The 67,263-nt window shown below is 43.3% G+C and overlaps 2 protein-coding genes across 3 annotated transcripts in view; both read left to right on the top strand.

Moving 5' to 3' along the window:
* The window catches only part of LOC132394472 (uncharacterized), a 27,013-nt gene extending 2,610 nt beyond the window's left edge, over positions 1–24,403 (top strand). Inside the window, exons 2-3 of the mRNA XM_059970671.1 lie at positions 12,273–12,390; positions 16,406–24,403. Coding sequence (XP_059826654.1) covers positions 12,300–12,390; positions 16,406–19,527 — 3,213 coding nt within the window. The 5' untranslated portion in view covers positions 12,273–12,299 and the 3' untranslated portion in view covers positions 19,528–24,403. The remainder of the gene's footprint in view (positions 1–12,272; positions 12,391–16,405) is intronic.
* A 16,903-nt stretch (positions 24,404–41,306) lies between these two features.
* On the top strand, positions 41,307–61,749 carry LOC132394469 (uncharacterized). 2 transcript variants are annotated; one of them, XR_009512332.1, is made up of 4 exons: positions 41,307–41,659; positions 47,747–47,874; positions 55,771–60,801; positions 61,376–61,749. XR_009512332.1 is itself a non-coding variant. In XM_059970667.1 (3 exons), exons 2-3 carry the CDS (start codon positions 47,784–47,786, stop codon positions 59,535–59,537), a joined length of 3,858 nt encoding a protein of 1,285 aa, XP_059826650.1. In that variant the 5' UTR covers positions 41,307–41,659; positions 47,747–47,783; the 3' UTR covers positions 59,538–61,749. The 2 variants fall into 2 exon arrangements, 1 of the variants encoding a protein (XP_059826650.1); XM_059970667.1 differs by having other exon boundaries at positions 55,771–61,749.
* Positions 61,750–67,263: the final 5,514 nt, after the last annotated feature.

Here is a 67,263-nt window from a genome sequence, read left to right as displayed (position 1 = left end):
ACTGTGTCCATCAAATAAGGCACTCCTTCAGTCCACTGAGGAATGTTATTGAGCAAACTATTGTCCTTGCCGCCGAAACAGTAAATAATTCAAAAGGAGTCACAATACAGTTAATCAGCAATTTCCCCCTCTCTCTTATCTGTTGCAGATGCACTTGCCTGTTTTTCGTCTCTCTTTCTCATGGTCAGCTTAGCAACAGTAATAGTTCGTGGTTCTCAGGAGGGGGGTGGTTAAATCTTTATCCCATTGTCCATCAGGTCTGTTCATCACTCATAACACCCCCATCCTTCTGGGAATTTTCACCAGGGGGAAAATTAACTAATAAAGCACATGACTGAATTACAGAGTTTAACAAAATACAGAAGTTGTCTTAACTACAAGAATAATACAGATACACGTTCAAATTAACATCTAGATAAACAATCAGCAATAACATTATCACTCCCCTTTACATGTTGTATTTTAATATCAAATTCCTTTTACAACAGACTCCAACTTAATAACCACCTATTTTTATTTTTCATGTTACTAAAGGTGTTGTGTTCTTAACTTAGATGTATATTACAAAGTGTGAACCAATACATGTGTGATCATAATGTAGTACATTACAACAATTTGTGCAAGTACTAATCTCTATTTTACTTTTAAACTTAACAATTAAACAGTCAATCTTTCATGGTGTTTTTTTTTATCTTTCACATGCTTTGTCAAATTCCCTCAAAACCAGATCCTGTCATTCAAACTGGCATTTGGTCAACCTTTGTCCTTTTTCCACGTAACTCTCACGTGGTTGGCTTGCTCACCAGTGTGGAATAGCCTTCACAGACTCCTTTCACAGGAGCTATCCTATCACCAATGTTTTCCAAACTAAGCCCATTTGCTGAACTTCCACACAATTCGTTAATTTTAAGCAAGTCATTAATTTTATCTTCAGGATCTTTCATTCTATTTGTTTTCAGTTTAACAGCTGCAGATGATCCCTCTTGGTCAAAACAACATTTCAAGTCTGCATCTCCAAATCACATACTTGAATAACATCAGCAAGTTGTCTATCTTTAAATTTCCAAACAAACTGTAATTGATTCACAGGCCCCTTGTTAACAAGCCATGTTCAGTTTTGTCAATCCTTCTAAAACCAATTCAGACTTTAAATTTTTTATATTCAATTTAGGAACAACACCTTTCCCTTCTTAAATATTCACATCACCAGCTTTCATCTCAGCATTAACTTTTAACACACCTTCTAACACAAACAACTGAGAATTCTCACTTTCCACTGGTACCAAGGTTAACCCTTTCTTCACTGAACGGTCCATCTGACCCAAAAGGTCAACCCTTTTCAACTAAATCAGATACTTCAGACTTTTCCTGCGTTTCAATACCCTGAGTTCAGTACCCTGTGCGTCCACACCATTCACACCCTGAACCCACGCAAACGGGACATCTACCTCTTCCAGGCTTTCAATACCAGTCCCCTTTTCAAATTCTAAGTTCCCCTGATCCATCCGGAGTAAACTCAACCCTGCGGGTTAAAACAACCTCGTCTGCTAACCCAGCAGACTCCCTCAAGGTAGCGGCATCCTTTTCATCTCGGACAGCCCTTACAACATTACCGGGAACACATTTAAATTCTTCAACTGCAGATTGTTCTGTCAAGCCAGCAAGATCATCCGTGTCCAACCCTGGACCTTCTAACTGCCATATCTGTTTCTCATCTTTACTCTGTGCCTTTATAAATTCCCTCCTGGCTAAGGGTGGATCTACCTCCTCTCCTTTACTCTCTTTCACCCCACTATCCTTTTCCTTCTCATCCGGTAACCCCTTTTCATAGAAGGTCGGCAAAAATGTCTCCGCTAAATCAACACTGGGCTCATTTAAACTGGCTCCCATCTCACCCGCCTTTCCAGACACGCTGCGAGTGATTGCGCATGCGGGATAAATCTTGGAATCTATGGGCGGGTCCTCAGCACTCACAGGCTTGCTTGTTAATTTCACTGCTGAACACGTCACCAACGCCCAGATCATTACCAAGTAGCACGTCCACGCCGTCCATCGGTAGTTTCGACCGCACCCCTATTACGCCTGGTCCAGATACCAGGTCACATTTCAAAAATATCCTGTGCAAAGGTACGGCTTTGGCCCCTTTTCCGATACCTCTTAACACAACCTCCCCAGTCTCAGTCTCAGAACCAAAATTTAATACCTTCCTTAAAATCAATGACTGACCAGCCCCAGTATCTCTCCAGATCCGCACTGGAACCGGGGTTTCTCCTTCCGTCACAGACACGGTCCCTTCCGAGATAAACTTCTCACGCCCCTCTTGTGCTCTATCTACCTTTGTCTTCCTCATCTATCTGCTCAATGCAGCCTGTAGGGATCGCCGTTTTCCCTTTTCCTGTCTCCTTCTTCGGAGCAAAGCACTTAGATGCTATATGACCAGCTTTCCCATAATTATAACAGGTAAAGCTAGGAACCTTCCTGCCAGCCTGCTTTTCCTCCTCCTCACCTTTTCCACTAGCTCCCGGCTTATTCTCTGCCTTAGCCGGCGGGCTTTCTCCACCGTCCCTGCTGCCTCTCTGGTAACTCTTGTTTGAGGAAAACTTTGACTTGTGGGTTAAAGCATACTCGTCTGCTCACTTGGCAGTTGCAGACAGAGTCTCTGTCTCCAAGTACGTCTTCATACTCTCGGGGATACAACTTTTAAATTGCTGCATCAGTATTAACTGTAACAGGTTTATATGGCTGGAGACTACTTGGGATTTTCCTCAACCTTTCCAGCCTGATACATTTCATACCTTCTCTTTGCCTTCCTATATCCCTCTAGAACATTCTTATATAGTCTTTACTATTTTAATCATTTTTATAATCATTTTACTTTGATTAAGAGGAACTTCTTCTCTGAGGTTGTGGACATTTTCAATCTCTCACTGCTACGGGCAGAAGTTCCCACTTGCTTTAAAAAGGCAACAATTATACCAGTGCCAAAGAAGAATAATGTGGGCTGCCTTAATGACTATCACCCGGTAGCACTCACATCTACAGTGCTGAAGTGCTTTGAGAGGTTGGTCATGACTAAACTGAACTCCTGCCTCAGCAAGGACCTGGACCCATTGCAATTTGCCTATCATCACAATAGGTCAATGGCAGATGAAATCTCCTTGGCTCTTCACATGGCTTTAGACCACCTGGACAACACAAGCACCTACGTCAGGGTGCTCTTCATCAACCTCAGCTCCGAATTTAATACCATCATTCCCACAATCCTAACTGAGAAATTGCAGAACCTGGGCCTCAGTAACTCCCTCTGTAATGGGATCCTTGACTTCCTAACCAGAAGACCACAGTCTGTGCAGATTGGCAATAACATATCCTCTTCGCTGATGATCAACGTTGGCACACCTCAGGGGTGTGTGCTTAGCCCACTGCTCTACTCTATATATACAGATGACTTTATTATGAGTTTGAAACAATTTGGCATGTCAACAAATACGCTCAAAAACCTGTATAGTTTCACCATGGAGAGCATTCTGACAGGCTGCATCGCTGTCTGGTACAGAGAGGCTTCTGCACAGGACCGAGCGAAGCTGCAGGAGGTTGTAAACCTAGTCAGCTCCATCTTGGGTACCAGCCTACAAAGTATCCAGGACATCTTTAGGAAGCGGTGTCTCAGAAAGGCAGCGTTCATTATTAAAGACCTCCAGCACCCAGGGCATGCCCTTTTCTTGCTGTTACCATCAGGGAGGAGATACAGAAGCCTGAAGGCACACACTCAGCGATTCAGGAACAGCTTCTTCCCCTCCGCCATCAGGGAGGAGGTATAGGAGCCTGAAGACACACACTCAGCGATTCAGGAACAGCTTCTTCCCCTCTGCCATCAGGGAGGAGGTACAGGAGCCTGAAGGCACACACTCAGCGATTCAGGAACAGCTTCTTCCCCTCCGCCATCAGGGAGGAGGTATAGGAGCCTGAAGACACACACTCAGCGATTCAGGAACAGCTTCTTCCCCTCCGCCATCAGGGAGGAGGTACAGGAGCCTGAAGGCACACACTCAGCGATTCAGGAACAGCTTCTTCCCCTCCGCCATCAGGGAGGGGGTACAGGAGCCTGAGGACACACACTCAGCGATTCAGGAACAGCTTCTTCCCCTCCGCCATCAGGGAGGAGGTACAGGAGCCTGAGGACACACACTCAGCGATTCAGGAACAGCTTCTTCCCCTCCGCCATCAGGGAGGAGGTACAGGAGCCTAAAGACACACACTCAGCGACTCAGGAACAGATTCTTCCCCTCTGCCATCTGATTCCTAAATGGACTTCACATTTTTTTTTCAAATTTTTTAAAATAAGCTATTCATTGCACATAATTGATTTACTTGTTTATTTATTATGTTTTAAATTAATTTATTATTATTATTATTATCTATGCTGGATTATGTATTGCATTGAACTGCTGCTGCTATGTTAACAAATTTCACATGACATGCTGGTGATAATAAACTTGATTCTGATTCTGGTGAACATGTTCATTTCTACTGCATGAAAGAACTTAAAGTCAAATCATTCAATATATTCAAGAAGCAGCTGAATATTGTTTATATCCAATGGAATCAAGAGGTTACCAGGAGGAATATAGTCTCCCTGTCTTCGCTGTTTTCCACTGCTTGCCTGAGAATTCAGTCGCCCTCTACAGGATAGACAAGAGACTGCAGATGCTGGAATCTGAAGCAACACACAAAATGAATCAAACAGCTTTACTATCACTGACATAGGTCATGAAATCCATTGTTTTTCAGCATCAGTGCAAAACGTAAAAATAATGATAAATTATAATAACTAATTAATGCAAAAGAGGAATAGTGAGATTGTCCATGGATTGATGGATTGTTCAGAAATCTGAAGGAAGAGTGGTAGAAGCTATTCTTGAAACATTGAATGTGGTTCCTCAGGCTCTGTACTTCCTCTCCACTAGTAGCAGTGAGAAGAGGGTATTAACAGTTGTTGGGGGTCCTTAATGTTGGACGTCACTGCCTTGAGACACCAACTTTTAAATCAAGAAATACACACAGAATACTGGAGGAACTGTGCAGGTCAGAGTATCTACAGAGAGGAAAGATGAACCAACGTTTTAGGCTGACAGCATGTTCTCGATGGTGTGGAATGGTCTGTCAGTAATGGCCTCTCACGATCCTGAGCACTGGGGCCTCCACACCAAATGGTGATGGAACCAGGCAGAATGCCCTCCATCTGTAGAAATTTGCAAGTCTTTGGTGATGGACCAAATCTCCTTCAACTCCTAGTGAAGTGGAGCCCCTGGTATTTCATCAATGTATTAGGCACAGGATAAATCCTCTCCCATGTGAGTGGAGAGTCAGTGAGATTGTATCGGCTGTAGACCTGTATTAGAATCAGAATCAGGTTTATTTCACTGGCATGTTGTGAAATTTGTTGTTTTGCACAGCAGTACAGTTCAATCGGAGCAGCAATACTGGCAGTAGCAAACTGCAGCAGGTCCAGGTCCTTGCTCAGGCAGGAGATAAATCTAGCCATGACCAACCTCTCAAAGCACTTCATTACAGCAGTAGTCTTTGAGGCAGCTCACCCGACTCTTATTGGGCACAAGTATGATCGATGCCATTTGAGCCAAGTGAGAACATCCGACTGCAACAGGGACAGGTTGAAGATGTTCTTGATCACTCCAGCCAGTTGGTCGGCACGGCTTTCCAGTATCCTGTCTGGTACACTGTTGTGTTCACCCTTCTGAGGATTCATCCTCTTGAAGGATGTCCCCATGTTGTCCTCTGATCAGAGATCATAGTTTTGCCAAATGCTTGGGGATTTGCACGGTTAAAGATATATTCTCCTTTTCAAAGCAATCATAAAAGGCCTTGATCAGATCAGGGTTTGAAGCTGACACTTGTGGTGACAGGCTTTGTCTTATAAGAAGTAATGGCATGCAGACCCTGCTGCAGCTGTTGTGTATCTGATTGTGTATCTAATCACATGAAATTGCCTTTCACTGTCATAGCGGCCTTCCACACATCATGTGTGGACTTCTTCATGATGTCTGGACCATCGGTCTTGGACACCTCAGATCTGCCGCAGGGTAAACTGTGAATTTCCTGGTTCCTCAATAGCTTCTAGTTTGGCAAGACTCATTATGTTCTCAAAAATACACACTCATCCACACAAGTCTCAATGAAGGCTGTGGCAGTCATTCAGATCTAAAGATAAATCTCTGAATATGGTCTAGTTGATTAATTCAATGCATTCCTGTAAGTGTCCTTCCCTTGACTGTACCTTTGTTGTCCTTCAGTGTTTCTTTATGTTGAGTCTTAGTGGCTGATGGGTGACGTGATAGCAGTGTGTTGTGTTATGGGTGGTACAGATAGTCAGTCTTTTTCCGGGAATGTCAACTACTGGAGGGTATCAGTTTAGGGAACAGAGGGATGTGGATCATGTGCAGGCTGATGGGATTATTTTAACATTGTTCTATATTCAGCACAGATATGCTGTTGCAGGAAATCAGCATCCATCATTAGGGACCCCCACCACACGGGACATACTCTCTTCATGCCGCTACCGAGTCTCAGGGTTCACACTACCAAGTTCAGGAATAGTAACTTCCTCAACCATTAACCTCTTGAACCAAAGGGGATAACTTCATGCAACTTCACTTGCCCCATCATCGAAATGTTCCCACCAGCAATGGACTCCCTTTCAAGGACTCTTCATCTCATGTTCTCAATATTGGTTGCTTATTTATTTATTATTATTTTAATTTCTTTTTGGACTTGCACTGATTGTTTTATTCATTCTGGCTGAACGTCCAGGTTGGGTAGTCTTGTATTAATTAGATTATGGTTATTATTCTATAGCTTTATTAATCTTTAGGAAAATTATGGAAAATTAACCACTGGGTTGCATATGGTGGCATATATGTATCTAATTATAAAGTTACTTTGAGGAAGTTGCTTTAGGGGTGAAACACCATAATGGTTAATTACAGATGGGACTAGATCTGAGGAGATACAATGCCAACTATCATGGGGGATCCAGAAAAGAGGTCTAGAGATCAGACTGTGGTGCAGCCAGAAGTAAAGAATTTCCTCTGGCACAGTTTCCAAAATAATACCACCGTCTGCATAAAAATGTTACCCCTCAAATTCCTCTTAAAGTTTTCCTGTCTAACGTTAAACTTATGCCCTCAGTTCTTGATACCACAACTCTGTGAATATGACTCAGCACATTTGCCTCATCTATGCCCCTCATAATTTTATTCACCTCTTGTCTCTTACAGGCTAAGGAATAAAGTCTTATTTAGTCCAATCTCCCCCTATAATTCAGTCCCCCAAATCCTTGCAGAATCCTTTTCTCTGCACTCTTTCCAGTTTAATAACATTTTTCCAATAGCAGGCCGACTAAAACTGAACACAATACACCAGATGTGTGCTCACCAGCGCCTTGTGCAAATGTATCATGCCCTCCCTACTTTTATACACGGTGCCCTGACTTATTAGGCCCAGCATGCTAGAAGCCGCCTTTTCCATCCTGTCAGCTGGTGCCTCTACTTTCAATGAACCATGTTTTTGTAGTCCAAGGCTTCTCTGCTCTACAAACCTCTCCAGGGCCCTGATATTTACTATGAAATTCCTACTTGGATTAGACTTCGCAAAACACACATTTCACACATACCTGAATTAAAACTCTTATTTACCACCTTCATTGTCCAGTCTACCACCTATTTTGTTGTCATACAACATAGAAATCTGCAGCACATTACAGGCCTTTTGGCCCACAATATTGTGGCAATATTGCACCCAACCATGTAACCCACTGTAGAAACTGCCTAGAATTTCCCTACCGCATAGCTGTCTATTTTTCTAAGCTCCATGTACTTATCTAAGAGTCTCTTAAAAGACACTCAGCCTCTATCACCATTGCTGGCACCCACCACTTTCTGTGTGAAACCTCTGTGCCATGATCAAACTTACCAACCACGTCTTATACATGTCTAAACTGTTGATATAGATGACAAACAGCAATTCCCACCAGCGTATACCACACTTACAGGCATTTGGTCTGCAAAACAATCTTTCACAATCCCTCTCTGCTTCCTACTGTAGTAGGCCTCTGTTAGTCTTGGTAGACCGTGGAAAGTTTCCAGGGTGCAAGCCCAGGCAAAGCTTTTTTTAAGCCCAAGCTGCGAGACTCCCCTCTCCAGACCACCGATGTTGCCCAAGGTAAGGGCATTAGGACCCTTACAGCTTGGCACCGGTGTCATCACAGAGCAATGTGTGGTTAAGTGCCTTGCTCAAGGACACACACGTAGCCTCAGCCAAGGCTCGAACTATTGACCTTCAGATCACTAGACGAAGGCTTTAACCATCAACACAACTTACTACTATCAAATAAACAGTGTATCCAGTAAGCCAGCTCTTCCTGTATTCCATGTGATCTATCCTTTCTGAGCAGCCAACAACCTGGAATCTTCTCAAAGTTCACAGGACACAAGAACTGAATCAAGTCATTCAGCTCTGGTCCACAGTTTGATCACGGGTGATTTATTTTCCCTTTCAACTCCGATTCCTCTGCTTGCTTCCTATAACCTTGACACCCTTACTAATCAAGAAATAATCAACTTCCGTTTTAAATATACCCAATGCTTTGGCCTCCCAAGCTATCTGCGTCCATGGGTTCCACCGATTCACCACCCACTGGCTGAAGAAATTCCTCCTCATCTAAGAGGATGTCCTTGCATTCCGACATTGTGCCCTCTGCTGCTAGACTCTCACACTAATTGAAACATCCTCTTCACATGCACTCTATCTGCTCCCTTAAATTTTCAGTAAGTTTCAATGAGATCTACCAATTCATCTCAACCCCAGTGAGTACAGGCCCTGACCCATCAACTGCACATCATACATTAACTATTTCATTCCCAAAATCATTCTCATAAACCTCCTGTGGACCTGCTCCAATGTCACATATCCTTCCTTATGGGGCCCAGAACCACTCACAATGTACACTTGTGATCTTATCAATGCCCTATTAAGCTCAGCATTATATACTTGCTTTTGTATTCTATTCCTCTTTGAAATGAATGCTAACATTACGTTTGCCTTCATTACTATCAACTGAACCTGCAAGTTAACCTTTAGGGAATTCTGTACTAGAACCCCACATTATGACTCCCAGGTCTTTTTCCATCGCTGATTGATTTCTGAATTCACTCCTCATTTAGAAAATAGTCTGTGCCTTTAAACATGCCCAAACACTGTCCAAGGGATGTACCCTATTGCTAGAAAGCCCCTGAATCAAACTGGTCAGAATAAAAGTGTTACTCAGGGATTGTCAGTCACAATTTCCCTAAATCTGTGATGAAATAAATCAGCAATTTCCTATCAATTTTCAGCAATTAATACACTTGTGAAACAGACAATCCAGCACAAGGCATGCTAGGGGTGCCAACTGTTGGATGCTACTCCTATTAATAGCTCACCACTTCCATTTCACTCTTTTCCATGGAATATGAAGCATAACAATGCTTTAAGCTGAGTGAATTCATGTATTATGCAAATAAAGGTATTTAAACTCAATGAATTTTAGGGAATTTGGGAAGCAGAACCTGGTGAGTTTCATCCGGTATGTTTCAGGTCCACTCTCCAGACCCTGGCTCTGTACACACGCACAGCCCACATTCGACATCCTGGCTCCAGCTCCAGATCCCAGCTCTGTCCACACACAGGACCACCGGTCCACACTCCGGGCTGGGCTCCTAATGTACACTCCAGACCTGTCCTCTGCCCACATACCCCGGTGTGCAACCACAGTAAAATTAGGACAGCCTCACAAGTGGACACTTTGCAGATAGCAAAGATTTGGTGAAGTAATGAGTGAGTCAGAGGTCTCCCAAATGGTATTTTGAACACAGGATTATCAGAGTTTTAGAGTATGAGTTTCGAAGTTTGGCCTCATGTTTACTTCTTACTTTTAAAATATATTTTTTCCTGTTTTTTTTTGCAGTTTTAAATCTGTTCAATATGCACATACTGTAATTGATTTACTTATTTTATTTATTATTATTCATTTATTTTTCTCCTTCTATATTACGTAAATAACAGTGTTGAACAGGCCCTTCTGGTCCTTTGAGGCTGCACTGCCCTGTAATCCCCTGAATTATTCCTGGCATAATCATGGGACAATTTACAATGACCAATGACCCTACCAACATGTACGTCTTTGGAATGCGGGAGGAAACCGGAGTACCCAGAAGAAACACCCACTGTCACGGGAGTATGTACAAACTCCTTACAGACAGCGGTGGGAAATGAACCCAGGTTGCTGGTACTGTAAAGCCTTCTGCTAACCACCATGCCTCCATGTAGCCCATAGGTTTTATCTCTAAACAGGAGCATCTGTAATACATTGCCATGTGTTACACCTTCCATTTCTCACACGTATACATGGTGGACATACTCTCCAAAATGGGATTTGGGGAGGGAATCCGGAATTGGATCAAACTGCTCTACAAGGACATCTGTAGTGCAGTCCAGTTCAACGGGTGGGAAACAGACAGCTTCCCCATCAGGTCTGGAGCCAGGCAGGGCTGCCCTCTCCCCTGTCTTGTTCGTGTGCTGCATAGAACCCTTTGCTGAAGCCATCAGGAAGGATGGGGGCATAAGAGGGGTGGAAGGACCCAAGTGAAAATCTCCCTGTACATGGACAATGTCACCGTCTTCTGCTCTGATCCGAGGTCAGTTCGCAGGCTGATCAGCATCTGCGAACAGTTCGAGCTGGCGCCGGGGGCCAGGGTCAACCGCACGAAGAGCGAAGCCATGCTCTTCGGCAACTGGCCCGACCGATCCAGCGTCCCCTTCACCATCAGGGCTGATCACCTGGAGGTGTTGGGGATCCGGTTCGGAGGGGCCGAGGCGTGCAACAAGAACTGGCAGGAGCGTACTGCCAAGGTGAAACAGAAACTGGGACTGTGGGGAGGACGCTCCCTATCGATAGCAGGCAAGAACCCGGTCATCAGGTGTGAGGTGCTCTCAGGGCTGCTGTACTTGGCGCAAGTGTGGGCAGTCCCCTGCTCCTGCAGCTCAGAAATCACCTGAGCTATCTTCAGATACATATGGGGATCCAAGATGGAGTGGGTCAGACAGACCACCATGCACAAGTCCCTGGACAACGGGGGAAAAAACATCCCCAATGTCGCCCTCACCCTGATGGCCAGCTTCATGTATGGCTGCATCAGGTTGTGTGTGGAACCCAAATATGTGGGTACCAAGTATCACTGTATGCCCAGGTTCTACTTGTTGCCTTGGCTGTAAAGGATGGGTCTGACCCCTTTCCCGCGCAACACCCCTGTCAGCTGGTCGTTGCTGCCATACCTGTCCTTCGTAGAGAAGTTCTTTCAGGTCAACGCCTTTGACCACAGGGCCATCAGGCAGTGGTCAGCACGTAAGGTCCTGCAGGCACTGCAGGAGAAGGACGAGATGGACACAGTGGGGAGGTTCCCTGAGCAGACTGTCCAGTTCATCTGGCAAAATGCCTCATCGCCAGACCTCACCAACAGGCACCAAGACCTCGCCTGGCTGGCGGTGAGAGGGGCCCTCCCAGTCCAATCCCTCCTGTACGCCCGGAACGTCATCTCCACACCCCTCTGCCCACGGGAGGACTGCAGTGAGGAGGAGTCGGTGACCCACCTCTTTGCACACTGTGGGTTCGCGGAGAAGGTGTGGAGGAGGATGGAAGGGACAGTGTCGAGGTTCATCCCCAGCAGCTGCGTAACAGAGGACTCTCTGACCTACGGGATGTTCCCGGGGACGCACACCGAGACCAACATCCGGTGCTGCTGGCAGATCATCAACTCGGTCAAAGACGCTCTTTGGTCGGCCTGAAACTTGGTCTACCAGCACACGGAGATGTCCGTGGGGGAATGCTGCCGACTGGCACATTCTCGGCTGCAGGAGTACGTGCTGAGGGACGCACTCAAACTTGGTGCAGCCACCTCAAGGGCCCGGTGGGGAAGGACCACAGTTTAGGGTCCTTCTCTCGCGGGAGTGTGAGGGGTCATGTGGAGGTGAGTACACCCCTCAACAATGGTGGGTAATGGTGATCCAATAGTGCCTCTGGAGTGGCAAAAGTGTGAAAATGTATAGAATATAATGGTAATGTCTGTAAAGGATTGAGAGTCATTGAATGGTTTATCGTAAATAATTTTATTTTTGAATGAAGTATATTTTGTTAAAAAAAGTTACACCTTCCATTTCAGGTCACTGAGTTTCCAGCTCTCAGTGCAATGATGTGCGAAGCCATGGAACTGTCTACTCTAGGCCGTCCTTTCCGGCTAGGAATGCTGTACGACTGCCGGTCAGACACCCTCATCCCAGGTATTGGAAGATCATGATCAATACAATGTGGTAGATTCAGTTTACAACCCAGAAGGTTGTGACAAGAACTCTGTAAATTTCAAAGTAGTTATGCAAATAGATAAGGTTGCTTTGGGACTAAGGCTCCTGAAATGTGGTAGGTCGATCTCAATGTCATAAGATAACGCCTGGCAAAGACAATTGGGAGCAGCTACCTGCAGCAAAGTCTCCATCAGACAAGTTCTAAAGGGAAACCAAAGGTATATTTAATGTCAGAGAAATGTATACAATATACATCAAAAAATTCTTTTTCTTTGCAACCATCCACGAAAACAGAGGAGTGCCCCAAAAAATGAATGACAGTTAAATGCTTGAACTCCAAAGTCCCCCCCCCCCACCAGTCTCTCCCGCACATAAGTAGCAGCAAGCAACGATCAGAATTCAAGGTACAAAAGGACAAAAGGCAAGTTCAGTAAATCCAAGAAAACCTGGATGTCAAGGACCGCCCATGGAGCCAGAACACGTAAAGTTATTCCTCATCTGAATTCACCAAGGAGAAGCACATTGTTCAAAAATATTATATGTTGCGATGGTGAAGTTCAAGTACGGCTAATCCAATAAGGTACAGACATAGAAAACGTGGCACAATTCAGGCCCTTTGGCCCACAATGCTATACTGAACATGTACTTACTTCAGAAATTACCTAGGGTCAACAATAGCCCTCATATTTCTAAGAGGTATCCCATAGAAGACAAAGAGATTGCTGGTCAGGCAACACTTTGGGATTTTGAAACAGGGAATGTGTCAGACCAGAAATCATTTGTCCGAAATTAAAGAGAGACAATAATTCAATAGCAGAGAAGGTGGGGAAAAGATGAAAGCAGAAGGGGAAGATTTCCAATGGGGTGAGAAATAATGAACAAATGTGGCTGTTAGATGCATATGACACTGGAAGGGTCTGTCTCCTGTGCTCCATGCAGTTCAAGTTCAAACACTGATACAACCTCCAGGGCAGATTCCCATGACCTATCAACTGCTGCTTCAGTAAGTGTGAATGTTCACCAATATTTTCACAATTCGGATTTTCCTTGCAACAAGATAATCAGTGACATTCATACCACAGAAGTTTGTAACAGGGATCTTGTTTGGGACCAGGCTGGTGAGCAGTTGTGGTCTCAGTTGGCTGAGGGGTAATTAGGAATGTTCTGGCAGGTAAAGTAACTGATCTAAACCAGTAAATTAATCGGTTCAGTAAGTCCAGAATGTTATACATTCATTCTAAATAGACACAATTCTCTGTCAAAGTGATTAAGCATCTCAAAGGCTGTGTTGTCTGCCTGGTGCCCTGGTTAAGGACATATCATCTGACTTGAGAGGAGTTTGGAGTGGATGAGGAAAGATCCAGTTGTCGTGGTTTTTGTGGGAACAAGGGGAGATGTTCTTTTGTGGGAATTTAAGTAGTTAGTGACTAAATTAAAAGGCAGAACCCAAAAGATAAATATCTCTGGATTCTTTCCTGAGCCAAGTGCAATTTGTCTCAAGGTAAATAGATCAGACAGCCAATGCATAGCTCAAAGATTGATAAGGGAGAAATGGGTTTGAATTTGTGGAATATTGGCCCATTATTGGGGAAACAGGGAGGTGTTCTGATGGACTGGACTCCTCCTAGGTTACTCTGGGTCTGAGCAAATCACAAAAAGTTTATTAACATACAAAATTAACATGGAAAGTATGAACAGGGTGGTGAATACAGGGCTGCACATTTTATATTTGAATGAACCCAGCTCAGTATATGTAATAAGATGGATGATCTTGTAGTGGAGTTAGAAATTGGCTGTTATTATGTTGTGGATATCACTGATTTGAGGCTGGAAAAATATAATACTGTAGCTGGGCACTTAACATCAACATCCAAGAATACATATAATTTTGAAAGGACAGGTAGGAAGGCAGAAGTGATGGAGTGTCTCTAAAGGTTTAAAAAAAGACAAATAAAATAAAATCCTTAGAAAGTAGTGACCTGGGATCACAAGATGTAGAAACTCTGTGAGTAGAGTTAAGAAACTGTGAGTATAAAAAGAGCCTGATAGGAGTTGTATACCAGCCTCTGAACTGTAGCCAGGGTGTGGAGTGGAAATGGAGAAACAGAAAAGGTATGTAAAAAAGGACCATGTTATGATGGTAATGAGATTTTCAATATACAGAGGCTGAGAAATTCAGGTTGGTGCTGGACCAAGAGATAAAACTTTTAGAATGCATATGAGACATCTTTTAGAGCAGCTTGTGGTAAAGCCCACAAGGGAAAAGGTAATTCTGGATTAGATACTGTGTAATGAAACCGATTTGATGAGGGAACTTAATGGAATACTTAGGAGGTAGTGATCATAATACAATGGAATACACCCACAGTGTGAGAGGGAGAAAGTAATGTTATATATCAATATTAGAGAGGAGTAAAGGGAATTAGAGTGGTATAGGAGAGGAGCTAGTCAAAGTTGCTTGGAAGGCCACTCGAGGAAGAACGACACCTGAGCAGCAATGGCGGGAGTTTCTAAAGTAATTCAGAAGGTGCAGGATTGACTCATCCTCAAGAAGGAGCAAGGCTGAGAAGGGAAGTCAAAGACAGCATAGAAGAGATGATATAATATATAGTGGGAAGCTTTTAAAAACCAATAGAAAGTCATCTGAAAGAGCAATAAGGAGAGATGAAATATGCTAGCCAATAATGCAAAAGAGGAGACCAGAAGCTTTTTTCACAGATTTATCAAAAAAAAAGAGGCAAGAGTAGGTATGTGACCACTGGAAAATTATGCTGGTGAGGGAGTAATGGGGGACAAACTAACAGTGGACAACCTCAATGAGTATTTTGGTCAGTTCTTCATGGTGGAAGACACCAGCAGTCTGCCAGAAATTTGAGAGTGTCAAGTGGCAGAAGTGACTGCGGACACTACTGTAAGGGATGGGAGTTTGGGAAGGTGAAAGATCTGAAGGTAGAAAAGTCACTCGGATTCATTAGATTCTGGAATGCATTGGGAGGTCTGAAAAATTGCTAATGACACTCCACTCTAAGAAGGGAGGGAAGCAAAGGACAGAAAAGACAGTTAGACTGACTACTGACTACTGTGGTGGCAAGATGTTGGAGTCCATCTATAGGGATGAGGTTTCGATGTACTTGAAGGCACATGATAAAATAGTCAACAACAGCATGGTTTCCTTAAGGGAATATCACTCCTGCAAAATCTGTTGTAATTCTTTGAGAAAATAGCAGGAAAGATAGACAAGTGAGAGTCAGTGGATGTTGCTTACTTGCAATTTCAGAAGGCCATTGATCAGGTACTGCAGATGAGGCTGCTAAACAGGAGACCATGGTATACTGTGTCAATGGTTGATGAGCAGCTCACAGGCAAGGGGAAAAGAATGGGAATAAAGGAGTTTCCTGTGACTAGTGGGGCTCTCTGGGGTGAGTATTGGGAGCATTTGTTTCATGTTTTACTGTATGTCAAAGGTCTGGATGGTGGAATTGATAACTTTATGGTCATGTTTACAGGTGATACAAAGATTGGTGGAGTTCAGGAAGCAGAAAGTCTGCAGAAGGAGGTGGACAGATGTACTTAATGCTGAGATGGAGTGAATGTGCTGAGGATATTTCTAATACTGTAAGGGGAGAGGAGAGGAGTAGGGGCAGGTCTCAGAATACAAGGACGTATTTTAGAACAATGAGCTTTTATTGCCAGAGGTTGGTGAATCTGTGAAATCCATTGCCACAGATAGTCCATGTTAGGTATATATAAATTGGAGATTGATAGGATCTTGATTAATAAAGGCATCGAAGATTAGGAAAGAAGGCAGGAGAGGGGTTGATAGGGACAATAAATTAGCCACGATCAAATAGAGGAGCAGAGTTGATGAATGGCCTAATTCTTTTCCTTTGTCTTATGGCCAAAATGCAGCCTTTTCAGGATATCAGTTCACAGTATAATCATCATGTACACATTTGAACTTAATTTGACTGTTTCCTGTTGTTTTACTCCACAGGCATCACCTTGTGGGATTCACAGATGCTCCAGAACAACCTGAGTAGTCGGGATCAGCCCAGCACTGAGTTTCACATCATCACGTCGGACTCCATGGAGAAGAAAGCTGCCGCACTCAATGTGTCGGAATCACTGAAAGCAGGTCTGCTGAGTGGGGCAGTGGAGGTGAAAGGATCAGCAAGATATCTCACTGACACAAAGGGATCAAAACGACAGGCACGAGTTACCCTTCAGTACAAAACAACGACCAGATTTGAAAAACTGACAATGAGTCACTTGGGGAAGCTGAACATCAGTGACCCGAGTGTGTTTGACGAGGGGTCGGCAACCCATGTGGTTACAGCAGTGCTGTATGGGGCCCAGGCTTTCTTTGTGTTTGATCAAATGGTCTCTCCAGCAGAGAAACTGCAGGATGTCCAGCGTAATATGGGAGCAATGATTACAAATCTCCCTGAGTTTGCAGTTCAGGGGGAAGACTCACTGAAAATGACGGAAGAACAGAAGTCTAATGCTGAGAAATTTAGCTGCACCTTTTATGGGGATTTCTCACTGAAGAACAATCCCACCACATTCCAAGATGCCATCAGTACCTATGCGACCCTCCCAAGCTTACTGGGATCAGGTGGGGAGAACTCAGTGCCTGTGAGAGTCACACTTTATCCTCTCAGTAAACTAAACTCAAAAGCTGCTCAGGTGGTGAGGGAGATAAGTGTGGGTTTGATCAGTCACTGCCAGCGTGTCCTGGAACAGCTCAGTGAGGCAGTGATGAGATGCAATGATATGCTGAAAGACAGAGTCTCCATTCAGTTTCCCGAGATTGGAGATGGGACAAAACAATTCCGAGAGATGTGCTTGGAATACAAATGGGTTTTCAATGGGACCTTAGCAAGAGTTTTCCCATCTATCCGGAGAGGTAAAGAAAAGGAAGGTTTACTGGTGGATATACTGAAGAACAGGGAACTGTCACCACTCAGTCAGCAGTCACTGGCCACATGGTTGGATGACAAGGAACAGGAGATGAAGGCCGTGGGACATTACCTCAGGATGTTTGAAGATATACCCTTGGTGAAATCAAAGAGGGAGTTGGATGATGAACTGATGGATCCAACAATAGACTATGTGGTCTGCTTCACATTTACATCACTGCATCAGGATGATCTCTATCTGTCACAGGCAAAGAACTACGTCCAATCTCTCACAGCTCAGAAAATGCAGTCACCAACTCCTACTATTGGAGCCTGTGCGACACGACACAGTGACAATTTTTTTTGCCATCCGTCCGTGTCCCGTAAAATAAAGAAAAAATCTCAATTATTCCTGGATTTTGCCACAGTCAACAAATTAGATGGGAAAGTAAAATTTCTTGTTGCATCTGTGAAGGATGACAGCCAAACAGGAGCATCTATTTACCTGTATCAGGGAGGGTCTTTGGAGAACCCATGCTTTGAACCCCCATCGCAGCCAAAGAGACCAATAGTTAGTCAAACATCACATGACAGTGTGACACTGCAGTTACATCCACCCAGATATGGTGCTGGTGAGATTGTGGGTTACAAGGTAGAGTACCAAGGCCCCCAGCAGGAGGGATGGACATCTGTAGTTACACCTGATAAATCCCAGTCCTTCACAATATCTGGGTTGCAGCCACACAAGGAGTATCATTTCCAATACAGAGCTGTGTCTAAGGTAGGTGTCAGCAAGGCCAGTGACAGCTGTCGGTACATCACTCGTCCTACAAGTTCACCTGGTCAACTGGCCTTCCAATATTGTTCACCAATTGCCACTCTGAATTGGGACATTCCAAAACAGCTTGGAGATGGTGTTAAAATAGTTCAGAACAAAATTGAATGTAAAGAAGAGACAGCAGTTGGGTCCAAAATGGAGTGTGGATTATGGAAGAAAGTGAAGACAAATAATAGACGATGTCGCTATCAGCTAAAGGAATTGAAACCAAAGAAAAAATACAGAGGCCGAGTGTCTGCTGACTGTGGGGAAGCAGGTTGCAGTGCAGCAAGTGATGAGGTTTTAATAGAAACAGTAAATGCACCAAACAGAATAGCTCAGAAACTTCTGAGAGAATCTCCATTGATATCCAAAGGAAACCCTTCCATTTACAAGCTGAACGCAAAGGAGGAGGTATTTGATCATATGAAACACCTTGTGAAATGCTCCTTTGGAAAACCCAATACAAAACACAAAATGAAGACCATTATGGTTCTGGGAGCAACAGGGTCAGGAAAGACGACCCTCATCAATGGGATGATCAACTACATCTTGGGCGTGAAATGGGAAGACGACTTCAGATACGAGTTAATAGATGAAGAAACAGGAAAATCCCAGGCTGAAAGTCAGACATCCTCCATCACTGCCTATGAACTCCACCATCAGGAAGGATTTAAAATTGATTACTCTCTGACTGTCATCGATATACCAGGATTTGGGGACACCAGGGGAATAAGCCGAGATCACTTGATCACTGAGCATATCCGAGAGCTTTTCACCGCCCAACGGGGTATTGATCAAATTGATGCTGTGTGTTTTGTTGTTCAAGCCTCTTTGGCTCACCTGGCTCACACAGAGAAATATATTTTTGATTCAATTCTTTCTGTTTTTGGTAAAGATATTGCAGAGAACATTCAGATATTGGTGACATTTGCAGATGGACAGCGTCCCCCTGTTCTGGAGGCTTTGAAGGTAGCTGAGGTACCATGTCTCAAAGATAAAAATGGTATGCCAGTTCACTTCAAGTTTAACAATTCAGTTGTATTTTCCCAGCGTCTGGAACCTGTGAATGCTGCCGATAAGGGTACTTCTGATGACAGTGGGGAAGATGATGTTGATAATTTTGATGCAATGTTCTGGAAGATGGGAGAAAACAGTATGAAGAAATTCTTTAGAGCTCTCAGCAAGATGGAAGCAAAATGTTTATCTTTGACCAGAGAGGTGTTGAGGGAACGTGAGCAGCTGGAGACTACAGTGGAGGGGTTGCAGGTTCAGATCCAAGCTGGCCTGAGCAAACAGGAGGAACTCAGAAAAACACAACAATTTCTGAACCAACACCAGACCGAGCTGGATGCAAATAAAAACTTTGAGTATGAGATTTTAATTACTGTTCCAGTATAGGAAGATATCAGTGAGACTGGCAATTACATAACCAACTGTCAGAAATGTCGCTTCACCTGTCACTATCCCTGTAAATTAGCAAATGATGCAGAAAAATCACAATGTGCAGCAATGGACAGAAATGGGAAATGCACTGTCTGTCCTCAAAATTGTGTCTGAAAGGTTCACTTCAACCAGAAATGCAAGTTTGACTACATAACCAAAAAGGAGAAGAGAATGTATGATGAGCTGAAAAAAAAATTATGAGATGGCCTCTGGTGAGAAGATGACTCAGCAGAAAATCATGGCGAGTCTTCAGCAAGAGTTTGATGTGGTTCAGGATACAGTGCTGGTGTTTATTGAACAATTATCCCAGAGTATTAGAAGACTTGAAGAGATAGCTCTGAGACCAAATCCATTATCCACTCCAGCTTATATTGAGCTCCTGATTCAGTCTGAGAAAGAAAAGGCCAAGCCTGGGTTTCTGGACAGAATTCAGGCACGGAGGGAGGTCAAGGAGCGGGCAGAGTTAATAGAGAAAGTTACCAATGTGAATATTTCATCAGAGGAACAGAAGCAAAATCCAACAGAGTCAAAAGCAGGCATGGTGAAGAAGATGAAAAAGGGCATGGCTTACATTTTCATTTGTTCTTGGCCAATAAGTAACTGGAAGATATTGCAACCATTTCCACAATGGGCAGTAGATGTTTCACCCAGCTGAGAAACAATCTGCTGATTCTAATTCAGCCTCCATCTTCTCCACCACCTGCCCACAGTGTTTAAGACCACATCATTCTTCCTCAATGCTGCTCTCCCTCAGATATGATGGGAGCTGTGGACAAAGAATCCATCCACATTCCTTCCTGTTTCCCACCTGTGACCCAGCCCTTGGTAACAACATCAGAATCAGTGTCCACTACCCCTGTACAGAGTCTACTCACAGCTCCACCTCCTCAACTCCTCCCTCAGTCACTTTTCTTTCCATGTTGTTAGACAGCAAATTCCCAGATCTTGAGTCAAATGATGGTAAACTTTCTCTCAGTTCTATGCTTCTCCCCGACTACTTTCAGAGTCGATCCCATGGGATCGATGAAGCATTGATGTGTTCCATAAAATTTAGCTCAGAAAAATACGAAGTGGGAGAAATAAGATGAGACTTAAATTGACAAATGATATAGGAAGTCATTAAACCCACAGAACCAATGCTAGATTACAAAGCAGAACCAATTGTCCAATTCTCCCACTTTCCCCATAATTTACTCACTATCAGTTGCCAACCACTTGCCCGTAAATTAAAAAAAAATAATATATGATAGAAATGTGTAATAAAAAGAACAAGAAATGCTGGAACTGCTCAGCAGGTCAAGCAGTGTCTGCTGAGGATGAAACAGTTAATGTTTCATATCCACAACCTACAACAGACTTTCAGATACTCTTGTGTGGAATGTCTGAACATTAGAGCAAATGCAGCTTGTGCAATCAAAATATTAAATGTTTCTCTCTCCAGCTTATTTGGGTGGATTTTTTTTTAGTTATTATGCTTGGACAGAAAGAACAAGATTATTCTGTTCCTTAAAATTGCCTGGGGTCTTACATTCATTGTGTATACCATCTCCTTGCTCATCCTCCCAACATACATCATCACTCTTTCTACCTGCCATCCACCTTGCCATTTCACCAACTTTATATTACTAAAAGCTAGCCTGCTCACTACCTACTGGTCACAGGCTTCCACTCACAAACACAATCCTCCAACATCACTAGCTGCCTTTCATTGCCAAGGCAATTTTAGACCATAAGACACAGAAGCAGAATTACGCCATTCAGGCCATCGGCTCTGTTCTTCCATTCCATCATGGCTTATCTATTGCCATCTCAATCCCTTCTCCTGCCCTCTCCCTATAACCCACAATGCCCTGGCTAATCAAGAACCTATTAACCTCTTCTTTAAATATACTCAATGACTAGACCTCCACAGCCATCCATGACAATGAATTGCACAGATTAACCACCTAATAGCTGAAGAAATTTCTTCTCATCTTCGTTCCAAGGTTGTGCCCTCTAGTCCTAGACTTCCCCACTATAGGAAACATCCTCTTCACAAACATTCTATCTGGACCTTTCAATATTTGATAGGTTTCAATGAGGTGTACAGCGCCAGAGCCATCAAATGTTCTTTGTACATTAACCCTTTTATTCCCAGAATCATTCTTGTGACTCTCCTCTGGACCCTCTTTACTACCAACTCACTTCCCTTCACTGCATTTCCACATGACACTTATTTGCCCAGTCTCTCAATCTGCCCAAATCCTTCCGCAGACTCCCTCAGAGTCTGACTAAACACTGCATTGACATGTATACCAAATGCCCCATCATCAGCCCTATGACACAATTCTCATTCCCTTGCCAGTTTAGTTCCTACCCTCCCCAACAGCTCTAGAAAACTTGCCCATGAGGATACTGGTCCTCCTTGGGTTTTTGTATAACCCATCATTTTTGTACAGGTTTTTTCATTCCTTCCCCAGAAGAGATCCTAGGAATCTGAAACCCTGCCCACTGCACCTCTTTCTCAGCCACTCATTTGTTTGTGCCATCATCCTATTGCTGCCCTGACGAGCATGTGGCACTGGCAGCAAGACAGAGATTACTACCTTGGAAATCCTGTTCTTCAGCTTTTTCCCTGACTCCCTGTATTCACTGTGCAGGATCTCTTCCCGCACCTCCCACCCTTTCCACCTGTCATTGGTTCCACTGTGCACCTCGACCTCTGGGATTTCTCCCTTCCTTGATATTCTTTTGCAGCCGCTCTGAGACGTACATCTATGCAAATGGGTCTGGATTCACTGAGCTCTAACCCTTTGGATTTGTTGTCTATGACAATGTCAGGCATGGGAAAACAACAAGCAGACTGTCCTTTTCAATATATTTTGTTACATCATCAAAATGTCACTCAATTGGTCAAATGTTTTTTGTTAATTCGATTTTTGATAATCTTTGAGTAATCACTAACTGAGCAAACATGTATGATTCATGTCATTCAGATTTTGTTTCTGCACAACCTCACATCCTTGTACTTCCCCGCTTGATCTGGTCTGCCATTCTGGAATATAAATATCACATTACTGCTTTCTCTTCATTTGTGGATAGCTTAACAATAAAAGTTTCTGCTGGGTCCAGAGCAGTCTCTCACATACCCCACATAACAGACTGGGATACACCTTAGTCCTCAAACTTCATATGATACCAAGTATGCCTTTTTCAATGATAACATGCTCCATGAAGAGGGTTTTCCCAATGGAATCAACTTGTTTCCTGGTTACCCTTACTATGCTCATTAAATGCTTTGGGCTGTCCATTAGCTTTCCTTTCTATTTCATTTTCATGTTCCCCTCTATACCAATGATACATCTGTTCAAATTAACGTTTATTATAGGAGTATGTACATAAAAAACCCTGAGATTCTTGTTCCTGAAGGCATAATCAGCAAATCTATAGAATAGTAACTGTAAACAGGATCAATGAAAGAGCAAGAGCACAGGAGGCAACAAACTGTTGAAATGCAACTGTAAATAAAATAGCAATAATTAACAAGAATATGGAATAACAAGATAACATGATAGATACTGCTTTCCTATAACAGCATTTCATGTAGATGTGCTCAATGGCTCAGGGAGTTTTACCCATTATGCACTGTGCCAAATCTACCAGCTTTTGTAGGATTTTCTGTTCAGAGGCTTTGGTTTTCCCATACCAGACTGTAATGCAGCCAGTCAATACACTTCCACCACACACCTCTCAAAATCTGTCAAAGTTTCTGATGTCATGCTGAATCTCTGCAGCCTTCTAGGGAAGTTGAGGCACTGTCGTGCTTTCTTTGCAATTATATGATGCGCCCAGGACAAGTCCACTCAGATAGTGACTCGCAGGCATTTAAAGTTACCGACCCTCTCCATATTTTAAGGGTATCTTCATTTTTAATATGTCTTCCTGCCAAATCCTTCCTTTTTATCCAACCCTCCAGATCACTTGTCATCTAAATTCTTTTGGATTTGTTGTTCTTACTGTTCACTCATGTGGAACACATTGTGCATCAACTCCAACTCTTCAAGTTTTATGTGATTATTGCTTATCAGATTTTAGAGTGGACATCTATGACAAGCTCATCACAACAACATGAATACAGTGATACATCAGCTGAACCAACCATTAATTCATTTTGAAGTATTCTCTAATTTTCCAATGAACATACTTCTGATTAAATAACCTTGGTGCTATTGCATTTAAAGCATTCAAGCCTGATAAATCTTACATTGCCATAAAAATATTGCTTACTCCAATAGCAGTAGATAACCAAATAAAAAATTATAGATGTAGTAAGATTGATTACTGGACCGTCTGTGCAAGCTCACACCTATTTGCTGGGAGAGAACATCTTGTTCCAGGAGAAATATGTTGGATCACCAGAGACTAAAATTCAAGGAAAATGAACATACCTGGCAAATACTGATCAGGGTATGCAGTGAGTGTGTCCAAATGGAAGTGGTGATGAGATGAGGGAGAAGGAGCAGAGAGCAGTGTAACAGGAAAGGTGAGAAAGAGAATGTGGAGAAACAGAGGAAGTGAAGGAGAGGAACAGTGGGGACAGAGAGTGCAAGAGATGGGGTGTGGAGTGGAAGAGAAGTAACAGGGAGAGGAACGAAGTAATGGGAAATGTGGGAGAATAGCTCACATTGGAGAATTGCGGAGAGGAAGTGAAGCCGTGGAAAAATAGGAAACATAACGAAAATGTCAGGCAACTACTTCCATATCCCTTCTGGAACAAGGTGAAATTTTCCCCTGCAGTGTGAGCTTTAGCTTGTTTTTGTTGAATCAAGTAATAAAATGTTTACGAATGTCAGTACCAGCCTCTGTGGTTCTTGCTTCCACTCAGAGAAAACAAATAATGTAGTTATTTCTCTGAATTCATACCATAAATGCAAATGATGAAAAGTGAACACAATACAGCTGTGAAAACTATGGACATTTATCATAATCTGCAGAAGAAACACTGCTTTGTAAAATAGGCATATAATAACAATGATGGTTTGATTCAAAGAAGGACAAAGTGATTCCCTTTGGTAAGAATACAAGGAACAAGAAATAAAAATTAATGTCAGTGTAATGGAACATAAGGACAGTTGTCACAAGTTCCAGCAATGACAGCTCACAGCTGGGTACAGGGCCCAGCAGAGGGAGCGGGAGAAGTCCAGAGTCAGGCAGGAGTGGGGAGGGGGGGGGGGGGATGGAGCAACAGGAAAGAGGAATTCTTATTCTGGCTTATCCCCTTCCTTTCCAGTCCTGATGGAAGGTCTCAGCTCAAAAAAGTTAAACTGTTTACTCTTTTCCATAGACACTGCCTCCCCTGCTGAGTTTCGCCAGCATTTTGTGTGTTTTGCGTTAATTATCACTGATTTTTGCTTTTAAATTGTACCTCGGTGTCTGACAAGAGTAGGCGTTCAGGCTTTCTGAGGGTGACCATTTGGATCCTTCTCCCTCGTCTCCTGTCGCACCCTCCTATCCTTGTCCTGCCATCCATACATGAAGAAATGAATCAAAGAGGTACGACATCCTCCTGGAACCTTCTCCCTGAGTGGCACAGTCTCTGAATCTCACTGCTGATTAATCCTGGCTGAAGTTCCTGTAACAATGAATACCTGCTGTGGACTAACACATAGATAATGAACATCTGGTCTGATATTTGGTTTGACAAAGTGACGGACAATCAAGAAGCAAGCGAGATTACAGAAGAAAATAACTCAGTCACAGAATTGAAGAAATGCAAATACCTGAAGTTACAATGCATATGCTAAAAGTAGTTAAAAAATACCCACAATTGGAAAAATACTGGCAGTGATAATATTCATAGTTTCTGGTATAAAATTATTTGTCTTCATCTGTGCCTATTAATACATGTCAACAATTTTCTTAAAAATCCAGAAAAACTGCCCATATTTTTGACAAAATGTAAATCACATATCCTGCCTGAAGGGAAAAAAATCACAAATTATCAAAAGAGAGATCTACAATAAATATAGGTGGCATGGAGTAAATTAGGCGCTCGAGCAATATAAAGAATGTAAAAAGAATCTTAAGAAAGAAATTTGAAAAGCTAAAAGAAGATATGAGGTTGCTTTGGCAAGTAAGGTGAAAATAAATCCAAAGGGTTTCTACAGTTATATTAATAGCAAAAGGATAGTGAGAGATAAAATTGGTCCGTTAGAGAATCGGAGAGGGCAGCTACATGTGAAGCCAAAAGAGATGGGGGAAATTTTGAATAATTTGTTTTCTTCGGCATTCACTAAGGAGAAGGATATTGAATTGTGTAAGGTAAGGGAAACAAGTAGGGCAGTTATGGAAACTATGATGATTAAAGAAGTACTGGCGCTTTTAAAGAATATAAAAGTGAATAAGGCTCCGGGTCCTGACAAGATTTTCCATAGGAAAAGTGCTCCATTGTTTAAAAAGGGTTCTAAGAGTAAACTCTTAGTAAAGATGTCAACAAAGTAGAGAGAGTACTGAGGAGATTTACTAGAATGTTACCTGGGTTTCAGCACCTAAGTTCCAGAGAAAGGTTGAACAAGTTAGGTCTTTATTCTTTGGAGCATAGAAGGTTGAGGGGGGGTCATGATAGAGGTATTTAAAATTATGAGGGGGATAGATAGAGTTGATGTGGATAGGCTTTTTCCATTGAGAGTAGGGGAGACTCGAACAAGAGGACATGAGTTGAGATTTAAAGGGCAAAAGTTTAGAGGTAACACGAGATGGAACTTCTTTACTCAGGGAATGGTAGCTGTGTAGAACGAGCTTCCAATAGAAGTGGTAGAGGCGGGTTCGATTTTGTCATTTAAAAAATATTGGATAGGTATATGGACAGGAAAGGAATGGAGGGTTACGGGCTGAGTGCGGGTTGGTGGGACTAGGTGAGAGCAAACATTCGGCACGGACTAGAAGGGCCAAGATGGCCCATTTCCATGCTGTAATTGTTATATCTCCATAACAATCTACCTTGTGCTATTTTATTGTAGTCAGTAATGTTAGCTCAGACCACAGAGTAGATCAGCACAGAAACAAGCCATTCGGACCTGGTGTCTGTGCTGACCAGGATGCCAATGGAAGCCAATCACATCTGAAATGGACATTTCATGTTTAAAGAAAAAGTGTACAATTTGTTTTCCTTGTGAAAGTTACTTATATGATGCTATGTGCCTGTGCTGTCGATGAAACAAAGCTTTAATTGTTGATTTTGACTGTTTCATGAACAAAGCCTAATGGAGTTGCAGTTGGAAGATATGAAAAGTTTTCTTTCCAATATTTTTATTATTAATTTTACATATAAGAATACAGAGTACAAGAAAAATATATATATATCAATACATTATACTAAATTGCATATAAAGACTCCTTAACCTATATTCATACAGATTAATTAATTCATAACATTAAACTTCAGATTTGTCCATTATCAGTTCCAACCTCAAATTATCTCCACTTTCAAAAATAAAATGAGAATATATCTCAATTGTGTTGTCACCTATTACGTGGAGTAGACGCACAGCTTTTGTTTTTTTCTGGTTTTATATCTGCTCTGATCACCAATAAATAATTTTCAAAATGCTGCTTGAATTTCCTCCAGTTCTCAGCTACATTCCCAGACAGCTGAAGTGATGGTGAAGGCAGCAAACCTTCCATTTGTGAAACTGTTAGCGAAAACCAAAACAGCTCAAACTCTTTTTCTTCAATTATCTTCGACCCTCCCATGTTCGGAAATGTATTATTCTTCCAGAGCAACTTCTGACACCATGTTGGTTTCTTTATATGTACCGTGGGTTACTAATAAAGAATCATATTCTGGAAGAATTAGAACTTTTATTTATAGCAACAAAACCACGTTTTTACCAAGCCATGTTCTCGATCATTCAATCACTTCTGCGCATGCTCAGAACTCTCCCCAATCACGTTCTGACACATCATTATGTGTAATATCATCACACTATAGAGGAGCTACAGGGATGCAGTCACATCTAAGTTGCAGGCGACAGGTACCAAGATGACTGTCAGAAGAGGGAAAGGGAATAGGAAGCCAGTGCAGAGTACCCCTGTGGCCATTCACTTTGGGTGCTGTTAAGGGGTTCAACTGACCAGGAGGAATCTGCAGCAACCAGGTCTCTGGCACAGAATCAGGCTCAGGAGGGAAGGGAGAAGAAGAGTGTGGTTGTAATAAGAGGTTCCATAATGAGAGGAGCAGAAAGCAGATACGCAGGATGTGAAAGAGACAGCTGGATGATATGTTGCCTCCCACATGCCAGGGTCAAGGATATATTGCTTTGAATCCTTGGGATTCAAAATGGGGAAGGTGAATAGCTGAACGTTTGTACAAATGAGAGAGGTAGGAAAAGGGGAAGGTCCAAAAGGAAGAATATAGGGAGTTAGGCAGAAATCTCTGGATTGCTATTAAATTCATTGCCAATGGTGACTGTGGAGGCCATTATTGGGTATATTTAAGGCAGAGGTGATAGATTCTTGATTAGTGAGAGCGTGAAGGGATATGGTTATAAGGCAGGAGAATAGGGATGAGGGAGAAAATGGATCAGCCATGATGAAATAGCGAAGCGTAATTAATGGGCCACATGGCTAATCCTCCTCCTATGTTGTTGTTTTACAACTGGTGTTGTTGGCCATAAAGAATGACAGTCAATGAATTCAAATGACTCAATGACAGTGTAAGCAGGCAGACTAATTGTCTTTGTTCTTGCCGCATGCTTGGGGATGGAAGCTGCCATTTTGTGAAGACTCTCTATTCTCCATTTTGTGAGCTTGACATTGTAGGCTTCATCAATGTTTTAAAGACACAATGATACTTCAGGTAATCTGCTGGACTGGAGATCATTTACAAATAATAATTTATTTGTGAGATGTTCTTTGGTTGGATATAATATGCAGGTTTGTGAATGTTGTGGTTGGTGCCTGCCTGAGTGTTTTGTGCACGTTGCTGATTGAGAACAAAGAGCCATAAATTATCGACTGTCGCTTGATGGGAAAAGGGCAATAAACGGATGCTGGCTTGGAGCAGAGCCAATAACAAGTTGGTAAAGTACAGACACATGATCTATTGTCAATGACACTGGAATGCGATATTTGAATTGATAAGGAATGGGTATAAAAAGTGGATGCTTTGTGTGAGCTGGCAGTGGTAACTTTGAAGAATAACCATTGCTGATACAAGCGTGAGCAACCCTACATGAAACACACGGTGAGTAAATCAGGACAACAAGGAACGCCAACAGTGTAAACTCCCTTGCCCGGGTAATACCTTTGCTATTCTTTGGCTATTCAGGAGAGTCAGGGATTCTTAGTGGGTATGCACACAAGGTATTTAGTATATGAATTCATGTACTTGTTAACTTAAACAATAAAGGTACTTCTATGTAAATTCAGATCTCCCTGTGCCTCACTAGTCATCATTATAAAAAGTATTTTTTTACAACAGACTTATGGATTGCTGCCTGTTCTGATGGTAAGAAGAGGATGAAGTGGCAGATGAATGTGTGCGTGAGTAATTGTTGCTTGGGGCAGGGTTTCGGATTTCTGGATCTCTTCTGGGGGAGGTATAACCTATAGAAAAAGGACAGGTTACACCTTAGCCCAAGTGGGACCAATATCCCTGTGGGCAGTGTGCAACATCTGTGGGGAAGGGTTTGAAATAATTTGGCAGAGGGACAGGAACTGAAGTGATAGGTCTGAGCTGGGGCAGTTGGAATAGAACTAGACGCAGTGTGCAGCAAGAGTGGGATGGAGGACAGTGAGTGGGACGAGCTAAACTGTAGCAGGGGGCCGAAAGCAACAAGGGTGATGAATACAGGACTGATGATGTGATATTTGAATGCACACTGTATATGGAATAATGTAGATGCACTTTTAGCACAGTTAGAGATTGGCAGGTATTATGTGGTTATTCCTGAGTGGTGACTGAAAGAAGATCATAATTGAGAGCTTAACATCCAAGGCCACATATTGTCTCGCAAGAATCAGTAGGTAGGCTGAGTGGGTGTGGTGGCTTTTTTGGGAAAATGAAATGAAATCCTTAGAAAGAAGTCACATATGATTGGAAGATGTAAAATCCTTGTGGGTAGAGGTAAGAAACTACAAGGGGAAAAAGACCTTGATGGTAGTTATACACTGGCCACCAAACAGTAGCCAGGATGTGGGCGACAGATTAGAATGGAAGATATAAATGGCATGTAAGAAAGGCAATGTTACTATAGTAGTGGGGGATTTCAATATGCAGGTAGAGAGGAGCTGGCCAATATTGTTTGGAAAGGGACAGTAGCAAGGACGACGGCCAAACAGGGACCACTGGGGTTTCTGGGGGAAATTCGGAATGTGCAAGAAAGCTACATTCAAAAAATGAAGAAGTATTCTAAAGGGAGGATTAGGCAAGAGATGCCATATAATATAGCAAGATTTCATGGGAGGTCGAGACCAGAGGATGTAGGAGCCGAATTAGACCAATCAGACCATTGGGTCTGCTCCGCCATTTCATCATACAAAATCCTGGATCCCACTCAACCCCATAACGCTGCCTTCTCAGCATATCCTATGATGCCCTGACCAATCAGCAAATATCAACATCCACCTTACATATACCCACGGTATATTGCCTGCACCGTAGTCTGTGACAGAGCAGTCCACAGATTCACTACGCTCTGGCAAAGAAATTCCTGCTTACCTCTGATCTAAAGGGTAGCCCTTCAACTTTTGAGGCTGTGGCCTTTAGTTCTGTATAGCCTCACCATAGGAATCAACTCCACATCCACCCTATCTAGTCCTTTCAACATTCAGTAGGTGTCAATGCATTATTCTAAATTCCAGTGAGTATAGTCCCAGAACTGCCAAACACTCCTCATATGTAAAACATTTCATTCATGGAATCATCCTCGTGAACCTCCTCTGGACTCTCTCCAATGACAACACTTTCTTTCTGAGATCTGGGGCCCAAAACTGTTGACAATACTCAAAGTTCAGTTTGACCAGTGTTTTATAAAGGCTGAGCATTATCTCCTTGGTTTTAAATTCTATTCCCTTTGAAATAAATGCCAACTTTGCATTTGCCTTCTTTACCACAGACTCAACCTGTAAATTAAACTTCTGGGAGTCTTGCACGAGTACTCCTAAGGCCCTCTGCACCTCTGATGTTTGAACATTCTCCCATTTAGACAATAGTCCACACTATTGTTCCTTTTAACAAAATGCATTATAATACATTTTCCAACACTGTATTCCAACTGCCACTTTGTTGTCCATTTGTCTAATTCCTGCTGCAATCGCATTGCTTCCTCTGTCTAATCCTCCACTTTCTTTATGTCAGCCACAAACTTTGCTACAAAGCCACCAATTCCATTGTCCAAATCATTGGCAAACAATGTGAAAGGTAGCCGTCCCAATACTGACCCCCGAGGAACACCACTAGTCACTGGATGGGAAGCTTTTAAAAAGCAACAGAAGGCAACTGAAAAGAGCCTTATGGTTTAAGTTGGTGATACTGAATTTGGACAACAGCTTACAAGTGGTTCATAAAGCAAGAAATACAAATAAATACTTTATTAATAACACTTTTCTGTGGTAATGGAATACATACTGTGGCAGCAGCAGTGGCCAGAGACTGATCTGTCGGTGTGGGGATCGGATGCGGCCTGAACATCGATTTCTCCAACTGCCGGGAATCTCTCCCCGCATCCTCCACTCTCTTTTCACGACAGAAAGTGTGAGAGTGAGTGCTCTCCCGCAACTCTGCAGCACGTCAGCTGAAACTTCTTCAGATGAAGAAAAGGATCATTGACAATAAACTTGATTTTGACTGTGACATCTGGTGTACTGTACACCCCTCTTTTTTCCTAACTGTTCCTGTGCCCGTGTAGAAGCATTTTGAATCTTGCTGTGGTATTAATTTCTATCACTTTACCAACTAATAACAACAACCATGACATTGAGGAATTGGATGTTGGTCTCTTTTTCATGGGTTCTTCCCAGTTTCCTGTTTTCTGGCTGCCTGTAAGCAGGCAAATCTCATGGTTGTACATTTTATATAGATTTTGATAATAAATGTGCTTTGAAATTTGAACTTGAATCGAAGAGAGAAAAGATGAAATGTGAAGGGAAGCTAGCCAATAATATCAAAGCAGATAGAAAAAGATTTTTTAAATATATAAAGAGGAAAATTGAGATCAGAGTGCATATCGGAAACTGTGCGGTTAAACTGGAGAGATGGTAATGGAATTGGCTGCAGAAATTAATAAGTATTTTGCATCAGTCTTTACAGTGGAAGACATTAGCAGAATGCCAGAAATTCAAAAGTGTCTGGGTTCAGGAGTGAGTGTCATTGCTATTACTATGGAGAAAGTGCTTTGGAAGCTGAAATATCTGAAGATAGATATTCAGTATTACCTGGACAAGATGGACTACACCCCAATGTTCTGAAAGAGGTCGCTAAAGAGATTGTGACTAGATTCTGGAACGGTTGCTGAAAACAGGAAAATTGCAAATGTCACTCCACTCTTTAAAAAGGGAGGGTGGCTGAGACAGGAAACCACAGGCCGGATAGCCTGACTGCAATGGCTGGAAAGATGTTGGAGTCTGTAACACTTACCCAACAGGCTGGTATATGTCTAGGGGAAAAAAGGATCCAGCCACTCTCCAACCCACCTCCCGTACACGCAGGTGCTGTGAGAATCGAGTTTACGCCTCGAGCCCGCCAACAGTATCAAATCCACAACAAATACCGTTATGAAATACACTTTAAAGAGTTTACTAAAATTAGAAAGAGTAGTAAGCAATACAATATATATACACAAGGAAAAAAAACAAAAGGCGCCCTTAAGTTCAGTCTGTTTAGTGCACTCGTTGGAGCTCAATCAACGAACCAATCGACCCATCCGGCCGTCGCACCTGGGACCACCCCGGTGGTCTTACGAGCAGTCCAGCACACGTCCACCTTCTTCAGTGTCTTCCTCGGCCTCTCCCAAAAAACCCGCGAAAACCCCTCCCCCAAGTTCCCAGCATCACAAGACACAATGACATTCCCCATTGATTAACAAATGAATACAATTACCATATCAGCCATTCTAAAGTGAAACAACGGCTAGAGAAACACTTATCCGACAAAGAAGCATTCCTACTTGTAACAAACCAGAGGCCATTTTGAGTAACATACCCAGGACATTGTACAAGTCTATTATTAAAGATGAATTTTTTGGGTACTTGGAGTCATGTGATAAAATAGGCCAAAGTCAGCATGGTGTCCTGAAGGGGAAATCTCGCCTGACAAATGTGTTGGAATTGTTACGTACCCCGTAACTGGGTTACCAAACCAGCAGAAATGGAATACACATTGGAGTCTGTAATTACTAGTAACTAATAAAGTTTATTAGCAAACTAAGTAATACAGTACAAAAATAAAATGCAAATACGTATATATTACAGGTTAGCAATTATATATATACAGCAGGATGGTAAAAGGAATCAAAAACCAAGCTGCTCCAAAGTCTAGGGGTAAATGAATAGTCTTAGGAGATGATGACAGTTCAGTTCAGTTCAGCTTAGCTTAGGTCGATGTTGGTGTGAGGTGAGAGAGAGAGAGAGAGAGAGAGAGAGAGAGAGAGTGAGAGTGAGAGTGAGAGTGAGAGTGAGAGTGAGAGTGAGAGTGAGAGTGAGAGTGAGAGAGAGAGAGAGAGAGAGAGAGAGAGAGAAGAGAGAGAGAGAGAGAGAGAGAGAGAGAGAGAGAGAGAGAGAGAGAGAGAGAGAGAGAGAGAGAGCTGCAGCAGGCAAACCTTCCATTGTCTTCTTGTTCCGTTGTACTGATGTGGTCATTCGGTTATGACCCCTCCGTTCTCGGCTAGGACGTTCTTCTGTGGTGGACTCGTCACTCTGGCGTGAGTGGACACACACACGAGCCCCCACCAGTCCTGCCATCACACTGTGAGCTTTGTGACCGATCTCCCGATACGGTCCTCCAAGTCCCCACCTTCTTGTGGGTGCACAACACTCCTGCAGTGTCTCGTGGCGTGTCTGCCGGTGTCTCAGCAGACCCATCTTTTATCTCCCCTGATGGGATATCAGCCATCCATCAACTGACCATGTCCATCAAACTGGCCACTCCCTCCTGTCTCAGCAGGCACCTGGCGCCACTACGCTGTGTCAGCAGGGATCCACACAAACAGGCCAAATGTCCTTGGTGTTAAAGTTAATGATTAGCAAGGAAGCCATAATACTAAATCATCCACAGAGCCATAGCTTCTCTTTCTCTCTCCCAGCTGCAGCAGGATGCATCCCCCCACCTTCAGCTCTCTCTCTCTCTCTCTCTCTCTCTCTCTCGTTAGCAGCATAGTTCGCAGGGGGGTCAACTCTGGACCCCATCTCCACCTGGTTTTCTCATCACACATAACAGAATTCTTTAAGGAAATAACAGCCAGGACAGACAAAGGCGTGTCACTGGAAATTGTTTATTTTGATTTGCGAAGGTCTTTGACGTGGTGCCACACATGGGGCTGCTTACCAAGATAAGATCTCCATGATATTGCAGGAAATATACTGGAATGCATGGATTAGTTGACTGGCAGGGTGTGAAGAGTTGGAACAAAAGGGCCCTATTCTTCTTTTCTGCCACTAGTGGTGCTCAACAGGGATTGGTGTTGGGACTGTTTCTTATCACATTATATGACAATGATTTGGATGAAAGAATTGATGGCTTTGCGGGCACATTTGTGGACAATATGAAGGTAGCTGGAGCAACAGGTACAGGACAAAAGGAAGCAGGGTATCTCAGAAGGACTGGCAGATTGGGAGAAAAGGGCAAAGAAGTGGCAGATGGACTATAGCGTAGCAAGATGCATTGCGTTGCACTTTGGCAGGGAGAATAAAGGTGTGATCGATTTTCTAAATGGGGAGAAAATTCAAAAGACAGAGTTGCAAACACAGTCCTCGTGCAACATTCCATAAAGTTTACCTTGCAGACTGAATCGGTGGTAAGGCAGGGAAATGCAATGTTAGCATTCATTTTGAGAGGACTAGAATACAGAAACAAGGATGTTATTCTGAAGAATGCACACAAAATGCTGGAGGAACTGAGCAGGCCAGGCAGCGTCTATAGAAATGAGTGGAGTCGATGTTTCAGGCCGAGACCCTTCCTCAGGACTGGAGAAAAAAAGATAAGAAATCAGAGTCAGAAGGTGTAGAATGCTTTCTATAGTGGGGGGAGTCTGGGAACAGAGGGCACAGCCTTAGAACTGAGGGAGTTCTATTCAGATCAAATATGCCGAAAAGTTCTTTTGCCAGAGAGTTGTGAATCTAAGGAACTCATTGCCACAGTCAGCTCTCCAAAGCAATTCCTTGGGCATATTTAAAGTGGATGTTGATTGGTTCTTTAGTACTCAGGGCATCATGGGGGGGTAGCAGGAAATGGGTTTGGGAGGGACAATAAATTAGCCCTGATGGAATGGTGGAGCAGACTCAATGGGCCAGATGACCTAATTCTGCTCCTATGTCTAGTGGTTATATAGTCTAAAGCAACTAGTTGAGGGGCTGTCATGGACCGGGTATTGGTAATCTCTTTTCAGTAGGAGATTATACAGCGAATAGTGACGATAAGAGAGTGGTGTGCTCAGAGGCAGTGGCCGCTTTGGGTTCAAATAAAGGTGCATTTACTCATTTTGTAAGTCTTTTTTATGGTCACGTCAATGCTGGATGCTCACCACTTCAAGTACTGAAGGATGATTCTATCAATGCCATCAGCAAGTTACTCAATGGCGATGGAGCTGGATTATTGTGTATTATTGTTGTGTTGTCACTTGGACTTGTTGCGTGCCATTATGCCAAGACATTGGGGGATCCAACAAATGGAGGAGTGATCATCTTGGACATATTTTATTGGGCTTGCAAGCCCTTTTTGGGTATTGTTCACTTAGAATCAGAATCAGAATCAGACTTTAATCGCCAAGTACCTGTGCACATACAAGGAATTTACTTCCGGCAGATGTTGTCTCTCTGCTCATAACAATAATAATGATAAATATAAATGAAAATATAGATTATACATACAGTAGTGCAATCCAAGTAATAGTTAGCCGACAGTTAACTGTTCAGCAAAGTGACCGCAGTAGGGAAAACACTTCTCCAGTGCCTATTAGTCTTAGTCTGGAGGGATCTGCAACTCCATTCAATCGGAAGACAGACGGTGGGGGAGCTGCATTTCCTCAATCCTGATGAGGAATAGGGATAGGCTGGAGGGTCCCCTCAGATGCCATGGCCTGCTGCCGTTTCCCAGGAGTAGAGAGCTGAGGCATTGTAGGAAAATGCAGAGGCCTCTGCTGAATCCGTTGGAATCAAGCTGGGGCGGGTGCTGGTCCCTCCTGTTAGTGCTGCCATCTGGTGTTCGCTGGGTGAAAGGACAAGCTGGTCCAGGACAATCTGCACTCTTTGGCTATCTTTTCCTTTGTGACTGTATTTTTTTGCCTAAAACTGCTACCATGTGTGCATTTCCTGTTGTGTGCAGTGTGATGTTTGCTGTAGGTAACCTGCTTTCAATATTGGCCTTGGAGGAACTCTTTTTATTTAGCTATATTCATGTATGGCTGAATAATACTCAAAGTTAAAATTGAACTTGACTTCTCAAGGGTTAACACAGCCATTAGATAAGGGTAAGTATAGACCTAGTGGGACAGTATTAATCTGCAGCAAACCAAATTAGGCAAGAATCAGGGAGAGTAAATTGGGAACAGCAGAATCAAAAGGTGGTGTGAGGGGGATGATGTGAATAGAAGATTGTGGGTGATAGGTGAGGCCACATGTGGGGGCTCTCAGGTGGATGGGGTTGGGAAATGATGAACCCAGGAGATGGAGGAGGTAAAGGATCGAAGAAAAAGAAATGAAATGGGAGACGACAGCGCTCCAAGGTTAAAGACAAGGAGGAGGGGATCCAGATGGAGGCAATGAGCTGTTCACGGGGGCTGGGGAATGGGGGCAGGGAGAGAAAAAGACAACAGGGAAGGGAATATGGGGGGGGGGGGGAGGGTAGAAATTACGGGACGATAGTGAAATCCATCTCACACCACGCTACCCAGGGACAATATGAAGTGTTGCGAGTTCGGCCTCAGTGGCAGTAGCGGGGGCCACAGACAGATGATGTGGGTGTGGGAACAGAATGCTGAATTGTACTGAGTGGACACCTGATGGCCTGAACATCGGTTTCTCCAACTTCGGTAATGCTCCCCACCCCCCAACTCTCTTTTACTCGGCTGACAATGCGGAGAGAGAGTGCAGTCCTGCAACTTTGCAGCACGTCAGCGAAAACTCCTGCTGTTGAAGCCAAACATCTTAGTCGCATTTATACTTCGCTACTACACAAGACACATTCAGTGTTTCTCATTTGGCTATATTCATGTATGATATTTAAACAAAATTCAAAATTTAACTTACCATCTCCATCTTTAATATGACTATAGATAAAGATAATTATTGTAAGTATTGACCTATGGGAGAGTATTTAGTTGGGGTAACCCAAACTTTCAAGGCATTAGACAAGAACAAGAGAGAGTAAATTGGGAACAACAGAATCAAATGGTCGTGCGAGGGAGAAGATGCAAATGACAGACTGCGGGTGATAGGTGAGGCCACATGAGGGGGTTGGGAAATGATGTAAGAACCCAGGAGATGGAGGAGGTAAAGGATCGAAGAAAAATGAATGAAATGGAAGACCACAGCGCCCCAAGGATAAAGACAAGGAGGAGGGGAACCAGATGGAGCAATGAGCTGTTCACGGGGGCTGGGGAATGGAAAATAAATGGGAACAGCGAGGGGAGGATAGTGCTGGGTAGAAATTACGGGAGGATAGTGAAATCGATGTCATTCCACGAGGTTTGACACTACCCAGGTGCAATAAGAGGTGGCAGTAGCAGTGGCCACAGACAGACCTATCGGTGTGGGGATCGGAAGCTGAATTGTAATCAGTGGGCACCTGATGGCCTGAACATCAATTTCTCCAACTTCCAGGAATCTCTCCCCACGTCCTCCACTCTCTTTTCCTCAACTGACAATGTGGAGAGTGAGTGCTCTCCCGCAACTCTGCAGCACGTCAGCTGAAACTTCTTCTGTTGAAGCAAAGGACCTTTGTACATTTGTTGTTCAATACTACACAGTGTTACTTGGAAAGTCTCTACATTGCAACACAAAACTGTTGTGCGAATCAGAAAGTACATCTGCACGACCTGGTCCCTCCCCGTGGAGAAGGCAGCCAGGGCTGTGCTTGAACAGGTTCAGGGTGTCCCTTCCCTCCAAATATCACCACTCGCATTAATAACAACTCTAGGGTTTGTTTAAATACACCTCGGCACATCAGATCTCCCAGCACAGGGTCTCTAATCAGCCCAGCGAGGTTCAGAGTCTGACCCAAGCGATGACAATGCAGTTGGGGGCTCCCAGCGAGACCATTCAGGCCATTGTTTCAACCCTCATCAGCTGCAGACAGACACACAATCTACAGGTGAGTGAAACCTGTTGTTTCTGAGTCAAGTATTGGGGTTTGTGTATGTCAGCACACAGGCACAGTAGTGTGGGGTGACTCTGTAAGTCACTAATTGTTGTTTTAAATTGATATTTCCACTTGAGCGTAAGTTGAATAAACCAAACCACCCCTTTTCACTAAGCGCTGAAATGCGCAATAACAATCTGCTTTGTGCCATTTTATTGTAGTCAGAAACGTTAGATCAGACCACAGATCAGCTCAGCACAGGAACAAGCCATTCGGACCTGGTGTCTGTGCCAACCAGGATGCCAATGGAAGCCAATCACATCTAAAATAGACATTACTAGTTTTAACGAAGTGTACAATTTGTTTTCTTTCTGAAAGCGACTTAAATGATGTTAAGTGCCTGGGATGCTAAAGCAACAAAGTTTTAATTGCACCTGTGCATACATGTTCTCGTGTGTATGACAAAAAAAACTTGCTTTTGACTGTGACATCTGGTGTACTGTACACCCCTCTTTTTCCTAACTGTTCCTGGATGTGATGCTGAGGATGTAAGTCCTCACCTTCGGTATTGTGAACAGTTTTGGGCCCCTCATCTTGGAAAAATGTGCTGGTATTGGAGAGGGTCCAGAGGAGGTTCACAAGGATGATTCCTGGAATAGAAAGTTTATCATACAAGGAACGTTTGATGGCTCTGGGCCTAAACTTGCTGGAATTCAGGAGGATGAGGGGGGATCTTATTGAAACCTTACGAATATTAAAAGGCCTAGACAGAGTGGATATGGAAAGGATGTTTCACATAGTGGGAGAGACTAGGACATGAGGGCACAGCTTTAGGAACAGCGATGCAGAGAAATTTCTTTAGCCAAACAGTGGTGAATCTTTGGAAATTGTTGCCACATGCAGCTGTGGAGGCCAGGTCATTGGGTATTTTTAAGGCAAAGATTGATAGGTTCTTGATTGGACATGGCATCAAAGGTTACGGGGAAAGGGCTGTGAACTGGGGTTGTGGAGGAGATTTTTTTTAAAAAGGATCAGCCATGATTGAATGGCAGAGCAGACTCGATGGGCCGAATGGCCTAACCCTGCTCCTATGTCTTATTGTTCCTACACCTGTACAGAAGCATTTTGAATCTTGATGTTGTATTAATTTCCATCTCTTCGACCACCATAACACTAAGGAATTGAATGTTGGTCTTTTTTTAATAGGTTCTTTCTGGTTTCTTTTTTTCTGGCTGCCTGTAAGCAGACAAATCTCATGGTTTTACAATTTATACATAGTTTGAAAATAAATGTGTTTTGATATTTGAACTTGAACTAAAGAGAGAAAAGATGAAATATGAAGGTAAGCTGGCCAATAACATCAAAGAGAATAGAGAATTTTCAAATATAGAGTGTAAAATTGAGATCAGGGTGGATATCAGACCTCTGGATGATTATGCTGGAGAGGTGGTAATGGAAGACAAGGAGTGGCTGCTGAATTTAGTAAGTATTTTGCATCAATCTTTACAGTGGAGGACACTAACAGAATGCCAGAAATGCAAAAATGCCTGGGGGCAGAAGTGAGTGTCATTGCTATTACTATGGAGAAGATGCTTGGGAAGCCGAAAGGTCTGAAGGTAGCTAGATTACGTGGACCAGATGGACTACACCCCAGTGTTCTGAAAGAGGTCACTGACAAGATTGAGACTAGATTCTGGAACGGTTGTCAAGGACAGGAAAATTGCAAACGTCACTCCACTCTTCAGGAAGAGAAAGGAAATCACAGGCCAGATAGCCCGATTAGGATAGCCTAGTGGTATGCAATAAAACGTCACTCCACTCTTCAGGAAGAGAAAGGAAATCACAGGCCAGATAGCCTGATTAGGATAGCCTAGTGGTATGCAATAACAGTGTTGATGGGACTGTTTTTAAACACATTATATGTAAATGATTGGATGAAGTTAATGATGGGTTTGCATCAGTTTGTGCATGATAAGACAGGTGGAGCAACAGGCACAGAACAAGAGGAAGCAGGGCATCTTAGAAGGACAGAGAGATTGGGATAAAAGGGCAATGTGGAAGATGGAATATAGTGTAGCAAGTTGCATTGTCATGCACTTTTTGCAGAGAGAATAAAGGTGTGAGCTATTTTCTAAATGGGGAGAAAATTCAAGACAGAATTGCAAAGGGATTGGGGGTCCTCGTGCAGAATTCCATAAAGGTTAACTTGCAGACTGAACCGGTGGTAAGGCAGGGAAGTGCAATGTTAGCGTTCATTTTGATAGGAGCAGAATACAGGAGTAAGGACATAATGCTGATGAACACACACAAAATGTTAGAGCAACTGAGCAGGCCAGGCCGCATCCATGGAAATAAGTAGAGTCGATGATTCAGGCCAAGACCTTTCCTCAGGACTGGAGAAAAAAGTCAGAGTGTGGAGACCCTGGAGTTCAGAGATGGGTCTTGAGGCTGGGAGGATAGCCCCCTGGGCGGGCTGCAGAACTCCTGGGCAGGACCCAGACCTCCCAGGCAGGACACAAGGGCCTGGGCAGATCTCGAGGCTCCCAGGCGGGTTGTAGGGCACAACCCATCAGAGGCGAGAGATAGGAAGGGGCAGAGTCCTCCGCTGGGCAAAGGCAGTCCAGCTTACCCGACGGAGGCAAGGGATAGGAAGGAAGCTCATTCCGGGGTGACTTCAAGACTCACTGCGGCCGGAAGACTCGGACGGGCTACGGAGCAGCCCAGTTCATAATTCACTCACAGAACTCGCCCTTAACTGCGTTACTCCAACCCGGGACGGACAGAACAACCCCCAACTATACTTAATCCCAGAGCCCCTTATATTCACAGCCAACCAATAGTCATCAGGTGTACCTCCTTGAGCCCAACCGAGCTAAGATGACCCTCAGGTGTGAGTATTTGAGTTCAAGGCGAAACGAGGGGTGGTCAAAGGACCCGGAGTCCGCGGACCGGATCAAGAACCGGAATGCGGACAATGGACCCAACCAGAACACAATATGAAGTGGCAGTAGCGGGGGCCACAGACAGATGATGTGGGTGTGGGAACAAAATACTGAATTTGTACCGAGTGGACACCTGGTGGCCTGAACATCGGTTTCTCCAACTTCGGTAAGGCCCCCCCCCCCCACCTCTCTTTTACTCGGCTGACAACGCGGAGAGAGTGCGGTCCTGCAACTCTGCAGCACGTCAGCTGAAGCTTCCGCTGTTGAAACCAAACATCCTAGTCGCATTTGTGGGTTGATACTGCACAAGACGCATTCACTGTTTCCCGGAAAGTCTTTGCACTGGAAAACAAAACTGAAAAGCAAATCAGAAGTATATCTGCCCGACTCCGCCCCGGTATGCGGAGGCGGGTCCCAAGTCCTACTTGAACGGTTCTTTTCCCTGTAAACATCGCCACTTACATTAATAACAACTCTAAGATCGGTTTGAAAACACCTCGGCGCATCAGAGCTCCCAGCACGGGGGTTTCTAATCAGTACAGTGAGGTCCGGAGTCTGACCCACGGACAGACGGTGCAGCTGGCGTCTCCCGGCGAGGCCACTCGAACCATCGCTGCAACCCCTGGTCAGCTGCAGACGGACACTCTCTCTACAGGTGAGTGAAACTTGTTAGTTATGGAAGTATTGTTGTGTGTGTAAACAGGGATCAACTGTCTTTGGGAGATTTCGGCGTGGAGTCTTTCAGAACAGGAGCCTTCGTCCCTCCACAAAGGTCGCCGTATACCTATCGGTCTGTGCCACCGCCCTCCTTTATAGCTGTGAAGCTTGGGTAACCTACAGCCGTCACATGAAGTCCCTGGAGCGATTCCACATAAGCTGCCTCCAGCGCATCCTGGGAATTACCTGGCGAGAACGGGTGCCTCACACTGAAATACTTGTAAAGACCAACTGCAGAAGAATTGAGGCCACGATCACCCAGCGTCAGCTGCAGTGGCTGAGGCAAGTGATGTCGGCTACCCTGCAGTGTTATAAGGCCAGCTACATCATGGTCGACGCTCAGCTGGAGGGCGGAAGAAGCGCTATAAGGATCAGATGAAGAATGCTTTAAGGAAGTGCGAGATCAGACCCGAGGACCTGGAGGATGTTGCTGCTGACCGTAACACTTGGCGACAGCTGTGTAGGACGGGGTTTGTATTCTGGAGATGGAAAGAACAAGCAGGAGACAGCAGAAGAGAGCCAAGAGAAATGCAGTCATGGTTGCCATCACTACCACAAATACCTGTCCCATCTGCAATAGAGCTTGTGGGTCCAGGATAGGACTGTATAGTCATCAAAGATCTCACCGTTAAAGAAGTGGACGTTGTCATCGGATTTCGATGGACAAACGAAGAGAGGGAAGTGTGTGTGTGTGCGCGCGCGGTATAAGTGGGCGTTTCTGTGACCTGTGACACACCAATCGTTGGTTAAAGTTGATATTTCCCCGTTTGTCAGTTGAAAAAACCAAACCACCCCTTGTTCACGAATCGACTAAACGCTCAATAACAATCTGCTTTGCGCTATTTTATTGCGGTCAATAACGTTAGATCAGACCTCAGAGTAGATCAGCACAGGAAATAGCCATTCGGACCTGGTGTCTGTGTCGACCAGGATGCCAATAGAAGCTAATCACATCTGAAATGGACATTTTGTAACGATGTAGTACATACAAAGCTACAGACAACCACAAGCAGTCGGTAAATCGTTTCAGGACTAGTTTGTTCAAACGTCGTGGCGCTAATTTTTAATCCCTATTTCCCGCCCTCCGGGCGGAAATGACGCCAGAGGTACATCACTAAAGTCTCTCCCCGCGCGCTGACTATTTGTGAGCCGGTTCGCCTGCGCAGAAAGTGGGTCGCCACAATTTCTTGTTTTTAAAATGTGTCTTATTTGTTTTCCCCTTGGACGCTGTAATATGAATTCCTTCCAATATATCTCCATTGTTTCCTTTCTCTCTTACGAAAGCATGACGTTTTCCTTGGCAAACAATGAGGAGATATAGTTATTAAAACTCCCACCTGCGGCTCCCTCCCTAGCCACCATTATAAATAATGAGCTTGAAGTAACAAGTTAAAATTGAGTCTTGAAATGAGTGTAGTGATCTCCTTTTGTTCAAGATCCCGTTGGTTGAGGGGTAGTAACTGTTGTTGAACCTGGTGGTGTGAGTCCTGAGGCACCTGTCCCTTCTGCCTGATGACAGCAGTGAGGAAAGCGCATGGCCTGGGTGGTGAGGATCTCTGATGATGGACGCCGCTTTTTGACGGATTCTTATGGCTATTGAACTTAACCATGTAACAGTTACAGCACGGAAACAGGCCATCTCAGCCCTTCTAGTTCATGCCCAACACTTACTCTCACCTAGTCCCATCTACTTGCACTCAGCCCATAACCCTCCATTCCTTTCCTGCCCATATGCCTATCCAGTTTTTTTTAAATGACAAAATCGAACGCCTCTACCGCTTCTACTGGAAGCTCGTTCCACACAGCTACCACTCTGAGTAAATAAGTTCCCTCTTGTGTTACCCCTAAACTTTTGCCCCTTAACTCTCAACTCATGTCCTCTTGTTTGAATCTCCCCTACTCTCAATGGAAAAAGCCTATCCACATCAACTCTATCTACCCCCTCATCATTTTAAATACCTCTATCAAGTCCCCGCTCAACCTTCTACACTCCAAAGAATAAAGACCTAACTTGTTCAACCTTTCTCTGTAACTTAGGTGCTGAAACCCAGGTAACATTGTAGTACATCTCCTCTGTACTCTCTCTAATTTGTTGACATCTTTCCTATAATTCGGTGACCAAAACTGTACACAATACTCCAAATTTGGCCTGACCAATGCCTTGTACAATTTTAACATTTCATCCCAACTCCTACACTCAATGCTCTGATTTATAAAGACCAGCATACCAAAAGCTTTTTTCACCACTTCTTGGGACTTTACTGAACCTTTCTAACCAGATCCATTTCATACCTTATCTTTACCTTCCTGATATCCCTCTGGAATATTCTTAATTTTTTTATACTCATCAGTATTGTAATCATTTTTATAATCATTTTACATTAAGAGAAATTTCTTCTCTGAGGTCAAGGTGAACATTACTGCATTAAAGTAATTAAAGTCAAATCATTCAATATATTCAAGAAGCAGCTGAATATTGGTTATATCCAATGGATTCAAGAGACGGAGGAAGCAAGTGCTCTCCAAACAGCCAATCATGATGTACTGCTTGTGTCATCACTTGTTACCAGGAGGAATATAGTCTCCCTGTCTTCGCTGTTTTTCACTGCTTGCTTGAGAATTCAGTCGCCTTCTACAGGATAGACAATAGACAGTAGGTTCAGGAGTAGGCCATTCAGCCCTTCTAGCCAGCACCACCATTCACTGTGATCATGGCTGATCATACATAATCAGTACCCCGTTCCTGCCCTCTCCCCATATCCCTTGACCCTGCTATCTTTAAGAGCTCTATCTAACTCTCTCTTGAATGCATCCAGAGACTTGGCCTCCACTGCCTTCTGGGGCAGAGCATTCTACATATCCACCACTCTCTGGGTGAAAAAGTTTTTCCGCATCTCTGTTCTAAATGGCCTACCCCTTATTCTTAAACTGTGGCCTCTAGTTCTGGACTCGCCCATCAGCAGGAACATGCTTCCTGCCTCCAGCGTGTCCAATCCCTTAATAATCTTATATGTCTCAATCAGATCCCCTCTCATCCTTCTAAATTCCAGTGTACACAAGCCCAGTCGCTCCAATCTTTCAACATATGACAGTCCTGCCATTCCGGGAATTAACCTTGTGAACCTACGCTGCACTCCCTCAATAGCAAGAATGTCCTTCCTCAAATTTGGAGACCAAAACTGCACACAATACTCCAGGTGGGGTCTCACCGGGGCCCTGTACAGCTGCAGAAGGACCGCTTTACTCCTATACTCAATTCTTCTTGTTATAAAGGCCAGCATGCCATTAGCTTTCTTCACTGCCTGTTATACCTGCATGCTTGCTTTCATTGACTGATGTACAAGAACAACTAGATCTCGTTGTACTTACCCTTTTCCTAACTTGACTCCATTTAGATAGTAATCTGCCTTCCTGTTCTTGCCACCAAAGTGGATAGCCTCACATTTATCCACATTAAGCTGCATCTGCCATACATTTGCCCACTCACCCAACCTGTCCAAGTCACCCTGCATTCTCATAACATCTTCCTGACATTTCATACTGCCACCCAGCTTTGTCATCAGCAAATGTGCTAATGTTACTTTTAATCCCTTCATCTAAATCATTAATGTATATTGTAAACAGCTGCGGTCCCAGCACCGAACCTTGTGGTACCCCACTGGTCACAGCCTGCCATTCCGAAAGGGACCTGTTAATCGTTACTCTTTGTTTCCTGTCAGCCAACCAATTTTCAATCCATGTAAGTACTCTGACCCCAATACCATTTACCCTAATTTTGCCCACTAATCTCCTATGTGGGACTTTATCCAAAGCTTTCTGGAAATCCAGGTACACTACATCTACTGGCTCTCCCTCATCCATTTTCATAGTTGCATCCTCAAAAAACTCCAGAAGATTAGTCAAGCATGATTTTCCATTCAGAAATCCATGCTGACTTGGACTGATCCTTCTACTGCTATCCAAATGTGTCGTAATTTCATCTTTTATAATTGTCTCCAGCATCTTTCCCACCACTGACGTCAGGCTAAACGGTCTATAATTCCCTGTTTTCTCTCTCCCTCCTTTCTTGAAAAGTGAGACATCATTAGCCACCCTCCAGTCAGCAGGAACTGTTCCTGAATCTCTAGAACATTGGAAAATGATTACCAATGCATCCACCATTTCTAGAGCCTAGGATAGACAAGAGACTGCAGATGCTGGAATCTGAAGCAACACACAAAATGAGTCAAACAGCTTTACTATCACTGACATAGGTCATGAATTCATTGTCGTTCAGCATCAGTGCAAAACATTTAAAAATTATAAATTATAGTAACTAATTAAGGCAAAAGAGCAATAGTGGGATTGTGTTCATGGATTGATGGATTGTTCAGAAATCTGAAGGAAGAGTGGAAGAAGCTATTCCTGAAACATTGAATGTGGTTCCTCAGGCTCTGTACTTCCTCTCCACTAGTAGCAATGAGAAGAGGGTACAAAACAGTAGTTGGGGGTCCCTAATGTTGGATGTCACTGCCTTCAGACACCAACTTTTAAGACAAGTAATACACACAAAATACTGGAGGAACTGTGCAGGTCAGAGCATCTACAGAGAGGAAAGATGAACCAACATTTCAGGCTGACAGCATGTTCTCGATGGTGTGGAATGGTCTGTCAGTAATGGCCTCTCACGATCCTGAGCACTGGGGCCTCCACACCAAATGGTGATGGAACCAGGCAGAATGCCCTCCATCTGTAGAAATTTGCAAGTCTTTGGTGATGGACCAAATCTCCTTCAGCTCCTAGTGAAGTGGAGCCCCTGGTATTTCATCAATGTAGTAGGCACAGGATAAATCCTCTCTGACAGAACATAATGAGATTCCCCCTCATTCTCCAGAACTCCAAGGAATACAGCTCAAGAGCTGCCAGACGTTCCTCATAAATCAACCTTTTCATTCCTGGACATGATGCACAATGTTTTGTAGATTAAATCAGAAATCCTACTTAAAGATATTTTAATTTTAGAAAATGAAACAGTAAAATGTAAATATTTGTGGGAGCTGAATACTTTTTCAATGCACTGTATCTCAAAATTTGTACCTTGTAAGGTATTCAACATCTGTTGTACAGTAATGTCATTATCCACAAGACATCCACTTTATGGTTCCTAGTTTCCAAGTCTTCAAGACACTTTCCATGGTGAATGTGCATAAATATGTATAAAACTATCCAATGCAAGGACCCTATTGTCTGAAAACCCCTGAATTGAACGGATCTGCATAATAGTGATTCTCAGAGATTGTCAGCCACAATTTCCCTAAATTTGTGATGAAATAAATCAGCATTTTATTCCCAATTTTCAGCAATTAACACACTTGTAGAATTTATCATCTAGTACAAGCATGCTGGGGTGGGGTGCCAGGACAGCTGGTTTTGCCTACCACTAGATGCTACTCCTATTGTACCTCATCACTTCCATTTCACTATTTTCCATAGAATATGAAACATAACAATGCTTTAAGCTCAGTGAGTTCATGTATTATGCATGAACAATGAATTTTAGGGAATTTGGGAAGCAGCACCTCGTGAGTTTCAGCCGGTATGTTTCAGGTCCACTCTCCAGACCCTGGCTCTGTATACACGCACAGCCCACATTCGACATCCTGACTCCAGCTCCATATCCCAGCTCTGTCCACACACAGGACCACCGGTACACACTCCGGGCTGGGCTCCTAATGTACACTCTGTCCTCATTATTGGTCCACACTCCAGACCTGTCCTCTGCCCACATACCCCGGTGTGCAACCACAGTAAAATTAGGACAGTCTCACAAGTGGACACCTTGCAGATAGCAAAGATTTGGTGAAGTAATGAGTGAGTCAGAAGTCTCCCAACTGGTATTTTGAACACAAGATTATCAGAGTTTTTGTGTATGAGGTCTTGAGATTGGCTTAATTTTTCATCTCTAAATATGAGCATATTCAATACTTTGCCTTATGTGTGGTGACTGAATTCAGCTTTTTATATTTTGTTACATCTTCCGTTTCAGGTGGCTTGTGATTATTGAGTTTCCAGCTCTCAGTGCAATGATGAGTGAAGTCATGCAACTGGCTACTCTGGGCTGTCCTTTCCAGCTAGGAATGCTGTATGACTGCCGGTCGGACAATCTCATCCCAGGTATTGGAAGGTCATCATATGAAACAGACATGGTCAATACAATGTGGTAGATCCAGTTTACAAACCACAAGGTGGTGATAAGCACTCTGCAAGTTTCAAAGTAGTTATGCAAAAGGCCACAGTTGTTCTGGGAATAAGTTTCCTGAAATGTGATAAGGCTGATTTCAATGTCATAAGGTAACACCTGACAAAGTCAATTGGGAGCAGCTACCTGCAGCAAAGTCTCCATCAGACAAGTGGGAGTCATTCCAAAGGGAAATATCAGAATTCAGGGCAAATGTGTTCCCAAAGGAGGAAACTTGGATGATAGGGTCTGTCCATGGAGCCAGAGCACATGGTCTTAATTTTAATCCTCATCTGAATTTGCCAAGGAGAAGCACATATTTCCAATATATAGATACTGAGATGGTGAAATTCCATTCTATTTTATTAGTGTGCCTAAATGTCCAGAGTCCGGTCAGGTATCCCATGGGGAAGCAGGGAGAAGATTGCTGGGATCCAGATGGAGTTTGTTAACTGTTCGCTGGCCACAGGTGAGGTGTTAGTCCAGACAGGTCAGACAACACCTGGGGAATTTGAAGCAGTGAATGTGCCAGACCAGAGATCATCTGTCAATAATTAAAGAAAGACAATAATTCTGAGCAGAGAAGGTGGGGAAAAGGTGGAACACAGAAGGGGAAGATTTCCAATAGGGTGAGAAATAATGAGCAAACGTGGTTGTTAGATGCATATGACACTGGAAGGGTCTGTCTCCTGTGCTCCATGCAGTTCAAGTTCAAACTCCGATACAACCTCCAGGGCAGATTCCCATGACCTATCATCTGCTGCTTGAATGACCTTCCTTTCATCATGAGGTCAGAAGTGTGAATGTTCTCCAATATTTCCACAATTTGGATTCTATTTGCAACACGATGATAAGTGACATTCACACCACAGAGGTTTGTAACGGGGATCTTGTTTGGGATCAGGCTGGTGAGCAGTTGTGGTCTCAGTTGGCTGAGGGGCAATTAGGAATGTTCTGGCAGGTAAAGTAACTGTTCTAAACCAGTAAATTAATTGGTTCAGTTGCTCCAGAATGTTGTACATTCATGCTGAATAGACATAATTCTACATCAAAATGATTGTGAGTCTCAAAGGTTGTGTTGTCTGCCTGGTGCCCTGGTTCAGAACATCTCAACTGACCTGCAGAGGAATTTGAAATGGAACAGGAAAGGGCCTATTGTTGTGGTCCTTGTGGAAACAAAGGAAAATGTTTTGTTGTGGGAATTGAAGCAACTAGTGACTAAACTAAAAGGCAGAACCAAAAAGATAATGATCTCCAGATTGTTGCCTGAGCCACATTCAATTTTATACAGGGTAAATATATCAGAGAACTAATGCATAGCTCAAAGATTGATATGGGAGAAATGGGTTTTAATTTGTGGTAAATAGTCCCCATACTGGGGAAACAAGGAGATGTTCTGACGGGCTGGACTCCACATAATTATAGCAGGTCCTAGCAAATCACATAACTAAGGCTGTGGAAAGGCCTGTAAACTAAATATGTTACAGAAGTCTCCAGAATTAAAAACAGAGAAAAATTTATTAAGAAATGAGAAATTAACATTGAAAACATTGAACAGGGTGGTGAATACAGGACTGCACATTTTATATTTGAATGAACCCAGCTCAGTATATGTAATAATGTGGATGATTTTGTAGTGGAGTTAGAAATTGGTAGTTATTATGTTGTGGATATCACTGAGTCGATGCTGGAAGAAGATCATAGCTGGGAACTTAACATCCGAGAATACATGTCATACTGAAAGGACAGATACAGTGTCTATGAAAGGTATTCACCCACCTTGGAAGTTTTATGTTTTATTGTTTTACAACATCGAATCAGAATAGATTTAATTTTGCTTTTTTGACACTGGTCAAAAGAAAAAGTCTCTTTCATGTCAAAGTGAAAATAGATCTCCAGAAAGTGATTCTAAATTAATTATGAATATAAAACACAAAATAATTGATTGCATAGGTACTCACTGCCTTTAACATGACACACCAAATCATCACTGGCACAGCCAATTGGTTTTAGAAGTCACATATCTAGTTGAGGTGTCCTAGCTATCTATAAACCTGCATGCAGTCAAGGTGTTTCAAATGATTGTAGTAGAAGTACACCTGTACCTGGAAGGTCCAACTGCTGGTTAGTCAGTATCCTGGCAAAAACTACACTATGAAGAAAACAGAACACTCCAAGCAACTCTGCAAAAAGGTTATTGAAAAGCACAAGTCAGCAGAGGGTTTCAAGAAAATTTCTAAGTCACTGAATATCCCTTGGTGTACAGTTAAGTCAATCATCAAAAAATAGAAAGAAACTAGTACAGCCTTAAAATATTTGCCTGCGGCAGGCCATCCTCAAAATCTGAGGATAAAAATAAAAGAAGGAGATGAGAGACGGAGGCCACTAAGAGACCTATGACGGCTCTGCAGGAACTACAAGCTTCAGTAGTGGCTGAGATAGGAGAGACCTCAGTGCTTCACCAGTCGCGGCTTTATGGGAGTTTGGCAGAGAGAAAGCCATTGTTGAAAAAAAAACTCAAATTAAATCTTGGCTAGACTTTGCCAGAAGGCATGTGGGAGACTCTGAAGTCAGCTGGAAGAAGTTTCTATGGTCTGATGAAAGCAAAGTTGAGCAGCTTGGTCATCAGACTGAAAACTATATTTGGCATAAGACAAACACTGTATATCATCAGAAATACACCATCCCTCCCATGAAGCATGGTGGTGGCTGCATCGTGCTGTGGGGATGCTTCATTGCATCAGGCACTGGAAGGCTTGTGAAAGTGGAGGAAGAAATTAATTCAGCAAAATATAGGGACATCTGGAAGAAAACCTGATGCAGTCTGCAAGAGAACTTGGGAGAGATTTACTTTTCAGCAAGACAATGAACCCAAGCATAAAGCCAAATCTATATAGGAATGGCTTCAAACCAACAAAATTAATGTCCTGGAGTGGCCAAGTCAGAGTCCAGACCTCAATGCAATTGAGAATTTGTGGCTAGACAAGCAAAGGGCTGTTCACACAGTCTCCAGAGCAGTCTCACAGAGTTTGAGCAGTTTGATGAAGAAGAATGGGGAAAAATTGCAGTGTCCAGATGTGCAAAGCTGATAGAGACCCAGCCAAACAAACTCAAGGCTGCAGTTGCTGCAAAGGTACATCTACTAAATACTGGCTTAAAGGGAGTGAATACTTGTACAATCAGTTATTTTGTGTTTTATATCTGTAATTAATTTGAAATCACTTTGTAGAAATCCATTTTCACTTTGACATGAAAGAGTCTCTTTCTGTTGATCAGTGTCAGAAAAGCAAAATTAAATCTGTTCCGATTCAATGTTGTAAAACAATAAAACATGAAAACATCCGGGGGGGGGGGGTGGGGGCGAGGGTTGTGAATACTTTTTATTGGCACTGTAGGTGGGCAGAAGTAATGGTGTCTCTTTTTTTTTGTCAAAAAAACAAATTAAATCCTGAGAAAGAAGTGACATAAGATCAGAAGATGTAGAAACCCTGGCGAGTAGAGTAATGAAACTGTGAGCATAAAAAGACCCTGATGGGTGTTACATACTGGCCTCTGAACTATAGCCAGGGTGTGGGGTACAAATGACCATGGGAGTTGGAGAAGACATGTAAAAAGGCCATTATGATGGCAATGTGATTTTCAATATGCAGAGAGATGGGGAAAATCAGGTTGTTGCTGGACCAAGAGAAAGATCATTTAGAATGTATATGAGACAGCTTCCAAGCCCAGAAGGGAAAAAGTAATTATGAAATAGATGTGGTATCATGAAACAGATATGATTAGGGTACTTAATGTAAAGGAATACTTTGGAGGTGGTGATCATAATACGACAGAATGCACCCTCAGTTTGAGAGGGACAAGCTAATATCAAAAATATCAATATTGGAGTGGAGTAAAAGGAACCAGAGTGGTATAGGGGAGGAACTAGTCAAAGTTGATTGGAAGGGGACATGAGCAAGAATGACACCAGAGCAGCAATGGCTGGAGTTTCTAGAGGTAATTTGGAAGGCACAGGGTTGCCTCATCCCCAAAAAAGAAGCAAAGCTGAGAAGGGAATTCAAAGAGAGAACCAAAGAAACAATATAATATACAGTGGGAAGCTTCTAAAAACCAATAGAGGTCACCAAAAAATGCAATAAGGAGAGAAGATAAAATATGGTAAGCTAGTCAATAGTATGAAAATGGATACCAGAAGTTTGCTTTTACAGTTATATCAACAGAAAATAGAGGCAAGAGTAGGTATGGCACCACTGGAAAACAATGCTGGTGAGGGTGTAATGGGGGACAAACTAATGGTGGAGAACCTCAATGAATATTTTGGTCACTTCTTCATTGTGGAAGACACCAGCAGTCTGCTAGAAGTTTGAATGTGTCAAGTGGCAGAATCAGAATCAGGTTTATTATCACTGACATGTGAAATTTGTTAACTTAGCAGCAGCAGTTCAATGCAATACATAATCCAGCATAGATAATAATAATAATGAATACATTAAAACATTATAAATAGACAAGTAAATCAATTATGTGTATCAATAGATGATTAAAAATGTGCAATAAATAGATGATTAAAAATTTGCAAAAACAGAAAAGCTATCTATTAAAAACTGAGGTAGTGTCCAAAGCTTCAAAGTCCATTTAGGAATCGGATGGCAGAGGGGAAGAGGCTGTTCCTGAATCGCTGAGTGTGTGCCTTCAGGCTTCTGTATCTCCTACCTGATGGTAACAGTGAGAACAGGCATGCCCTGGGTGCTGGAGGTCTTTAATAATGAACGCTGCCTTTACGAGACACCACTTCCTAAAGATGTCCTGGATACTTTGTAGGCTGGTACCCAAGATGGAACTGACTAGATTTATAACCTCCTGCAGCTTCTTACAGTCCTGTGCAGAAGCCTCTCTGTACCAGAGAGCGATGCAGCCTGTCACAATGCTCTCCATGGTGAAACTATACAGGTTTTTGAGCATACTTGTTGACATGCCAAACCGCTTCAAACTCCTAATAAAGTATAGCCACTCTCCTACCTTCTTTATCACTGCATCAATGTGCTGGGACCAGGTTAGATCCTCAGAGATCTTGACACCCAGGAAGTTAAAGCTGCTCACTCTCTCTACTTCTGATCCCTCTATGAGGATTGGTATGTGTTCCTTTGTCTTACCCTTCCTGAAGTCCACAGTCAGCTCTTTCGTCTTACTGACATTGAGTGCTAGGTTGTTGTTGCAGCACCATTCCACTAGTTGGCGTATCTCACTCCTGTACGCACCCCCACCACCACCCCCCCCCAACCAACCCCCCCCCCCATCATTATCTGAGATTCTACCAACAATGGTTGTATCGTCAGCAAATTTGTATTTGGTGTTTGAGCTATGCCTAGCCACACAGTCATGTGTATATAGAGAGTAGAGCAGTGGACTAAGCACAAACCTCTGAGGTGCGCCAGTGTTGATCATCAGCGAAGAGGATTTGTTATCACCAATCCGCACAGACTGTGGTCTTCTGGTTAGGAGGTCGAAGAACCCATTACAGAGGGAGGTACAGAGGCCCAGGTTCTGCAACTTCTCAGTTAGGATTTTGGGAATGATGGTATTAAATGCGGAGCTGCAGTCGATGAGCAGCATCCTGAGGTTGGTGTTTGTGTTGTCCAGGTGGTCTAAAGCTTTGTGGAGAGCCATGGAGACTGTGTTTTCCATTGACCTATTGTGACGATAGGCAAATTGCAATGGGTCCAGGTCCTTGCTGAGGCAGGAGTTCAGTTTGGTCATAACCAACCTCAAAGCACTTCATCACTGTCGATGTGAGTGCTACAGGACAATAGTCATTAAGGCAGCCCACATTTTTCTTCTTTGGCACCAGTATAATTGTTGCCTTTTTAAAGCAAGTGGGAACTTCTGTCTGTAGCAGTGAGAGGTTGAAAGTGTTCTTGAATACTCCCACTAGTTGGCTGGCACAGGTTTTCAAAGCCACACCAGGTGCTCCATCGGGACCATCTGCCTTGCGAGGGTTCACACTCTTTAAAGGCAGTCAAACATTGGCCTCTGAGCCAGAGATCACAGGGTCATCAGGTGCAGCAGTGATCTTCACAGCTGTAGTTGTGTTCTCCCTTTCAAAGCATGAATAGAAGGCGTTGAGTTCATCTGGTAGCAAAGCATCACTGCCATTCATACTATTGGGTTTCGCTTTGTAGGAAGTAATGTCTGCAGTCACTACTGTAAGGAATAGGTGCTCGGGAAGGTGAAAGGTCTGAAGGTAGATAAGTCACCTGGATTCACTGGATTATGGAGTGCATTGAGAGGTCTGAAAAACTGCAAATGACACTCTAATCTTTAAGAAGGGAGGGAAGCAAAAGACAGAAAAGACAGTTAGACTGACTACTGACTACCATGGTGGCAAGATGTTGGAGTCCAATTATAAGGATGAGGTTTCGAGGCATTTGAAGGCACCTGATAAAATAGTCAAAGACAGCATGGTTTCCCTAATGGAAGGGGATGAGGAAAAGAGTAGGAATAAAGGGATTTCCGGTGACTAGTGGTGCTCTCAGGGGCCAGTGTTGGACCATGTCTTTTCATATTATTCTGTATGTCAATGATCTGGAAAGTGGAATTGATAACTTTGTGGTCACATTTGCAGATTGGTGGAGTTCAGAAAGTAGGAGGAAGTGGACAGATGAAGAAAATGAACAAAGAAGTGGTGTATGGAATACAGAGCAAGGAAGTGTATGTTCATGCATTTCCCTGGAAGGAATAGAGGCATAGACTAGTTTCTAAATGTGGAACAAATTCAGAAATCAGAGGTGCAAAGGGACTTGGGAATCTTAGTGCAGGATTCCCTGAAGGTTAATTTTTTTGGTTAAGTCGGTAGTAAGGAAGGCAAATGCAAAATAAACATTCATTTCAAGGGAACTACAATATAAAAACAAGGATGTAATACTGAGGTTTAGAAGGCATTAGTCAATCTGTATAACCATAGAACAATTACAGCATGGAAACAGGCCGCCTCGGCCCTTCTAGTTCCTGCCCAACACTTACTCTCACCTAGTCCCACCTACCTGCACTCAGCCCATAACCCTCCATTCCTTTCCTGCCCATATACCTATCCAATTTTTTTAAATGACAATACCGAACCTGCTTCTACCACTTCTACTGGAAGCTCGTTCCACACAGCTACCACTCTCTGAGTAAAGAAATTCCCCCTCGTGTTACATCTGAACTCTTGCCCCTTACTTGGGAGTATTGTGAGCAGTTTTGGCCTCTTATCTAAGAAAGGATGTACCTGTGCTGGAAAAGGTCCAGAAAGGGTTATTAAGACTGATTCTGAGTGAAAGGGTTAATGTCTGAGGAGCATTTGATGTCTATGTGCCTGTATTGCTGGAGGGTACAAGGATGAGGGATGATCTCACAGCAACATGTCAACTACTTAATTTTGAAATACAATGAACGCAGTGAGGATATTTCCAATAGTGGGAGAGATCTGGACCAGAGGCCAAAAGTCAAAATACAAGGATGTTCCTTTTGAACAATGATGAGGAGGATTTTTTTAAGCCAGAGGTTGCTAAATCTGTGGAATTCATTGCCACAAATAACTGTGGAGGCCATGCTGGATATATTTGAAGCAGAGATTGATAGGATCTTGATTAGTAAGGGTGTGAAAGATTATGGAAAGCATGCATGGGATTGGTATAGATAACAAATCAGCCATGATCAAATGGAGGAACAGAGTTGATGAATGGCCTAATTCTTCTCCTATGTCTTATGGCCAAAAATACAGCCTTTGCAGGAAGTCATTCATCATTTACACAATTGAACTTAATTTGACTGTTTCCTGTTGCTTTATTCCACAGACATCACCTTGTGGGATTCACAGACACTCCAGAACAACCTCAGTAGTCGGGATCAGCCCAGCACTGAGTTTCACATCATCACGTCGGACTCCATGGAGAAGAAAGCTGCCGCACTCAATGTGTCGGAATCACTGAAAGCAGGTCTGCTGAGTGGGGCAGTGGAGGTGAAAGGATCAGCAAGATATCTCACTGACACAAAGGGATCAAAACGACAGGCACGAGTTACCCTTCAGTACAAAACAACGACCAGATTTGAAAAACTGACAATGAGTCACTTGGGGAAGCTGAACATCAGTGACCCGAGTGTGTTTGACGAGGGGTCGGCAACCCATGTGGTTACAGCAGTGCTGTATGGGGCCCAGGCTTTCTTTGTGTTTGATCAAATGGTCTCTCCAGCAGAGAAACTGCAGGATGTCCAGCGTAATATGGGAGCAATGATTACAAATCTCCCTGAGTTTGCAGTTCAGGGGGAAGACTCACTGAAAATGACGGAAGAACAGAAGTCTAATGCTGAGAAATTTAGCTGCACCTTTTATGGGGATTTCTCACTGAAGAACAATCCCACCACATTCCAAGATGCCATCAGTACCTATGCGACCCTCCCAAGCTTACTGGGATCAGGTGGGGAGAACTCAGTGCCTGTGAGAGTCACACTTTATCCTCTCAGTAAACTAAACTCAAAAGCTGCTCAGGTGGTGAGGGAGATAAGTGTGGGTTTGATCAGTCACTGCCAGCGTGTCCTGGAACAGCTCAGTGAGGCAGTGATGAGATGCAATGATATGCTGAAAGACAGAGTCTCCATTCAGTTTCCCGAGATTGGAGATGGGACAAAACAATTCCGAGAGATGTGCTTGGAATACAAACGGGTTTTCCAGGGGACTTTAGCAAGAGTTTTGCCATCTATCCGGAGAGGTAAAGAGAAGCAAGGTTTACTGGCAGATATACTGAAGAACAGGGAATTGTCACCACTCAGTCAGCAGTCACTGGCCACATGGTTGGATGACAAGAAACAGGAGATGAAGGCAGTGGGACATTACCTCAGGATGTTTGAAGATATACCTTTGGTGAAATCAAAGAGAGAGTTGGATGATGAACTGATGGATCCAACAATAGACTATGTGGTCTGCTTCACATTTACATCACTGCACCAGGATGAGCTCTATCTGTCAGAGGCAAAGAACTACCTCCAATCCCTCACAGCTCAGAAAATGCAGTCACCAACTCCTTCTACTGGAGCCTGTGCGACACAACACAGCAAGCAGTGGTTTTGCCATCGGTCTGTTTCCCGAAAAATGGAAGAAAATTCTCAATTATTCCTGGACTTTGTCGCAGCCAACAAAGCAGATGGGAAAATAAAATTTCTTGTTGCGTCTGTGAAGGATGACAGCCAAACCGGAGCAGCTATTTACCTGTATCGGGGAGGGTCTCTGGAGAACCCATGCTTTCAACCCCTATCACAGCCAAAGAGACCAATAGTTTGTCAAACATCACATGACAGCGTGACACTGCAGTTACATCCACCCAGATATGGTGCCGGTGAGATTGTGGGTTACAAGGTAGAGTACCAAGGCCCCCAGGAGGAGGGATGGACATCTGTAGTTACACCTGATAAATCCCAGTGCTTCACAATATCTGGGTTGCAGCCACACAAGCAGTATCATTTCCAATACAGAGCTGTGTCTAAGGTAGGTGTCAGCAAGGCCAGTGACAGCTGTCGGTACATCACTCGTCCTATAAGTTCTCTTGGTCAACTGGCCTTCCAATATTGTTCACCAATTGCCACTCTGAATTGGGACATTCCAAAACAGATTGGAGATGGTGTTAAGATATTTCAGAACAAAATTGAATACAAAGAAGAGACAGATGTTGGGTCCAAAATGGAGTGTGGATTATGGAAGGAAGTGAAAACAAATGATAGACAATGTCACCACCAGCTGAAGGAATTGAAACCAAAGAAAAAATACAGAGTCCGAGTGTCTGCTGACTGTGGGGAATCAGGTTGCAGTGCAGCAGGTGATGAGGTTTTAATAGAAACAGAAAATGCACCAAACAGAATAGCCCAGAAACTTCTGAGAGAATCTCCATTGATATCCAAAGGAAACCCTTCCATTTACAAGCTGAACGTAAAGGAGAATATAGTTCATGGTATGAAACACCTTATGAAATTCTCCTTTGGAAAGCACAATACAAAACACAAAATGAAGACCATTATGGTTCTGGGAGCAACAGGGTCGGGAAAGACGACCCTCATCAATGGGATGATCAACTACATTTTGGGTGTAAAATGGGAAGACGACTTCAGATACAAGTTAATAAATGAAGAGACAGGAAAATCCCAGGCTGAAAGCCAGACATCCTCCATCACTGCCTATGAACTCCACCATCAAGTAGGATTTAAAATTGATTACTCTCTGACTATCATTGATACACCAGGATTTGGAGACACCAGGGGAATAAGCCGAGATCACTTGATCACTGAGCACATCCGAGAGTTTTTCACCGCCCAACGGGGTATTGATCAAATTCATGCTGTGTGTTTTGTTGTTCAAGCCTCTTTGGCTCGCCTGACTCAAACACAAAAATACATCTTTGATTCAATTCTTTCTGTTTTTGGCAAAGATATTGCAGAGAACATTCAGATATTTTTGACATTCGCAGATGGAAAGAATCCCCCTGTTCTGGAGGCTTTAAAAGTAGCTGAGGTACCATGTCTCAAAGATAAAAATGGTATGCCAATTCACTTTAAGTTTAACAATTCTGTCATATTTGCCCAGTGTCTGGCGTCTGGAAATGCTGCCGATAAGGGTACTTCTGGTGAAAGCAGGGAAGATGATGGTGATAATTTTGATGCAATGTTCTGGAAGATGGGAGAGGGCAGTATGAAGAAATTCTTTCAGGCTCTCCACAAACTTGAAACAAGAAGTTTATGTTTGACCAGAGAGGTGTTGAGGGAACGTGAGCAGCTGGAGACTACAGTGGAGGGGTTACAGGTTCAGATCCAAGCTGGCCTGAGCAAACAGGAGGAACTCAGAAAAACACAACAGGTTCTGAACCAACACCAGACCGAGCTGGATGCAAATAAAAACTTTGAGTATGAGATTGAAAATATTGTTCCAGTACAGGAAGATATCAGTGAGACTGGCAATTACATAACCAACTGTCAGAAATGTCACTTCACCTGTCACTATCCCTGTAAGATTCCAAATGATGATGGAAAATCACGGTGTGCAGCAATAGACGGAAATGGGAACTGCAAAGTCTGTCCCCAAAAATGTGTCTGGAGTGTACACTTCAACCAGAAATACAAGTTTAACTATGTAACACAAACAGAAAAGAGAACATACAATGAGCTGAAAAATAAATATGAGACAGCCTATGGTGAGACGATGACTCAGCAGAAAATCATGGCGAGGCTTCAGCAAGAGTTTGATGATGTTCAGAAAACAGTGCTGGAGTTTATTAAACAATTATCCCAGAGCATTGGAAGACTTGAAGAGATAGCTCTGAGACCAAATCCGTTATCCACCCCAGCCTACATTGAGCTCCTGATTCAGTCTGAGAAAGAAGAGGCCAAGCCTGGGTTCCTGGACAGAATTCAGGCACTGAGGGAGGTCAAGGAGCGGGCAGAGTTAATAGAGAAATTTACCAATGTGAATATGTCATCAGAGGAACAGAAGCAAAATCCAAAAGAGTCTAAAAAAAGCATTAAAAACTTGTTTAGTAAAGGTCTCTCTCTCATTTTTAGTTGGCCGTTTGGTGGTGAATAACTGGAAGACATGACAACCATTTCCAAAAGGCAAAGTAAATGGTCCACTCAACTGATAAACAATCTGCTGATTCCATTTCACCCTCCATCTTCTCCACCATCTGCCCAGAGAGTTTGAGACCACATCTCTTTTTCTCAATGCTGCCCTTCCTCAGATATGATGCAAGTCCGGTTCTTCAGCTTTTTCCCTGACTCCCTGTACTCACTGTGCAGGATCTCTTCCCCCACCCCCCCTCTATCTGTCATTGGTTCCACTGTGCACCTCGATCTCTGGCATTTCTCCCTCCCTTGATATTCTTTTGCTGCCACTCTGAGACGTACATCTATGCAAATGGGTCTGGATTCACTGAGCTCTAACCCTTTGGGTTTGTTGTCTATGACAATGTCAGGCATGGGAAAACAACAAGCAGACTGTCCTTTGCAATACTTTTGTTACCTCTTCAAAATGTTACTTAATTGGTGAAGCATCTTCGCTCAACAATACTTTTTTGATAATCTATGAGTAATCACTAACTGAGCAAACATGTATGATTCATGTCATTCAGTCTCTGGCTGATTGTACTCCTGTGCCTAACCAGTACATTATGGAGGGGATGGGCGTCATTGTCCAAGATTGCATGCAACTTGGACAGCATCCTCTTTTCAGACACCACTGTCAGAGTGTCCAACAAACTGTTGAAATTAAACTATAAATAAAATAGCAATAAATAACAAGAGCATGGAATAACAGGATAACATGCTGCTTTCCTACAACAGCATTTCATGTAGATATACTCACTTGCTCGGAGAGCTTTACCCATTATGTACTGGGCCAAATCCACTACCTTTTGTGGGACTTTCTGTTCAAAGGCATTGGTGTTCCCATACCAGACTGTAATGCAGCCAGTCAATACACTTCCACTACACACCTCTCGAAGTTTGTGAAGATTTCTGGTGCCTTCTAAGGAAGTTGAGGCACTGTCGTGCTTTCTTTGCAATGACATTTATATGATGGGTCCAGGATGCGTCCACTCAGATAGTGACTCTCAGGAACATAAGATTGATTAGTGGACCTTCTGTGCAAGCTCAGACCTATTTGATGGGAAGAGAGCATCTTGTTCCAGGAGAAATATGTTGGGTCACCAGAGACTGAAATTGAAGGAAATGAACACACCTGCCAAATACCGATCGGGCTGTCTTAAAACTGGATATGCAGGACGAAGTGAGTGTGTCCAAACGGGAATGGTGATGAGGCGAGGGAGAAGAAGCAGAGAGCAGTGTAACAGGTAAGGTGAGAAAGAGAATGTGGAGAAACAGAGGGAGTGAAGGAGAGGAACAGTGGGGACAGAGAGTGCAAGAGCAGGGTTGTGGACGGGAAGAGAAGCAACAGGGAGAGGAGTGAAGTCATGGGAAATGTGGGAGGGTGGCACACATCGGAGAGTTGGGGAGAGGAAGTGAAGCCATAGTAAAATAGGAAACATGATGAAAATATCAGACAACTATTTCCATATCCCTTCTGGAACAAGGTGAAATTTTCCCCTGTATTGTGAGATATAGCTTGTTGTTGTTCAATCAGGTAATAAAATGTGTACTAACGTCAGTACCAGCCTCTGTGGTTCTTGCTTCCACTTAGAGAAAAGACATAATGTGATTATTTCTCCAAATTCAAACTGTAAAGGGGGTTTCTTCTTTTTCTTTGTTACTGTGTATGTAAACAAAATGGCTCCTTTGTTTTGTTAAAAGTAGGAATGCTTTGTTGCGAGAGAGAGCTGGAAGCTCGTTTGGGTTAAAATTTACTGATAATGAGAATTGTATTCCCTTTGTAAACCAATTGGGATTAACGTTGTTCTTTCTTCTGAGCCTGTAAGCTTTTGTTGGCGGACTTTTGGGGAGTTCGGTGTGAGGGGGTGAGAGAGGAAGAACGTGATGCTGTAAACTGGGCGAGGAACGGACCCCAAGCGGGGGTCCAAGGCCGGGAGGTACCCTGAGGAGAGGAGACGATGATAGATGTGCTGGGTTGACCACTTCGGGTGGTCCTGAGCTGCGAGTCGAGGAGTTCGGAGGGGATCGAATGGTGGCCAGAAGACTTCAGTAAAAGAGCTCCAAAGGTTGTGCACGAAGTGGTTTGGACTTTGATAAGTTCGGCGCCTTTTCTTTATTTCCTTTTCCTTCATGTATACTGTATCGTTATTAATCACTTAGTTATAGTAACCTTTATAAATTGTACTCATTTAATCGCATATGGTGTACTGTCTGTTTTTGGGCGAGGCGGGGACATCACACAGCATCCACACCAGCTGATTACCCAGTTTGGCGGGGCTGAAGGCTGCTCCCCCTAGATGAGAATGAGCTGAGCGAGCCTAAGGCAACCCAGGGGGTTACAATACCATAAATGAAAATGATGAAAAATGAACACACTACAGCTGTGAAAACTGTGAAGATTTATCACAGAGGGAGAAGTCCAGAGTCTGGCAAGAATGGGGAGAGGGGATCGAGCAACAGGAAAGGGGAATTCTTATTTTGACTTAACTCCTTCCTTTCCAGTCCTGATGGAGGGTCTCAGCCTGAAAAAGTTAACTGATTACTCTTCTTCATAGATGCTGCCTCCTCTGCTGAGTTTCACCAGCAGATTGTGTGTTTTTCCATTAATTATCACAGATTTTTTCTTTTAAGTTGTACCTCAGATTGTTCAGATTCCCTCAGCAGAACTTACCTAGACCTGTCGTTGGGATTAGTGCCCACTTGGGCAACAACTGGATCATTCCTTCCATTACCAAGTTTCCCTCCAGCTCAGAAAGGAAGATCCTTACCCAGTGGGGAAGGGCCAGAACATAGGGTTCTTCCACTGGAGAGGGAGGAGCTGAGTTCGGGGAGGAAGCTCCTTAATTTCTTTTGTGGAAGTATATCGCATCAGAGTACTACCTGAATGGCAGCAGAGCCATTGATGTACGGAAAGTATTGACTATGAATGTAAAGAATAAAAATGCATTGAACAGTTTTTTATTAAGCATAAGTTTGTTAAAGAAAAACATGTTTGGGGAAGTGAATCAGAGGGATGTGTCCATCTCCTGGAACACCACCTCAAAACATGATGTGGCCCAGTCTCCAGCAGTTCCATTATGTCGCCTGGACAACACACCACCTGCTTGGACAAGCCTATTCTATTTAATTGATGAGACTAGATTTTGGAAAATAATACTTTCAACCAGGAACTCTCCTCACTCCAACATTCACTCCACCTTAACCACCTTAAAACTATTCTCCAATGAGCAGAAACATTGACAAAACACTCACCAATCACTGACCTGCTGAGCTGTGATGTCACAAGTCAGCCCTGAAGACCAGAAGTTGCTGTGACCAGGTGTGTAACCCTTTTACTTTTTAACGCAACTTGTTCTCTTTTCAATGTCCCAACCTTTTCACGCTCTCCCACCCCAACCCCCATTTATGAACACTTGACCACCCTGAGATCAATGCTCAGGACCCAGCCAGTGCAGATCTCTGCATCGATGCCTGTTTGAGCAGTGACTCAGTGCTGACTGCTTGTGGTGAAGACTTTACCTCACCATACCCAGGCACTGTGATTGTCCATGTCACATGTTACATACCCCGTAATGGCTTGAAAAGGACCAGCAGACATGGAACAAACTTGGAATCTGAGTCTTCTGTTAAAACACTTTCATAAGTAACTACAAAATAAAATAATATAAAACAAGATAAGGCAAACAGGTTAGCAGAGTTTTTGCATATATACGTGAGTAAATAAAGCTCCCAAACTTCACCAAACTCAGGTGATAAATAATACAGACTTACTATGGTATAAGGTATGAAGTCAGTTCAGTTTGTGATATTAAATTGAGTAGAATGAGGGGAGAGAGAGAGAGAGAGGTGATTTGTTTTCCCAGTGCTTCCCACCGGTCACCCCTTTTCCACACTGTGAGCAAAACCCACCTTTCTCGTGGGCACACAAAGCTCATCCAGTGTCAGTGTCTTCTGTGTGTCTGATTACAAAGCCAGTTGACCCTGTATATATTCCACACCTGCTGAACACCAGCTGTCCGTCATAGAGCTCCGCCCTACCGTAACCATGGCAACTCACAGGCTGTTCATTGCTCTCTCTGAATTAGCACACACTCTCTCTTTTTAAAGGGACAGTTGATAATGAGTAATCCTTCAGATCTTGTCACACACAAAATTAACAAAGAAACACAGGTCTCTTACCTATTGCGTCTTCCATCCCTTACTGATGCATCCTGATGAAACAGCAAAGTCTCTTCTATAGGACTGAAGAGGCTCTGAGACATGTTGAAAGGCAAGAGGAAGGGGTTGTAGCAATGGAAGCATTTAATCATAACTATTGGTGATATGAATGATTTGGTCTAAAGGAACTGGATTGGTGACAAAGGAGTAGACCATTCGGTCCCTCTTGCTTATGTGGTGAGGTGTTCTTCTTCCGTTCTAAATTGGGTGGACACAGCTGTTCGGCCTACAATGCTGTGCTGAACATGTACTTACTTTAGAAATTATATAGGGTTATCCATAGTCCTCTGTTTTTCTAAGCTCCATGTAGCCATCCAGGAGTCTCTTAAAAGATCCTACCATATCCACCTCCACCGCCGTTGCTGGCAGCCCATTCCACGCACTCACCACTCTCTGCGTAAAAACTTACCCATGACATCTCCTCTGTACCTACTTCCAAGCACCTTAAAACAATGCCTTCTCGTGCTAGCCATTTCAGCCCTGGGAAAAAGCCTTTGACTATCCACATGATCAATGCCTCTCGTCATTTTATACACCTCTATCAGGTCACCTCTCATCCTCTGTCGCTCCAAGGAGAAAAGGCCGAGTTCACTCAACCTATTCTCATAAGGCATGCTCTCCAATCCAGGCAACATCCTTGTAAATCTCCACTGCACCCTTTCTATAGTTTCCACATCCTTCCTGTAGTAAGGTGACAAGAACTGAGCACAGTACTCCAAGTGAGGTCTGACAAGGGTCCTATACAGCTGTAATGGTTTGGTCTGCCATTGGGCACATCATTATATGCCATTCTTTCCATGATCATGGCTGTTCTTGGCAAATTTTTCTACAGAAGTGGTTTCTTGCTTTTTCCTGTGTAGTGTCTTGATAATACGGGTGACCCCAGCCATTATCAATACTCTTCAGAGATTGTATGCCTGGTGTCAGTCAGCACATAACCTGGACATGTGATATACACCAGCTGCTGATACGACCATCCACCACCAGCTCACCAGTGACCCTGATCACGGTGGGGTTTGGGGTTTAGCACGTGTTACACCTTGCCCAAGGGTGAGATCCAGGCTAGTGGAGGTAAAAAGCACCTTACAACCCCTGTGGTAGAGATGTGTCTGCAGCCCGCTACTGTATACAGCATTATAAAGGCACCACATTGATTTAGTGAACAGTCACAGCTCCTCATTCCATCTCCCCTCACACTCCAGTGTGCTTCTCAAAGATTAGATTGGAAGGTCTCCCAAACTGGACAATTCCTGTGTTGTTCATGTCACCATGCCAACACCTTCCCCCCCCTCCATTTCGATATTCCAGCACCTGCAGATTTCAGTGTGTGAATTTCTCCTTTACCATAGACAAATAACAGGTAAGCTGCTGTTTCCTGTCGACTCATGCTCAGCTCCTCTGTGTATTTAGTAGCTTGTATCTGAGCTGTCATGCCTGTTACCTGCCTCCTCGCTCCCCGTTAACAATAGCAAATACAATTTATGCCTCATTCCTCATTCCCTGTCAAACAGAATCACTTCACCCTTCTTTAGATCAAAACACCATTGTCGTTACATACCTACTTCATCACTCTCTGCTTCTGGTGGAGATTGTTAGAACTGACTGTACTGTTCACTGTGACTTTGTATCTCCTGTACATTCTTTTCATTGAGTCTGGTTGTTCAGAGGTATTAACCCCATTTATTTTTCTCTGTGGAAGCAACTACCACAGAGAAGGATACTGTTATTGAGCTTTTGTCGCTGCAAGATTGCTGAATCTAAATTCTGACATGATGCAATCCTGTAAACTGCATATATCTTTTCATTTTTAATCTTTTTTATTGACTTAAAAATATATATAAAGACAAATACAAATCAGAGGAGAAGTTATATCAAATACATATTCCAATAGAAGGACAAACAACGAAAAGGAGTGTACACTGTCAAAATCATATATAGAGACAAAAGGACAACAAATCTGACAGTTTTGTTCAAGGAGGGTGACGCAGATAAATAAGCACAAGGATTCCTGTCTTGTATTTGTAGTCGGGAAGCTCTGGGGGCAAGAAGAGATGGACAGGTTTCAGTTTTGTTTGCAAAGTCAGTAATTCATCATAGATTGTCAAAGAGCTCTTGAGAGGAGATTCAGTTTGACTCTTCTGAAGCAGTAACAAATGTATTGATGTGATATTTGTATCTTTGACAAGGCCACCCGAGGATCTGAGGAAGAACATTTCAACACGGAGGGTGATTGGAATTTGGAACGCACTGCCCGAGGGAGAGCTGCAGGCAGAGAATCTTACACTTTAGATGAGATCTTCAAATATTCAAAGGGCAAAGTAGGAAGGTGTTCAGGCTGAATGTTGTGTAATGAGATTGATAGAGTAAGTACTTGACAGAGAAAAAACAAACATAGAGAAGAGCCTTTTTCTTTGACAGGCAGACAGACATACTTTATTGATCCCAAGGGAAATTGGGTTTTGTTACAGCTGCACCAAGAATAGTGAAGAAATATAGCAATATAGAACCATAATTAATTAAATAATATTAAGTTAATCATGCCAAGTGGAAATAAGTCTGGGACCAGCCTATTGGCTCAGGGTGTCTGACACTCTGAGGGAGGAGTTGTAAAGTTTGATGGCCACAGTTAGGAATGACTTCCTATGACGCTCAGTGTTACATCTCGGTGGAATGAGTCTCTGGCTGAATGTACTCCTGTGCCTAACCAGTACATTATGGAGTGGATGGGAGTCATTGTCAAAGATGGCATGCAACTTGGACAGCATCCTCTTTTCAGATGCCACCGTCAGAGGGTCCAGTTCCACCCCCACAACATCACTGGCCTTACGAATGAGCTTGCTGGCTGATTGTACATGATAAAGAGTGGTTTTCCTACTGCCCTAAAGGCCTTTGTGTGTAAGGTTTTGAGGGTAACTGCAGGGTCAGAGCTGTGATCTACAGGGGGGAGGGAGCAAGCCCCTCAAGGCAAACTATGCCCACCATTTCAATAGGCAGGATCCGCAGGTAGGGCAGGTGTCACAACAGCACAGTTAGAGACCATGAGGTGACCCTCACTTGGTGTAGATGAGTGATTGGGGAATAAATCTAAACATGGGAGTTGTTGGGAGCACTGCTCAGGTCAGGCAGCATCTGGGGGAAGAGAAACAGTTGACGTTTTGGGTGCAGACCGTTCATCTTAATCACCATCTGTGTTGCAGTTGCTCCAGTGTTGAGACATTCCATACAAGTGCCTCTGAAGATTTCAATAAACGTCGCTGATCTGAAATGTTAACTGTTTCTCTCTCTCCAGTTGATGTCTGACCCACTGCATGATCCCAGCAGCTTGGGAGGAGGTTTCCGGTCAACCCTCATGGATGGAGAAATGAGTCATATGACCGGACACAGAGACAGTGGGGTCTGAGGAAGGAGGTGTAGCCATGGATTGGTGTCACCCTGCAGCAAGGCTTATAAAACCTCAGCATTATATCCTTGCTCTTGTATTCTAGACC

Source organism: Hypanus sabinus, chromosome 5 (assembly GCF_030144855.1).
Source record: "Hypanus sabinus isolate sHypSab1 chromosome 5, sHypSab1.hap1, whole genome shotgun sequence".
NCBI lineage: Eukaryota > Metazoa > Chordata > Chondrichthyes > Myliobatiformes > Dasyatidae > Hypanus > Hypanus sabinus.
This window is presented reverse-complemented; position numbering and strand designations above follow the sequence as displayed.

Bases quoted from the DNA above. Each gene is read 5' to 3' on its own strand.
- LOC132394469 (XM_059970667.1), top strand. From the start codon at position 47,784: ATGATGAGTGAAGTCATGCAACTGGCTACTCTGGGCTGTCCTTTCCAG. The intron at 47,875-55,770 runs GTATTGGAAGGT...TTTATTCCACAG, and splicing joins GTCGGACAATCTCATCCCAG to ACATCACCTTGTGGGATTCA.